This window comes from Cydia pomonella, chromosome 20 (genome assembly GCF_033807575.1).
Source record: "Cydia pomonella isolate Wapato2018A chromosome 20, ilCydPomo1, whole genome shotgun sequence".
Taxonomy (NCBI): Eukaryota; Metazoa; Arthropoda; class Insecta; order Lepidoptera; family Tortricidae; genus Cydia; species Cydia pomonella.
This window is the reverse complement of record NC_084722.1, coordinates 13,694,879-13,766,967: the sequence shown is the minus strand read 5'-3', so window position 1 is coordinate 13,766,967 and position 72,089 is coordinate 13,694,879. Positions and strand designations below refer to the sequence as shown.

The 72,089-nt window shown below is 38.0% G+C and overlaps 2 protein-coding genes and 1 long non-coding RNA gene across 3 annotated transcripts; all 3 read right to left on the bottom strand.

Annotated features, from left to right (window-relative positions):
- Positions 1-32,172: 32,172 nt before the first annotated feature.
- Positions 32,173-32,584, bottom strand: LOC133529141 (uncharacterized). Its single transcript, XR_009801102.1, has 2 exons — positions 32,478-32,584; positions 32,173-32,305 (listed from the first exon to the last, which is right to left on the bottom strand). It is a non-coding gene; the product is annotated as an uncharacterized LOC133529141 (long non-coding RNA).
- An 8,290-nt stretch (positions 32,585-40,874) lies between these two features.
- Positions 40,875-58,820, bottom strand: LOC133529053 (uncharacterized). Its single transcript, XM_061866664.1, has 5 exons — positions 58,708-58,820; positions 58,012-58,165; positions 54,454-54,594; positions 46,490-46,690; positions 40,875-41,157 (listed from the first exon to the last, which is right to left on the bottom strand). Exons 2-5 carry the CDS (start codon positions 58,100-58,102, stop codon positions 41,045-41,047), a joined length of 546 nt encoding a protein of 181 aa, XP_061722648.1. The 5' UTR covers positions 58,103-58,165; positions 58,708-58,820; the 3' UTR covers positions 40,875-41,044.
- Positions 58,821-59,499: 679 nt separating this feature from the next.
- On the bottom strand, positions 59,500-60,129 carry LOC133528803 (uncharacterized). The gene has a single exon (XM_061866271.1). It carries the CDS (start codon positions 59,832-59,834, stop codon positions 59,520-59,522), a length of 315 nt encoding a protein of 104 aa, XP_061722255.1. The 5' UTR covers positions 59,835-60,129; the 3' UTR covers positions 59,500-59,519.
- Positions 60,130-72,089: the final 11,960 nt, after the last annotated feature.

Sequence of the window (72,089 nt, the reverse complement as noted above, 5' to 3'; positions counted from 1 at the left end):
GCATAATGGGTAGTGACCCTGCCTTTGAAATCGATAGTCCCGGGTTCGAATCCCGGTAAGGGCATTTATTTGTGTAATGAACACAGATATTTGTTCCTGGGTATGTTGTTTTCTATGTATATAAGAATGTATTTATCTATATATCTTAGTATATTGTCGCCTACTGCCCATAGCACAAGCTTTGCTTAGTTAGGGGCTAGGTCAATCGTGTAAGATTGTCCCCAAACATTTATTTATTTATTTTATTTTAGTACCATCACCATTCTTCTTCTTCTTCTTCTTTGTTAGGGGCTATGGAAGGCTCTACAGCCTAAATATCACTGCGACCATTCCTGATCTATTGTGATCGCCACCTACTACAACTTTCGATGCAAACCTGCAACTTCAAACAGCTGCAGGATCCCCTTGATCTCGAGAGACCTTAACTCCTCCGGACGTAATATGTGTCTGCCCAGGATTGAGTCACGAATGCGCATTAGGCAAGGGCACTCAGCGAGGATGTGCAAAGGCATCTCCTCTGCCTCCATGCAGAGTCTGCACCGCCATCACCATTAGCAACAAGTCCCGCCCAACTCCATTTTAGTTTGGTGATGACGTAGAGATTGTTAGGGAGGCCAGTCCAGTATAAAACGTCTTACAGCTGTTATGATGATACCTATACCGATTCAGCTTGTAAAAAGCGTTATGCGAAATGACACCGGCGTTTAAATATCTCCGGGATGTCGAGATTTTCCATTCAAGCAGTCTCGCTGCTGGCTCTTGAATATTCCCCTGTTTCGCGAGCTTGAGCGAGTTTGTTCAAACCAATCTAACAGACCCTTCCAGGTCCGTTACGGCTAAGCATACTTTTTACGCCACGGATCATATTTATGATACCTAGTCAGTATATGTACTGAGATGATGTGGTGATGGTGGGTGTGGTGTGGTGATGAGAAGCCGTAGTGGACTGGAACTGTGGAAATGTGAATATTGCTACCATTTTTTGCTAGTGCGCATTGGCCTCTGCAGGTTCCCCATTCGATATTTCTAATATCGCAATACACTTAAAGTTAATGAGTATAAATTAGAATTTTTGTATATGCTGTTCCTTTAAACAAATATACAATGACACTGGTTTTTTTTACAGTTTATTGGTCCTTTTAAGTGTCAGCGGCTAGTATACGTTCAATTCCAGAAATGTTTTTGTGTTTTTAGGGTTCCGTACCAGGTACAAAAGGAGCCCTTATGGTGCCACCCTGTTCGTCCGTCCGTCTGTGACATTGCTAAATATCTCGAGAAGTACTTAGATATTTGGAATAGTAATGAACAACGCTAACCCAGACATATTGGAAGTGTATTGTTTTTTTTTATTTAGATTAATTATGGAAAATGCCCAATATAAATAGGGGGCAAAATTTCAAAGTATAGTTACTAGGTCAAGTGGGGTATCATTTGAAAGGACTCAAATGAAACATTACAAAACAATTTTTCAATTTTTTTTCATAGTAAAAAAAATTGACGTATAAAGGAAAATGTGAAAAAAATACCATTCCCCCCCCCCCCCCGTTATCTCCAAAGTTTACGAATGAAAAATTACGAAATTTTTACATTGTAATAACATTATCATAAAGATTACAGGAAAAAGAAAATCAGACCTCTGTCTATATAACTTTTTTTAATTGCAAAAAACATTTTATAATTTCATTTGCAATTTAATCCCATTTGCGGGTGTTTATGTATAGTTGAAATTGATATGAGATTACACTAAAGATACTTCCTAACAAATAAAACAAAAATTATTGAAAGCGGTTCACATGATAAAGAATTACCCCTGAAAAACCAACATACATACAGATCGTGCAAATTAGTTAGCCAATTATGCTAATAATTCTGGTCTAAAGTTTGCACGGAACCCTCGGTGTGCGAGATAAACGAACTCGCACTTGACTGGTTTTTTTTTTCAAAGTGATGAACGTACAAACTTAAAGTAAGCGATTTTTAAGTGACCAAACATACTTGGCGCGACATCCCGATTCAGCTTCACGTGTTTCACCGGCGGCGGCGTCGATCGTCGCTATATCGTCGACTGAGGATATGTTGTATGGAGGAAAGGGCGGCTCGTGGCTACGACCAAATTTCAAACATCCCAGATCACCAACGAACTTACTCGACGGTTTTGTTTAAAATACGCGTACTTAGGCCGACAAACGAGAGAAAAAGGTCGTCGAGCTGGAAGTTCACGAACTTACACGCACGCTTATCATTATCACCCACTTAAGTAAGTGCCATACCATTTTTGACCGATTTTTGAATTTCGAGCGCTCGATTTCGTCACTCGAGAATCTGTGGAAAACGGCCAAATGCTATTTTTCAAATACGAGCGATAGAAATTGGGAATCGAGTGGTATTGACCACTCGTTTTCAATTTCATTAGGTGAATTTAAATGCCTAGTACTGGAGATATTATTGAACAAAATACACGAAAACGAGTGGTCGAAAATCAAAAATCGGCCCTCTGGTCTCCTCGCTGGTTCTAAGGTGACAATGGTTGATAGAAAACGCTAATCGAAACATATATATTGTTTGCAAATAATCACGTGACTTTTCGTATCGCATCTGTCACCTCAATACATTTTTTTCTTTTATTTAGCGTTTGTCGGTGTACGATTGTCATTTGGCCCCGGCCTTTAACTCGCCTGTGCTAGATGAGCGATGGGAACGCCACCCCTGGAAGGGGCTTGTCGAGAGCTTGTCTTGTTATGAGTCGCCTCTCATTAAGGCTGAGCCCCTGGTACCTCCAAGCTTAAAGCGCTATATTTTTTCTAGAAAACAAGGATTTTTGCTGGAAGCACGACACTTATTTCGAGTTTTATGGTGTGGATTTTTGGGAACGCTAAGATGAGAGCATGCTAGTTGTACACGCTAATAGTACACGCAGGTAAATTCGAGTTTTAGTTATTAAATCTCATTCAAATATCATACATGAAGCGCTGGTGGCCTAGTAGTAAGAGCGTGCGACTTGCAATCCGGAGGTCGCGGGTTCATAACGGGCTAGTAGCAATGAGTTTTTCGGAACTTATGTACGAAATATCATTTGATATTTACCAGTCGGTTTTCGGTGAAGGAAAATATCGTGAGGAAACCGGACTAATCCCAACAAGGCCTAGTTTACTCTCTGGGTTGGAAGGTCAGGTGGCAGTCGCTTTCTTAGAAACTAGCGCCTACGCCAAATCTTGGGATTCGTTGTCAAGCGGACCCCAGGTTCCCATGAGCCGTAGCAAAATGCCGGGAAAACGCGAGGAAGAAGGATTCCAATATCATACTAATATGAAAATAGGTGCTTAGCCATACATATACATACCCACAGCAAAGCCTACTCTATAAGGTCTATTCTAGAAATGGCTAAATAAACATATCTACTATGGATTATCTCACGGGAATCAAAGTTTCTTCGTTTCTGCGTAATCAGTACATCTACGTGTATAGACTTACTTTACTACGGTGGGCGCTTACCAACTTTCCAGAGTAACTTAATACATAGTTGTAGGAATGCAAAGCACAGGAGCGGCATTCAGCGACCAATAATTCAATTCATTATACCTGTAAAATGAAGACCAAATAATTTTATTTAATTATTTTGATTCGTATCAAGGAATTGGTATTAATTATGAGACAAAAACATTATCCAGTCACGACGTACCAGAAACTGGGTATAAAGATATCGGAAGACCGCATGTAGTAGGTACATGGAATAAACATTTCTCCATCACGTATGAGAACGCTCGTTATACTTACATTTTGCTACCCATAAAAATAATCATAATCGTAATACAATACTTCACGATGATGACATCATTATCGTCATCGAGGCACGTTTATATTATTATTTACTCACATCAACCATAGAAAAAGTAAGAGCGAATCGCCTAGCGTGGTATGGGCATGTGATGCGGAGGGATGAATGTCATGTGACGAGTAGGCTGAGGAAAACCTAGGAAACGAACGCGAGTGAACGATGCGTCATCTCATCGTTCACTCGCGTTTGTTTCATGTCATCTCTCACACAATCCATCCACCGTTTTCTACGGTGACAGAAAGATATGGAAGGAAAAGACATGCTGCGCCGACCCCAAATTAATGGGATAAGGGCAAGCGAATGATGACTCACATCAACCTCAGATATTTTATAATAGTTCTTACGACATCAACTCACGGGAACGAGAGGGGCATTTTCACAAAATATCCTACACATTATATTTTCATTCCAGTATGCAGTTTTCCTTACGATGATGACATCGCATCTTATGCATAAAGATATTAACAAGAAAACTAGTAGTCAACATAAATACTATTAATACATTCATAATTACAAAAACTGATTGCTTAACCTTTGATTGCTCCAACGAATAATTAGATTATCGCCAGCTCTAAAATAATCAGAATTTATTATAATAAACCACTCGTAGGATTAAAATTGGTGTTTACTTCATCTATTCATATTCAATTTCACTAAGTTTAATCGGTGAGAGAACAGAGCTTGAGCATAACGAAGTCCTTAATCCGAAGCCAGTAGAAAACTGAACAATTTATCACCAAAGTAGTTCTGCTGCAATTGGGATGCGTTATTCCGTTGATACATACGGCAGTGTTGCTTAGGAAACAATTAAGAATCGCGTTTTTGAGACCGTTATTTAGAATTGCGCTTTTTGATACTTTCGATTTCAAGTACAAAACGGCCGAAAATTGCTCCATATGTTCAGCTACGTAACGAAAAGCTTTATCTAGCAACCAAACATGCACAAACATACCATATTTACGGGTAAATTTTCGACTTTTAAAAAGTTAGTACAGGTTACGATTGCGACAATTTTATTGTTTGGCATGGCTTATCTACAAAGTGTAACAAAAATAGTGGAGATCCGTTTGGTTCGTGTTCTGATTGGGAAAATGTATTTTTTTTTTGACGCAAAAATTTTTTTGGCATTTGTTTGGAGAAATGAAAAGTTTTTTAGTGTCATAAAATGTTCTTCTACTTTTTCCTAATCAGAGCACGATATCGGAAATGCCCTTAAACGGATCCCCAATATTTTTGTTACATATGTCATGATTTATTTATGTTTACATTTAAGTTAGCAGTTAAATAAGAATTATACTGTGACATCATTATTATGTTACCCCGATTAATACAAGGGTAGTTGGGAAAATAACATTATACTGTTGGCAACACGGTAGATTAGCAAGTAGTGGGGACACGGAAAATGTTTCACGGGCTCGTTCACTTGGGTTGAAGCCGTCAAAGAGGACGCATCGTAAAGGACTGGTTAGGTCAGATGAGCTGGAAGTACCTCGATTATTGTAGTAGTAATAGTTCACACACATCCTGATTTAAAACTTTACATCCTTGTAAACTACAAGTGTTCCACGACCTCACTTCCTAACTAACATTATCTCGTAGCCCGGTGTGAGCTATTCAGTCCACCTACCATTGCTTTTGCTGTACTTACGATATATCCCGTATTTATGTACGTTTACATCCTTCTAATCAGTAAGTGTTTCACGACTAGACTTCCTAACTAGCATCGACTTGTACGAGCCGACTCCTACTATTGCGGCTGTGCCGTTATATGCCGTATTTATACGACCAACTTGCGAAGAATTTATTGAAACTACTTTGACTTTTGCCAGACTGTGGGATTGGGACAAAGTTAGAATTCTAGATTTATTTTAACTAACTAATTGGTATACAACAATGCACATTCTCTGTTCCTGTGGATCACTAATATCAGAAAGAAATACCTACTTAGGGCGGCACGTACTGTAACCTTATGAGGTAGAGAACATTACGGCCCAAAGAATATGGAATTTCCTAGTTTCAACGGGCATTAGTGATGAACTTTAAAGGGTCGCTACAATAGATCAATACTGGGTCGATGTGACACTCAAAACGCCAACTAACACTACAATAATTTGGTATACTAGGTATAGTGAGCTCCGAAATTGCATGGAGAAATTATGAATGAATTCATTGATAACGTCGCCGTGCACTGCTATGGCTGAGGGTCATTTTTTCCCGACATTAGGAGTGTACGCTTTTAGGATGAGAATTGTTTGTTTGCTTCCTTGTTCACAAATGAATATGTTAAATATTTCCAAAACAAATCAACTGATTTCGTTAAGATGGTCTTAAATAAGTTTATAAGACACCAGATGGTGCTGTTATATTTTGTCATTGGTTTTTAATTTATATTTATAATTATTGAATACCTACAAGCAAGCATACCCATCAAAACGTAATAACAGTGTTAATTATTCTTTGTAACCTCATTTTACACGTGAACTCGACTGTCGCATAATGATCGCAGTATTATTACTCATAAATACACATAATTTCTGCCTGGTCCAACAAAATAGTGTACGATATTTATGCCCCTGCATCTGTGGACCCCGTCGAATGCTAAAAACACTGTAATTCATGCAGAATGCATTTCAATTTAATCGAGCAATTTGGTAACTTGATATTTTGCATCGTGAATTCCCCATTAGTTCTCGATATTTTGCTATTCAGGGGAATTTTCGGGTTTAAAATATTTCCAAACTATACAAATTCTGTTATTCAACTCAATTTCAATGTTTATGTGCAACCGAGTACGGTCAACCAATTTGATTCCTAGGCCACTATAGAACCATGTCATAATGACTTCTACGACAGTGCTTATTGAGTGATGCATGTCATGTATAGAGTAGTTAAAGCGACAAAGTTCTATAGTGGCCTAGGATTCAAATTGGTTGACTGTACATACAGTAGACATATGCAAATTAATGGTAGGTACATATATAACTACCAGGACCCGGCTAGGACTTATCAAAAAGTTTTAAAATATTCCTAATCTAGATTTCATTAGCAATAATTATTCATTATTTCTTTCTTCCAAGAGATACATAATTAATTAGTATTATTAGGTAACTTTTTTTACGTCAAAACACAATAAAAAATTAAAAGGTATGACACTAAATTAGCTAAAGTTATGATTAGAATTAGCTAGAATTATGATTCAGAGAGGAAAATGGTCACTACGTTTTTACGGAGGAACGGCAATCCCCATTTCTCTTAATGAGGTACGTGTCATTGAATATTACCTCAGTTATGAAAGAAAGACTTTTTTTTCTATTAATAAAATCACCTCTTGCTTGAGACCGCCACCTTGGCTACTTCTATACACCACGTCAACCTTCTTGTGATTGTGACCCACAATTACATCAGAACTTTACGTCGCATTCGGCCGTAAGCCTAGGCCAATATCGGCCTGGCCGTGGCCGAAAAGGCCATAAAGCTGTGCTTTACGTCCCGTGTGCTATATTGCCGGAGCTGAAACGGCTTGCCACAACAAGACAGTCGCGGACGTTATGCTAATCAGTTAGGTACCGACCACAGATCCACAATTGCTGATCAGATATCAAAAGTGTTACCAAGTTTGGAATGATATCATTGGAGGTATTCAATTCCAGAAATAATATGTGATTGCGTAAATAATTTGGTTTTGTAACAGTATATTTTTATGTTACTTTATTAGGTACAATAAATAGACAAGATATTGTACCTCAATGGTAGAATATTATGAGAAACATTCTATTGTATAATTAGGTATGGCTTAAAAAATAGCACGAGATCCAAAACAAGTGTACACATTATTTACAAGTAAGCGAAAATTTTACAAATTAATTAAACACCATATCGTAGCTACAGTGAAAAATATCAGAGAACAAATAACTATCTAAACATTACAATATAAGAGAGTAATAAACATTATAAAATAAGTTTTGGGCAAAAATTTCATTTTTGGTACAAGCTTTTATCGCTGACTGTACTTTTCTTTCTACAGGCAACTAATACTCATCGAGCAAATTCTAAAAACCCCAACCACAATTAGGTTGCGTTGTTTTATCACAGAGTTCCTATGTCCACCTCTTGTCTCCATCATCAGATCAGCTCGATGGTACCATAATATTGCATTGTCACCCGACTTACATATGTATGCAAATTTTCAGCTCAATCAGAAACCGGGAAGTGGATCAAATTTAACTTGCAAGATTTGATTACAAACAGACAACGGTCAGGTGAAAGTAAATAAAAGCTTGTAATAAAAGCGGCCAAGTGCGAGTCGGACTCGCCCATCAAAGGTTCCGTACCATGTATGACGTATTAAAAAAAACTTCTTACTAGATCTCGTTCAAACAAATTATCGGTGGAAGTTTGCATGGTAATGTACATCATATATTTTTTTTTAGTTTTATTATTCTCTTATTTTAGAAGTTACAGGGGGGGGGGGGGGTCACATTTTACCACTTTGGAAGAGTCTCGCGCAAACTATTTAGTTTAGAAAAAAAATATATTAGAAACCTCTATATCATTTTTGAAGACCTATCCATAGATACCACACACGTATATGGGTTTGATGAAAAAAAAATTGAGTTTCAGTTCTAAGTACCTACCCCCAAAATTTATTGTTATTTTTTTTTTGTGTGAAAATCTTAATGCTGTTCACAGGATACATCTACTTACCAAGTGTCAACAGTATTAGTTCTTATAGTTTCAGAAAAAAGTGGTTGTTGACATACGGACGGACAGACACATAGACACGACGACAGACATGACGAATCCATAACGGTTCCGTTTTTTGCCATTTGGCTACGGAACCCTAATAAGCCTCACAAATAAGACAAACTTGGAGAGTCAAAGCAGATGTCATCGGTCAGTGAAAGAGGAGAAGAGGATGTCTGCCAAGCATTTCTTAAACCTAACAATGTGCGGTTTATCCCAAGATATTTATAATCACATCTCACATCACTCACCGTAGGTATCTCCTTAATAAAGCTTTTGGTATTTTCAAGTCCGCTGACCTCACGCATTGGTACATTCAAGCGGCCGCTATTAAGCTAAAAAGGGGTGATGTTTTTTTTTTCATTCATAATCAGCTTTTGCAGTCATGAAACATTCGTATAGGTACGTAATGGCTTTCCCATGCATTCTTTTGCACAAATATCTCTAAGCGTAAGCGTCATTTTAGATCTGTGGTATCGACAGCAATACTCTTTATTGACCTTCGATGGACCTTATGTCTTTGGAATAAGGTTTAAGAATTGTCAGTTTACAGTGTTAATAGTGCCGTTTGTCATTCCTTTAGCTTAACTAGGTCTCGCATGAGGAGAACTAGGTAGTATAAGAGTAATCTTCTTACACATATGTTACTCTTCCTCCATACCATAGCGTTCCCGACTTTATCCTAAAGAATTCGAGGTACACACTCATCTTCCATACGTCTTTACAGATCAACCTAAAAACCTCAACTTTACGAAAATGTGTGAAACTCGAATTCTTTACAATGGAGTCTAAAGTCTAAGGGCCTACCACGAAAATCGAAAATTTGTTATCTGCCTCTCTATTGTATATATTAGCTTTTAGAACAGCGGCATCTAACCTACAGGCCAATTTGAAGTACACTGATATCTAACTGATGTAATCCAAATATCGTACATCTCGCTCCTACTTGTCCGTGCATGTATTGGCGCGAGCGAGACGCACAATAACGTCGATAACTAAAGTATATGATTTTAATATCATTCTATATTTGAAGACCGGTTTGGCTTAGTGGGTAGTGACTGTTGGACTGGATGCTGTAAGGCATTTTTGGCATAAAATCGTTTAAAATCTTTATCTTTATTAACGTAGAGTTTTTTTATAATTTTTAATTTAATAGGTACACGTATATTAACTGCAGTCATAATAACTAACAATGTAGTAAATAAAATATTGCAAGTCGATTTTAAATGGAATGGAAACTTTGCAAAACAAATTTAATGACGATCTATCTGGCCAAGTGAGTCCCGGTTCAAATCCTGGTAAGGGCATGTGTTTGTGTGATGAGCATGGATATTTTTTCCTGAGTCATGGGTGTTTTCTATGTATTTAAGTATTTATAAATATTTATATATTATATATATCGTTGTCTAAGTACCCTCAACACAAGCCTTATTGAGCTTACTGTGGGACTTAGTCAATTTGTGTAATAATGTCCTATAATATTTATTCATTTATTTATTGCTAGTGTACCTTTGAATCGGCCCGTTAGGCGAAAAAGGGCTTATTGATATTAGTTTTCTCAAGACATTGTCCTTCGAATAAAATCCAATCGAATAAGCACAAAGTTTTAGCTATTAAATTAGCCTGACTCAAGCTCTCGTCTGCATCTAATGCAATGGCAATGCTAGGGAGGGGACCTCTTCGTTAGTATGCACGCCTAGTACTTGTCGCATGAAAATGCGATGGAGGATGGTTTCAACGTTGGAAATGAATTTTTGATTTCATAATTTGGTTTTAAAAGCGTCCCGGATCTCTGTGGCTAATTTGTAAATAACGAGTGGCTCAACTGGAAACAGAATGTACCAGCTTAATCTCTAAATTAAAAACTGCAGTTAAATTTGTAGTCTAAATAGAGCAAAATTTACTACTTCAAGGACTACCTTCATATTTCATAATCATATTAGCTAATCATCGTTAAGAGTCTTAAAATCCTCTCCGTGCCCTAGCTTGTCAATTATCTTTCTGTCTAACTTGTCAAACGAGCGAATGTGCCATAGAGGTAGAATAAATATAGAGATTATCTGATGGAACTTTCAGTAGGAGTAGCAGAGAAAGCGATTGTTTTGCCTTGTCACCGTCTCTTTTTTTACTTCCTACCTTAATTTTTAGTATGGTGGTGGGTAACAAATAACCCGACCAAATTACGTAGGTTGTTTTTGGTATGTTGTCAGGAATGTTAAAACGAGTTTTTAATTTGGCGCATTTCGTATGTTCTGTTCCTCACGGGCGCACGCGTACTTATAGCGCATCTATTACTTACTTAAGGTACCTAAATTAAATACCTTGACATTAGAAAATTATGATAATCTTGCTACAGCTAATTTCATATGTATGTAAATGTAAAATATTTAATAATCATGACAATCGCGACATGTTATTAGCATCAAATTTTTCCACTACAATCAAAAAGCCATTATCTCCCATTGCCAGAGAACCCGCGGTAAACGGTCCTAATAAATAAATAAATATTATAAGAAAATTCTTACACAAATTGACGAAGTCCGAGTCCCTAAGGGTTATTTATTTATTTGTTTATTTAATCTTTATTGCACAAAAGAAAAATAATCTTATAGTACAAAAAGCGGACTTAATGCCACGAGGCATTCTCTACCAGTCAACCTTAAGGCTAAGCAGAGAGATTGTGAGCGGTGCTACAACAGCAAAACAAATCAAACAAAAATACATATAATAACATATACATACAAATATAATACACATATATACTATATATATGTATCTATATAAATAGGGTTGTGTTGTGGGTACTCAGGCAACGATATAATATGCAAATACTTAAACCGCCGTTAAACGTAAGTTTGGCGAACCTAACATAAGTTTAAAATATACCATACTATTTTTGAAAATAAAAAATAAAAAAACATAGAAAACACCCATGACTCAGGAACAAATATCTGTGCTCATCACACAAATAAATACCCTTACTGGGATTCGAACCCAGGACCATCGGCTTCATAGGCAGGGTCACTATCCACTAGGCCAGACCGGTCGCCAATATTCCTAATTTAGTTTTAGTTAAAGTAACTGATCAGAGGGCCTACCGCGAAACACGAAAATCTAAATTACGTTATCGGCCTCTCTAACACTCTTGCATATTGTAATGATTAATCCTAAGGGCTTGACCAGAGGGTTTTCTTGCAGCGCATTAGTATTAATTGCCATACAGCGAGCGAATACTGCCAGAAAGCTCAACGAGGGTGCGGAGTGTTAAGGTCGGCAACGCGCATGTAACTCATCTGGAGTTGCAGGCTACGGAGACTGCTTACCATCAGGCGGGCCGTAAGCTTGTTTGCCACCGACGTAGTATTAAAAAAAAAGATTCTTTCAAGCCAATTGTAACTTCGAACGTACCTACACATGACATCTATTAAGCCATTCAGTTATCGTGTATTTGACCCGTACATGTCCGATATGTATTAGCTCGAGCTAGACGCAGATATCATTCTGTTGCAGTGCAACTGACAGAATAAACAGGCCTGCCTGTTTATTCTGCTGTTTATTCTGTTAGTTACACTGCATCAGTTCTGTTTGGCACTACAGTTTAGTCTGCGAGTTCTTTGACAGTTTTATCTCCGTGAAAGAGGGCCGACCGCGAAAACCGAAATTCGCAAATTACGGGGATCTTTCTCTTTTACTTTGATGAAGGCGTAATTAAAGTGACAGAGAAAGTTGCCCGCAATTTGCGAACTTCGATTTTCGTGCCTATAGCCCTGCCCGCGTAGTCAACATGCCAATAGTTAACGCTCCGTAGCGTAGCGTAGTCATCTCTTCTATATTAGTGCGACAGTGACAGTTGCGTTTCGTTCGCTGCGGAGCGTGAATTATTGGCATGTTGGCCACGCAGGCTGAACTGATAGGTATATACGAGTATAGAGTATATTCAAGTATAATGCGGACGGAAGGGTAACCTCATAAATCCGATTTTATTTTATTAAAATTTAATATCTCAAGGGCCTATTTTATACATTTAAGCTAGTTATATTAATCCTCTGTATAAATCCATTATTTATATATTGTCATTTTAAATAATCATTTTTGCTGTTAACCAATGTTATTTAAACTATTTAAGTATGTTTGGGTTAAATAATTACAATATACAACAATTCCTTAAACTTAAGTTTGTTTCTACTAGTTCCATTTTACCAGGTTTCACTTATTTACATGTTAGGACTCATTAATTATTGTGACACACTTCCAGGCCCCGTCACCTTGCTATTTTTTAGTTTTTTTCGTCCTATTATAATAACTAACACATAGATCAATAAATACTAGATTAGACGCTTAATACCTACATCAAATAATATAAGTCAAATTATGTAATTTGTGGAGAAAAATAAACCAATAAATAATTATAAATAAAATAAAATAAAGCTTTTTATTTCTTGCAAGTAGTTACAATGTCAACATAATTTGAAAATTGGAAGGAATATACATAATTATGATAAGTAGTTAAAAATATCATTATTTTTACATAAATTAAATTTAAAATTGAATTCTTAGATAACACTAAGCATATTCGTACGAAGCAAGAACCCCTTCTCGAGTAAAGGCCTCCTCCAGAGAGAGCCAGTTAGATCTGTCATGTGCTGTTAGAGTTCACTTTAGGCCAGCACTTTTAAATTTCAAATTCAAATTCAAATATACTTTATTCATGTAGGCCTAGCAACAAGCACTTATGAATAGTAAGACAGTATTACATATAATTATCTTAATCTAATTATCAGAGCAATTTATTGATGTTGTAAATATTATTCCATATATAATACTAATGAATATAATTCATAGATCAAATTTAATACTAAAACTTTCACAAAATATAGTCATACAAAAAAAAAAAAAAAAAAAATTATAAAAAATACTAGTCTAGATTGTTTCTAGAATAAATTCTAAATGTCAAACAAATATAATAAAAACAACAAAGGAAATACATGCATTGGAATATCCATTTCATCATCATTATTCAAATATAATAAATAATTAATCATTTCGAATCACAATTAATCCCACGTTGTTTTATCATTAATGTAGTCTTGTGTGGTATAATAAGCTTTAGAAATAAGTTTACGCTTTACATGATTCTTAAATTTATTAATTGGTAACTCAGTAATATGGTTTGGAAGTTTATTATAAAATCTCACACAATTACCCATGAATGATTTTTTAATTTTATGGAGCCGAGTGAAGGGCACGGCGAACTTATGTTTATTTCTAGTATTAATATTATGAATGTCACAATTTTTCTTAAAATCGGCAATATTTTTATGCACATACAGAATATTCTCATAAATGTATTGACAGTGCACTGTCATGATGTCAATTTCCTTAAATTTATCTCTCAGTGAGTCTCTATGGTTCATTTTATATATTGCTCGAATAGCCCTCTTCTGCAGAACAAAAATGGTATTTATATCTGAAGCACCACCCCACAGTAAAATATTTTTGCAATGTCATCGGACTATCGCATGTGCGGTCCTCCATCTTTGCGTTTGCCTATTAGACTGGGATAGAAATTCAAAATTGTGGTTGTGAGAAGCAAATGATGTAACAAGTTGATAAGCGAGTTATTTCAGGGTTTTGGCAATCGCTGAATCCGAAAATTGCTCCGGGCCACATAGTTATCTGGTTAGTCCATTTTTTTTTTTTTTTTTATTCCGAAAAGGTAAGCATTTGACCACAATCTCACCTGATGGAAAGTGCCGATGTAGTCTAGGATGGAACATGCTTACCTAAAAGATGTCTATTCACTCTCGATTTAAAAAGGTCCAAGTTATAGTGGACTGGGAATAGATTTGCAGGAAGTGAATTCCACTCCTTAGCCGTACGCATGATAAAGCTGGATGCGTAGCGTTTAGTGCGAATCAGTGGTAAAGTAACGACGTAAGGGTGAAACGCAAGTCCGCGTCTAGTCCCACGGTGGCAGAACGGAGATGGGGGGATAAGATTATGTAATCCCATCGCACACTCCCCGAAATGTATCCTGTAGAATACCGATAAACAGGCTACCTTTCTACGGTGTTCTAGGCTCTGCAGTCTAGCCTCTACCAATCTCGCATCCCCAATAAGCTTCCTAGCGCGTTTGTCTATGGAATCTAGGGTGGCTAGCTGATACTTGGCGGATCCATCCCAAAGGTGACTGCAATACTCCATACACGACCGGACTTGAGCTATGTAAAGCTGAAGAAGCTGCTCCGGTGTGAAGTACTGCTTGACCTTAGAAAGGACGCCTAATCGTCTAGCTGCAGATTTAGCCAGATATTCAATATACGCCCCGAAGCTCAGGTTAGATGAGATACTTGTGCCAAGTAGCTGGAGATGGTTGGATATCGGTACGGATACATCCCGGAAAGTCGGAGTCAGGTCGAAAGGACTCCGTTTCGCAGAGAACAGACACGCCTGTGTTTTGGTAGCGTTGAATTTGACCAGGTTTGCGTCGCCCCAATCGGATACTACCTTAAGTGTCAAATTCAGACGGTCTACCATAGCCTGTCGATTAGATTGGACTTCCTCTTTTTTGGCCCGAGCATTGGAGAGATATCTGTCCACGACAGTGCTGTCATCGGCATACCCAAAAGTATCTGGGACTAGCATGTCGTTGATATGCAGCAGAAATAAGGTCGCGGACAGAACAGAGCCCTGAGGAACACCGGCATTAATAGCCCATTGGTCAGATGTGTAGCCATCTAACACCACCCGGATGGAACGTTCACTCAGGAAATTCTCAATCCAGTTGCACAGGCCGGCTGGTATCCCATATGCTGGAAGCTTGCTCACCAAACTTGCATGCCAGACCCGGTCGAATGCTTTAGAGACATCGAGAGATACCGCAAGGGCTTCACCGTGCCTCTCAATTGCCTCGCTCCAAAGATGGGTAGCATGCACCAGAAGATCTCCAGTCGAACGACCCCCGCGGAAGCCATACTGAGAGTCGCTGAGTAAATCGTTATCCTCTAGTCGTGTTAGGAGCCGCTTATTCAGTACACGCTCCATAATCTTGCTCCATCTTTTGTCTGCCATTCTTGCGACGTGGCCTGCCCACTTCCATTTCAACTTTTTTGCATAATCTAGTGCATCTATAACATTTGTTATTTTCCTAATAAGTGTATGTCTGATTTTTTGTTTCTTCTTTATATTTGTAAGACTGCGTTCCATGCTTCTCTGACATGTTTTTATTTTGTTCTTTATATTAATCGAGAATTTCCAAGTTTGTGCGCCATATGTGTGTGATGGAAGCAGACATGAGTCCATAATCTTCCTTTTAAAATGAATCAGTAAATTTTTGCTCTTGAGTATGACTTTCTTCTTTCTTTTATGAGTCTTTATGACTCCAAAATTTATTCCGCGCAATCTTTATCCTTCTCTCAACTTCAAGTTCATTGTTGCTTCTGTCGAAAGAGATTTGTTTGCCCTAGGTATATGAATTCATTAACGTATTCTATTTCGATACCTTCTAAAATAACTGGAATTTTACTCCTGATATACTGCAGAATAATAATAAACAAGGTTAATTTAATTAGGTTAATTAGGAGGTGCATAAAATTAAAATTAAAAATACTAAATAAAGACAGTACGTTTAAAAATCACTTCTACATAAATAAGATATATACTTACATACTACTTACAAATACAACTTGCATACATTCGACGACCAGTTTAGCCCAGAGGGTAGTGAACTAGTGACCCTGCCTACGAAGCCGATGGTCCCGGGTTCAAATCCTTGTAAGGGCATTTATTCGTGTGATGAGCATGGATATTTGTTCCTGAGTCATGGGTGTTTTCTATGTATTTAAGTATTTATAAATATTTATATATTATATATATCGTTGTCTAAGTACCCTCATCACAAGCCTTATTGAGCTTACTGTGGGACTTAGTCAATTTGTGTAATAATGTCCTATAATATTTATTTATTTATTTATTTTATTTATACATAGACATATAAATATATAGGTTCAATAATTATATAATACTAAGTATAATTGTTGCCAAAAGAGATAACCAGTAACGCAAACACAGACACTAAGGAAGGGACAAAATTAAATAATATTTTTTAAGATGGGATTAAAAAAAACTATTATCTGTGTATCAGGTCATCATGTGTTTAGGCATGTAAACTAATATGGACAAGTTCTATGTCGTATCTAGTGCCACTAGTTTCGTAAAATTAAGCATTTGTTCGTTTTCAATTCACCTACTTACCTAGTTTAGTAGTGCTTCGCCAGCTCTACATGGTTTACCTTGCATTCCAACTAAAACAATTTGTGACGTTCCACCGATAAAGGTACCTTATGACGGTTGGCTTTTACGTCACGTAGCACCTTATTAGTATTGGAGCGTCGTTAGTAACAGCGTAGGCCGCAATAAGGTACCTTTACTCCTGGAACGTCACATTTATTCTCCTTCAGATTCTTCAGTAGTCGCTACTGACGTTCGTGACATCATGTCCTGTTGAAAAACAGAATCCTCCATAAGCTACAGTTCGTCGCCAACCGCATGACCTCATGAAATTATATTTATCTCTCTCTCGCTCATTAATTTGTTATATATTAAATCATTTTTAATTCCAAGGTTTGACTTGCGTCATGCAGATACCACGAAATGCGCCTCCTCTCACGCATAAACACCCTAGCGAGTATTATCGGCCTAACAACTACGGTAAGATCGAATGCGTCTTGTTTGCTTGAATGCGCGCGCGCACCTCGCGAACTATTCGCGAGAAAGTTATAGTTTGCTTGAATACACGCGCGAACCTCGCGAACTGTTCGCGAGCATGTTATTTTTATTTTTCGTACATAGGTACATATAGCGCAACTCTTGCAATGCTCATTGTCATTGTCGTTTTCAACATATTCTCGCTTGCTGAGACACATAAAAGCCTTGTTAAATGCCTACGATCGATTACCTAAACGCGATTCTTAAAACAAACAAATTCCATCCTTTCTACCCATACATGTCATCTATAATTAAGAACCTTTAATTTATTGTCGTATATTCTTTCATAAAAGAAACCTGCTATATCGTTTCAACCGCTTTTTTACTTTATTACAGTAGATACAGTGAATAACGACGGCATGTACGCCGAGGGCACGATAGCGCTGATTCTCCGGCTGTGTCTCTGCGCAGGAGTGGCGCCCCTCCGCGCGAGCCGCGCGCGCACCGGCTGGCACTTCCAAGCATCCGCGCCGTTCGCCGCGCTGCAGGCCGCCGTCATGACAGTTGTCAGTTGGTATCATTTGATCGTATCACATGTAGGTACGTAGAAAGCACGTTGGCGCTATTTCTCCGCCTGTCTTGGTGCACAGGAGTCGCGCTGCATGTTTGTGAGGGACAATCGCAATGCTCCAGCAGCTACCACGACAACCGGCAGTTAGTAAAAGCTTTGTTAGTTTTCAGTGAGCGACACCATTTGCTAGGGATACACGTGCTAATGTGTTTGTTGACAGATGTATCTTGTCTGCGGACAGTGCGGATCTCCGACACACACATCCGTTCCTACCACTGAAGAGGGAAAAATAGCTTTGCGATCCTAACGAAATAACGGTACTTTTTTATGAAATTCCATTTCGGGAGAAAACGGTTTCCACTAACTAAATCTAACACTAACAAATTTGATTTTGATGTCGATTGCTTCAGCATAATATATTCTAGATTTATAGGTTTCGTTTTAATTATTTTATTGCAATTTTAGAAAAAAGGGAAAACTTAATTTTTCATTGCGCCAATAACATACAAAAAAAGCGGCCAAGTGCGAGTCGGACTCGCCCATGAAGGGTTCCGTACCATTTATGACGTATTAAAAAAAACTACTTACTAGATCTCGTTCAAACCAATTTTCGGTGGAAGTTTGCATGGTAATGTATATCATATATTTTTTTTTTCATTCTGTTATTTTAGAACTTACAGGGGGGGACACACATTTTTCCACTTTGGAAGTGTCTCTCGCGCAAACTATTCAGTTTAGACAAAAATGATATTTGAAACCTCAATATCATTTTTGAAGACCTATCCATAGATACCCAACACGTATGGGTTTGATGAAAAAAGATTTTTTGAGTTTCATTTCTAAGTATGGGGAACCCCCAAAATTTATTGTTTTTTTTTCTATTTTTATGTAAAAATCTTAATGCGGTTCATAGAATACATCTACTTACCAAGTTTGAACAGTATAGCTCTTATAGTTTCGGAAAAAAGTGGCCGTGACATAAACGGACAGACAGACGGACATGACGAATCTATAAGGGTTCCGTTTTTTGCCATTTGGCTATGGAACCCTAAAAATCATGGAGAATGGAAAATATTTACAAGTGAAAATTGTTTTCTCTTTTTGTATGGACGAGCACGTATGGTATTCCCTCTTAATTCTCAGACATCTGCCAGACCATCTGGTAAATCTATTTAACAAACACATTTGTAGGTACGTATATCCGAGGCAAATCGCAAAATTGATGATGATGACACACTGAATGATGCATTGTTCAAACTACGAATTAGGTATATGCCAGTCTGTATTAAAGCGAACTTAATTTTACATGGCATGACTGATTGTGCATTTTATTTCAGATGTTATCGTGATATCAAGTGTAGTTCTAGAATTACAGCAGCCCATTGAAAAACGCAGTCACGCCCGCAAATCTGTGCAGGCTTGTGTATGGCTCGCTGTGCTCATGTTGAGGCTGGGCACCGCCAGCCTGGTCGTCTACCGAGGTCCGGCTCAAATGAGAAGCTTGCACCGAGTGCTGGACTTATTGCATCAGGTACTTCTACGTGTGTAATAGATCTCTTTAACCATTTCACGAGCTATCACCCGGAAAGGCCTTGGTATTAATTACAGTGATTTTATCATGTTCATCAGCAGTTCCACATTAGCAAATGATGCTTACCGAGTCCACGAGTCACTATAAAATACAGAAGTCACTTGTAGTTCTGCCTGTATAGTATTTGAAGGGTTCCCTCTGTTTGTAACATACATACAAGATCCCGATGAATTGAGAACCTCATCTTTCGAAATTATGAAGACAGAGAGACAGAAAAGCTGCATTACAGTCCACTAAGCACCAGCCGGGATTCAAACGCACGACTTTTTATTAGAAAGTCTGTTGCCACTAGGTTACCACCCTTGTTTACCTGTAGAAATGAAATGAATTTAAGCTTACTTTACTATCAATCCTTGGCTATGTCTAATATTTTTCAGGTCAAATTCGATCTCAACATAAATTCGTCTGCTAAAAGGGAAAGAATCAAAAGTGTCGCGTTCACCGTCATGTTGCTGTGGATGATATCAGTAATGGTGACGAGCTTTGTTTCGCATTTAATACAAATACCCAAGGAAACCCCAATGTGTTTGTATAACATTTAGTTTTTAACATTTTAGAATATAATATAATAGAATATTTTATTACCTTTCTGTAGGTATTAGGCGACCTTTCTTGGTTTCATACAAAACTGTATTTAAATTTGACAACTGAATTATCAAAATGTGGCTCAGTTTAGTTCCGGATGTCGTATAATTTGTCAGATAAAATTCAAACCTGATCAGCGAAAATACATACGTCCAGGTAAATGAAGTAAACATTAAAGCTTCACGGATTTACTATGTTATGCAACTTACGTTGCTTTCGAAATCGCGCACTTTGTCCTGCACCAGCCTGCGCCACTCAGGATGCTGTGCTGCCAAACCTTCCCACTGAGAGGGCTCGATGTTGCATCTTTTCATGTGTCGTTTCTGAATATCTTTCTATCGGAGGAGTTGTCCGCCAAGTTTCCGCTTATCCTCCTCTGGTTCAGAATAATGTAATCTATATGTAATAATCTAATAATTTATCTAACCATAATAATGTAATAATGAATCTAAAATGCCCTTCGCCACTCTCACCTCTGCCATACGCGATACGTGACCGCACCAACGAAGCTGTCGACGCATTAGGTAAGCCTCTATTCCACCGACCTTGGCTCGTCCCAGAACTTCGGTATTTCGTAAACTCCATTCACTACCACTACGTAGCTAGTGACCTCACGTACCCTCAATGTGCATGGGGGTTCACCTCGAAGATAGGCTACGTCAGCCATCTTTGGGCGTATGAGCGCCGAACTAACTAGAAGTCGAAGTGGTCACCATGGTCGAAATTGGCCGGAAGGATCATCATCATCATGTAATGCAAAATTTTAATTAATATAAGCTACGACGTCCTATACTTAACAAGTTAACACAGATACAAGACAAAATAAAACTTTTATTTCAGGGACGATCATGTTAATTCACGGAGCACATTACATCGCCGACATACAGGCAGTGCTCGCGGTGGTGAAGTGGACATGCACTGTTCTAGCAATACACGAGGGCGCTACTGCTCTCAACCAACACCTGAAGGAACTGAGTCATGGTGATCATTTTATTATAATAATCGCTTTCGGTGACCTAACAAAAATGTAGTTCGCTTTAATACGAAAGAGGTTTGCCTCATTGCTCTGCAGAGTGCGGGCCAGCTCCAACCCCATCCTGGCTACTGTAGTGGGCCGATACGACTCACCTATTGGGAGCGTGCACGACTGTCACGCAACCTAGTGTCCGAAATTCTAGGGGAAAACGTCAATTCACTACATCTTATAAAACTACTCCAAAACTAAAAACTACTGAACGGATTTTCATACGACTTTCATCTATCAATAGAGTGATTCTTAGGAAGGCTTAAGTATATAACTTGTTAAGGTTTTGTGTAAATTGTTTGAAATATAACGATTTTGTCGGAAAAAATCACGCTGGCTAGGAGCTTTAATCGAAAACGCTGCCTAATCCGTTTGAGCTATAACAACACAATGTATGATGGGGTTGTTTCTCATTCATAGGTCTACAAAAAAGTCCGCGATGTGAAATGTCTATCTTTTAAGGATAACTTACTATATCCATTCTTAACTTCTAGAAAAAGATCACGTAATATGTGGCATTTGCAAAGCTATTTACATGGATACATTATTAACAATTATAAAAATAAATACGTTAGTTATATTAAGCATTTCGTACAGCTTACAATGGTCCCTTACACCATACAATTTAAATGAATATTTCAGGAGTAATCGTAAATCAAAGTTTCATTTCGAGCCATATAATTGTACGAAATGTTAAAGACGCTATCCGCAGTTAGTTCAAATTTTTACCACCTTATGCGCTGGGATCGTTTTACTTACCCCCACCACGCACTTCGCACGGTCCCAATAGTGCGACATTTTGAGTGTGTCATGACCGCTACCAAGAGATTTGTTTGCTGTTGTTTGCTTTTTGTTATACTAACTCTTAGTTTAAAATCTTAGATGTTGTTATATTTGTTATCCATAGAATAAATAAATTGAAATTTAAACTGCTGCCCACTTTTACGCCTTCAGGATGGGGTGAGCTCCCAGTACTTTTTTTCTACACGGTGTTTTTATTGAATTTAAGGGTAATGGCATGGTTAATATGGATAAATTAGTATTTTTATTTTATTTGTTATTAAAAAAATAATTGAATGCTGCATATACATAGCGTTATTGTAACACAGGCATTATATTTAACTTGATCAAACAATTGAAAACTATTACATATCAATGTCATAACTTAAGTCCTGGTTGCTGTCATTAGACTATGTACAAACTGAAAGCATCTTACCCTGATTTACTCACACACACACACACACACACACACATCTACACAAAAAATATATATGTAAAATAAATTGCATTGTATTCTTATTAGAATGGCATTTGTTTTATAATATTAAAACAAGCCTTAATTATCTACTTTAAGTCTAAAATGAAAATGGTTAATGTCTTAATAGTTACTATTATGTTTGGGAGAGGACACTGACTTCTGTAACACAGGTTTTTACCTAGCTCAGAAGTCAGGGACTTCAACACTAAAATGTACTTACCTTAATGCCAATAAAAATTTTTATTTTTATTTTATTTTATTTATTTCGAACACCGATTGTCCGAAATAGTACTTGCGATTAGCGAAATGTATGAACTCGTACTAAATAGCTATCAATATGTAAACAGGCCCTAAGCACACGCTCGTAAGGGTCTTATCAGATAAAAATAAAGGATTGATTATCTTCAAAATGGAGCTAATAACAATATAGGTGTCTTGGAGAAATTAACTTAATTTATACTCAGAATTGCACCCTTGAAATTAACGGAGTTAAATAAACACGGTGTATACAAAACCAGTACTCGAAGCGGGAATTCCCGGTTCCCCCAGTACTCTATAAGTACCGAGAGCATTTTCTAATTGGGACTAGAAGGTTCATGTCCTTCAACGAGAACACTATAACTCTGATCCTTCAGCCACACTCGTCTGTTGTAGGATATTTCTCTCATCGCATTCATATGCCATCAGCTCATGGAAAGGATTATTGTGGCCTAGTGGGTAGTGACCCTGCCTGTGAAGCCGATGGTCCTGGGTTCGAATCCCGGTAAGGGCATTTATTTGCGTGATGAGCACAGATATTTGTTCCTGAGTCATGTATGTTTTCTATGTATTTAAGTATTTGTATATTATACATATCTTTGTCTGAGTACCCACAACACAAGCCTTCTTGGCTAACCGTGGGACAATTTGTGTAAGAATGTCCCTATAATATTTATTTATTTAATATATGTACATACATCGTACTGACTTACTACCGATCAAAGCGACAAGATTTACGTCGTTATGACCATTCTCCACAACGAAGGCCAGAAATAGGTTAGAACACATAAACTTTCTTATTTTATTTACTTTCAGGGTCAAATTTCTCATCTTCATTGCAAGCAAAGATTCGGCGTCTCGCTCTGTCATACGAGCGCATGAGCGACATGATGAGAGAGATGAACGACGCCAACGGCCTGTTTTTGATGATAGTCCTTATGACTACGTTCCTGGGACTCGTTGTCACTCAATACTCTATGATGATGAATAAAGGCATGGGACTTTTTTTAGGATATTATCGTTTGCATGCAAAATTAAGAATTGCTGGGGATTGGTTGCCACATCACTTCATTGATCCATAGTAGTAGTTTATGTGACTGCTACATAATGAAAGGCATTAAAATACGAGTGTGGGTTTATGAAACGAATGAAATGAGTTTTATAAAGGGATCACACGAGTATTTTAATGCCAAATTAATACTGCTTTGTCTACATCCATATCATAAGCATCAAAAAAACAAACTCATTTTATATTTACAAACGACTTAAAAGATAAACAAAACGTCAAATGGCGTTAAATGAAAACTTTTTTCACCCATGTCACGCATCGGTAGGTAGTTTTTGTTTTATTCAGAGACGTATGGACCCGGGTACGTCCTTAAACTACGTCCACAAGAGAGGTATGAGCATTGTGAATGTCATCTCACTTTGTGTGGTAGGACACAGCACAGCGGATGTCATTCCAGATCTAGAGCAGAGCCCAACTGGGGAAGTACCTCCACCTTACAGAAAATCGCAGCCAAATAACACTAGACCCTACTCATAGTGTTGTGTTCCTGCCGGTGAGTAAGGTTGCCAGAGCTCAACGAGGGGTGGGAGGGGGTTAGGGTCGGCAACGCGTATGTAACTCCTCTGGAGTTGCAGGCGTACATAGGCTACGGATACTGCTTACCATCAGACGGGCCGTATGCTTGTTTGGCACCGACGTAGTATAAAAAAAAAGACAAACTAATAGAGTCGGAACCCGACTGCCATGTTGTTCGATATCAAGTAACATGTGAGATTCGTCAAAATTGTTTGCAATTGACATTTCATTTCAAATAAAATGTCATCTTGAATGATAGGTATTAGAATAGAGGTACGGAAAGATGTTAAATCAAATTTCTTTGTTTCTCGGAGATGTTCTAAATTTGAATGTAATTAAAATTTTGGCTATCGATAACGTAAAATAAAAATTGCGATTTAACCACAGATGAAAATTTGTAATATAAGCTATTAGCTAATCGATTCTGAACATATTGTAGAGAAGTTGATATGGAAGTAGATAATAGATTATAACAGCTTCAAATTGTTTCTTATTCTCAGGAATGATGACAGAGGACAATTTAGATTGTTTAAAATAATCGTATCCTTTTCTTACTAATCATGTAAATTATTCTGATAGCATAACACCAGAAAACATTTAAAAAGAAAGACAAGACCTTTGCCCAATAGAGTGAGAGGTCATAATAAATGAAAATAACCACCAGCCTAAGGGACGTAAATTCAGACATGAAACTATATTATTTAAAAATAACCTGAACATTTTTAATCCTACTCAGCGGTGTTTGGAATAACATTGTCATTGGACTGGATACTGTATGACTTGGCAGTATTAGCGCTAACCATAGAACCCTGCCAATGGACTCATACACAGGTAAATTACACAATCCTCTTTTGTTCAAGTTAAGATCAGCTAATAGACTCACCGCAGATACATAGAAATCCAGAGCAGAATCTCTCACCTCATTGACTTAGTTTTTTTTTTCTCTAAGACTGTCCCACTGCTGAGCAAAGGCCTCCCCTCTTTCCCACCTGGTCCTATCCAATGAACACACCCGCCACTCTGTACAAAATGTGTCAAAGTGGTCCCGCCATCTCCGTTTTGGTCTTCCTCTGCCCCGAGATCCATCCTGTGGGACCCGGTTTGTGGCTAGTTTGGTCCAGCGCTCCAGGTGCATTCGTCAGACGTGCACTGCCCAGTCCCTCTTTAGCTTGGCGGCCTTCATGCCCAAATCCACAATACCGGTTTTGGAACGCAGTTCGGTGTTTGTAACACGGTTTGGTAAGTCCTTCAAAATCAAGTTTTACTAATGTAATGATAACATTAAATTCTTTTTAAATATCGGTATCGGTATTTAGCAATAATTACATTTATTTCGTTCACAAATTTAATGATTAATTTAATTAATTATATTTATCATTTATGCAATTCTTAAAAACACAAGTAACTTAAAATACAACACGATACATTCGTTAAAATAATAATAAAAACAAAAAGATACAGATTAAAAAATAAATCTAAAATAATCCACCCTGAATCGTACCCGGCTCAAAGGTCCCCATTATTCCCGCTGCGTTTCCCCGCTGAACTGCAATGGAAACCTGCTGAACCAAATACGACCCAGAGCATTTTCGGTATTTTAAATATTGGTATTTAACACACATTTACAGTGAATTCTGACGGAGAGGGATTCTAAGTAGATACTGCTTCCCCCACTACCTATATGTTACCATTTTTTCAATCGATTATCATTTGGGGCTGTCAGTTGCCTGCCTCGTTTTCGTTAAAAAACATAGATATAGAATAAAGAACTTAAAAAAACGTTAAAAATTTATACTTTGACAATAAAAGTTTGTCAGAGTATAAATTTTTATTGCCTACATTTTTCAAATTTGCCGCCTTTTACTACTGACAAGACTGCTTGCCAGAGTTCATATGTTGGCGGCCGATCGTAGCTAGTAGATAGATTGCTTCAGATGCCCGAAGGGCAAACTGACCAGAAATAGAAGCCCCGCGTAGCGGGGCTCCGTCGACTCAGGGTACGCGACAATGATTTTTACGATTCACGATATGCCGAGGAATTTCATGATCTGCCGTAGATATGACTTATATCTACAAAATTATGAACTAACCCTATACAAAAATGCTCATAAGGAAGTATCCACTTGAAATAAAGCTTATAAAACTGACTGTATTGAAAATAGGTACTTTTATTTGTCCATAACAAAACAGTCTTTTTTTATTATTATTAAATACATCCACATCATACATATTATAACTTACACTAAAAACATTTTAAAAGGTAATAAATACTGATATATACAACAATTTTGGAGTACCTAACATTGACTACTTATATTATACATAACAGTGAGATTACCTAAACTTAGCCTAAAACTAATCTTATACTAATCTAAAATTAAACTAATGTAATTCTAACTACAATACGGAATTTCTGTTATTAAAATTTATAAAAGATACAAAATATAATTTAATTGAACAAATTATTTCTTTTATTTTCTGCCCATTATTTTATTTTTGAAGCCTTTCATATTTATAAAAAAAATATCCTCATTAGAGGGAGAATACTGCAACACTGCTAGGCCAGCTGATCGTGCACCAGGCCCCGAAAAACGAGCATCTGTCTAAGGAGCTGGACCAGTTCGCCAAGCAGCTGATGCTGAGCAACACCACGTTCTCCACCCTCGGAGTCTACACCCTGGATCGGAAACTCATCGCAGCGGTATATTTTAATCATCTTATTATAATAATCTTCTTAAGCGTCTTTGGAATGGACTTCCTTTTTACATCAAAAATGCGCCAAATAAGTTCGCTTTCAAAAAATCATTACGTGCTTTCTTTGCTAGCAGAATGAAAGATTCTTAATGTATTTATTTATTAGCTTCAGATGTTTCGTCTTTATATATATATATGTATATATATATACATATTTATTTATATATGTATGTGTGTATTATGTTTGTATGTATATGTTATTTTATGTATTTTTGCTTGATTTGTTTTGCTATTGTAATTGTAGCACCGCTCTCAATCTCTCTGCTTAGCCTTAAGGTTGACTGGTAGAGAATGCCTCGTGGCATTAAGTCCGCCTTTTGTACTATAAGATTGTTTTCTTTTGTGCAATAAAGATTAAATAAAATAAATAAATAATGGAAAATTAAAATCTAGTTAGAATTAAAGTTAAGTTATAAGAATGTAGGAAATAACGTGCAAACTCGTTTATTATTAAAGAGCATATAATCACTACGTTTATTATCTTGAAGTAATAAGTCGTTTATAGGGCTCCGTACCATAAAAGTACAAAAGGAACCCTTATGGTGTGACTCTGTCCTTCCGTCTGTCTGTCTGTCTGTCACATCGCTAAATATCTAGACAACCACTTAAGCTATCGTTTTGAAAATAATAACATTACTATAAATTTAACAGGAAAAATATAATTAGACCTCTATTTTGTTTTTTTTTTTTATTAACAGAAAACATTTCCAAATTCAGTTTGAAATTTCTTAAATCGGTTCACATGATAGAGAATTATTATCCTCGAAAATTCAACATACGTGCATTACATCGCGCAAATTAGTTAGACAATTATACTTGGTATAGGCAAACAGAATTTGAAATAGAGGTGGATTGTCAAAGAACATTTTGTAGCCACAGTAAATTTATGTATTTCGACACATGATTAAAAGTTTAGGTACTTCTGATCAAAAGTCTTTCGCCTTTACAGCTACACGAGATAATTCAAAGTTTGTACGGAACCCTCGGTGCGCTAGTAAAACGAACTCGCACTTGACCAGTTTTTTTTTGTGCAGATACTCGGCGGCGTCACAACATATTTGTTGATCGTAATACAGTTTCAAATGATTTCAAATCATTAATGTAATGTATATTCGTTGGAGTTTTCTTTTGAAATAAATTTAAATGTATTTTAATTATATTATAATCTTTATGTTATGAAATTTATCAATTCAAATTTTAATAATTCGTTTGTCGATTTGAAAACGTGTTACTCCTAAAAAAATCAATTTGAACCGTGTTTTTGTGAAATAAAAGGGTATTCGAATTATTTATGTATTTTATTTAACATAATAGATTAATGCTATTAACATGTTCAAAATAGGTACAAATACAGATTTTCAGCGTTATATATAATTCTATCATTTTTTTAAAGAAACAGAGAAGTTTTACATGCTAGATATACCTACATGATAATTATAATTATAATAATTATCATCAATAAAACTGGTCGGTCGGTCTCTACATAGTAATACAAGTTTTCAATTTTTCTTCCAGTAATACTAATATAATTATATCCCTGTATAATGTTTCCAGCTTTAGAATACATTAATATGTACCTATTAGTCTGTTTGTTAGTACTGTCAATACCTCAAACAGTGTTGAAATTTAATTATCTCCCTCTCTATCGCCCTTAGGCCGCTCTTAAACTATCATAAAAATATGAGCATAGACAAAGGAGCACAGACGTTAATAAGGTGGATAGAGTACACTGGCCAAAAAGTGTGTCCACATGAGAAGTCAAACCAGAACCCTGCATCTCGTTCTAATTAGGGTGACCATAAGTCATATTTATGTGGGACATTAGGATGAGTTGGAAATTTGGAATGTGTAGTTAGGCCAGGGTTCTTTGTCATTCGTGCATAGTAAGGGAGGACCATACTCCACACGCACACAGCTGGTCAACTTTATTGTCACGCGTGCAATAGAGTATTTCAGAGCAAGTTCGGCCTGGCCAGCCACATTAGGGCTCACGCTAGACAAGATCCATAATGTTTATTTAGGGTCGCCGTTATCGAAAACGATGAAGAGGACTATAATTATAAATAAAATAAATAAATAAATATTATAGGACATTATTACACAAATTGACTAAGTCCCACAGTAAGCTCAATAAGGCTTGTGTTGAGGGTACTTAGACAACGATATATATAATATATAGATATTTATAAATACTTAAATACATATAAAACACCCATGACTCAGGAACAAATATCCATGCTCATCACACGAATAAATGCCCTTACCAGGATTTGAACCCGGGACCATCGGCTTCGTAGGCAGGGTCACTACCCACTAGGCCAGACCGGTCGTCAACACATACATATAATTGCCCTAGAAAACTATATGCGTTTTTTTCTCTTCTGTAAAACGCTTTCAACAACGTCACTTAATTTTGTCGTTCTAAAAGCTGTTAGAGATCGGTGTATTGGAATCGCGATCATGGTCGATTGTGAAGAAGGTGGTCCGCCGGCCGTCCGTCAAAATCCCAGCTATAAGTAAGAGCGAGACAGATATCCAGGGTCGTGGACCGGTACGCCAATCATTACAGTTTTTAACTAGGGCACTTGTCCCTCTGGAGCACAGACATATTATCTTATATTCGCACTTAGGAATGTCACGTAATGAAAGACAAGAAAGGAGCTATACGGATGCAGTGCGATAGAAAGAGACTTTCTTATAAGACGTCAACGAGTTTCCAGCGAGCGAGACAGCTAATTTAACTTAATTTTTTCAAAATCTAAAAACATCGACATACCTGTAAATTAATTGGCATTTTTTGTACACCAGAGTTTTTACTGTTCTTGCCACACAATTTGACACGAGAATAATGCATTTTTCATAGAAAAACTTCTTCGAGCTAGCGATGTTTATGGACTATGCCCGGTCCGTAGACTGAAAAATTTCAGCTCAATTGGAAATCGGAAAGTGGATCCATCAAGCCCTAGCGTAGCGTAACAATTAAATTTTTTACACAAAATAGTCTTGGTATTTGAATAAAATGATAAAATATTAGCACAAAACGAAATAAAAACTTTTATTTAACTATGTATACCGGCTTCTTACACTATTATGCTTTTACTAATGCTTCTTATGCTCTTAATTTAACAAAATAGGTACCTATAGTTTTTTTTATGGTAGAGGAGGCAAACGAGCAGACGGATCACCTGATGGTAAGCGATTACCGACGCCCATGGACACCTGCAATATCAGAGGGGTTGTAAGTGCGTTGCCGGCCTTTAAGATGGGAGTACGCTCTTTTCTTGAAGGTTTGAAGGTTTAGAGAATGTCGCCACATAACATATGGTGGGCTGTCGGTATATCATAATTACCTGTTAAACAACACGACACTATTTTAACTGCAATACATTTTTAATAGTTTCCTCCCCGATTGATTTATATTTTCTACTTAATTTAATAATATAGGTGTTACGATTCCATGTGTTTGTAAATGAATAAATTATAAATGTCGGCCGTTGGCGACTACTGTCGAACTAAATAATGGTCATTGGTCAGGTTTTTTCATTTGTAGTCTGTCTCTTTCGCACTCATGGGATGTTCATTTCATATACATGATGGTTTCCCTTTTGCACACTTCAGGTAACTTTAAGCGTCAGCATCATCGTAGATCTGTGCAGCTAAATTTTTCAAATTAGCCGCCTTGTCCTACGGACGAATATTGTGTGTCCAACCTATGTAGAATCGATTACATATATATAAATATTTTGAAGCAACGTTTCAGTAATAAAATATTATGTATAAATGTGGGTCTGTAATGTTTTAAGGACTTTGGATTTACATTTTGTCAATTATTTATTATAGCTCTCATTACGTCGACCACATTAAATATGTCGAAATAAAGACATACCTATTTACATTAGATAAAGTTACTTTTACATTAAGTGCGTAATAAGAAGTAGGACCGATTAATATCGTGCCGACATCATAGTAACCCTAATAAGTTTGACAATATAGTCTTGTATTTTTATCGTAAAATTGAATAATTATCACTTACCTGTGAAAAGATATTCCACAATTAGCATACCTTTCACTCCTGCAACCCGTCACACAACATTTTTTAACCATTTTTTAGCAATATTATACGTATCAATGCTGAGCGGCGCCATTAACGTATTTTGAAAATACACGAAAATATGTCATCAAATTGGGGATACCAATTAATATTCAAAGTTACTATAATTCCTACCATTATCAAATTAATGTTTTTTTTTGTTGCGTACATGCTTGTTTTAATTAGTTAATAATTAATAATAATATAATTGTTATAATTAATTGCAAATTACTTAAAAAATATATTATCAGAACCGTAATTTGAATATAGCGCTAAAATAGTATAAGAAGGTTATTAATTTCAGTAGTATATTGATATTATTACTACAATGGTATCTTTTTAACAATGGCAACACGTCGAGTGAGACACACGGCTCCGGCAAGGCTCCGGTTTTGCTGTCTCAAGTGGACCGTTTTCTCTAGTCTGGTACGAACACCTTTCTGGCTCAGTGATAAGGTTTAATTTGGTATGGCAAAAAAAGTCATTGAGTTCTCCACTTTAATATATACCTTCATGATCTCACTCAAGTGTGACATTTCTTTTTCTTCATAATCAAAGTGCTGTCATAACGGTTAAAGAAGTTTTATCTTTGTTAATTAAGTTGTTAATCATTGTAGATAATCAAATTTGTCCTTAGCAAAAAGTTAAATAACAGAAAAACAGAGTGACTGTTTAACTTAAATATGACGGCGAACGATTCATTGACATTTACTTATTGTGTAGGGTTAGTCCTGCTCACGTCTCTTGAATCACCCTGTATACTCTGGCACACTCACTTTGTCAGTGGAAAAGGGCGGCAAATTTAAAAAATGTAGGCACGTAGGGTTGACCCATATACATACTTTATTCTTTGGTTGACACCCCCCCCCTCCCCCTCCCCAACCCCATAGAAAATTTAAATTTCGCGCCTTTTTGTACTGACAAAGTGGGTGTGTTTGAGTATACATTTCTTTTCTTCCTAGCATTTGTTCAGGCTTATTGCCACGGCTCTTGGGAGCCTGGGGTCGGCTTGGCAACCTATCCCGAGAATCAGCGTAGGCACAAATTTTTACGAAAGCGACTGCCATCTGACCGTTTAACCCAGAGGGGAAACTAGGCCTTATTAGGATTAGTCCGGTTTCCACGCGATGTGTTTATAAAATAAAACTAAATGGATATTAATTATGCACACATGGTTTTAAAAACGAAATTTAATTAATTATTTGCTCAAGACTTATAATCAAAATTAAAAACAATACATTAATTACTTGAAATCGATTGAAACTGTATAATAAGAACCATGTACGTTGTGACGCCACCGAGAATCTGCAACATAAGAAACCATCGGATATTAATTTTACCCTCTAAAAGGACGGCAATGGACTTGGTACTTAATGGTTGCAGGCGATTATAAAACATAAGATTCTGAAAGAGAAAACAGAACCTTGATTGGAACGCCCTTTTTCGGCTGATCATGATGAAAAGGAGAGAGATATACCGCTGCTGAGAGCTTCCGGTCCAGAGTGTAGACTCCAAGGGCGGAGAATGTAGTGTTGCTCAGAGTCAGCTGCTTGGCGAACTGGTCCAGCTCCCTGGACAGTCGCTATAAAGAAATAAAGAACAACATTCCCGAAATATATAACTACCTTTTGCATTGCTATGCTGACCCTACCAAATCAGGGACCGGAAAACCCGTTCATTTGCCTTACCCGTTCGGAATGGGTAACCCCTTCATACGATAAGCTAATCGTTTGGGTAACCCGTTCAACCGGTTACCCAAAAAGAATGATAACCCGTATTATTCAGATTAACCTAATCGTAACAAGTGGTTACCGCTTACAGGAGCTGATTCGGTTTGTGTTTTGCGTGTACTAACCGGTAACCTTTCGGTTTAGGGTAAGCCTTACCCCTCTCCCGCGCCTTTCCCCCGCCGCTGCGGCACCGCGGGAGAGATGGGCATTACGTAATTGATTCGATAGGTATATTGTAACTACCGACGTAAAAGTACTTTTCGTTAATGTTGATTTACTATATAGATGCTTATTTGTATCCGGTTTATAACAGGTTTTAGTAAGATGGCGGCCACACACTTTGTCATAAAAATCATCATTTTTAGGTTTTAGGGAGTTCCGATTTCGAAAATGATGACGATTTTGGAATTCAAGATGGCGGCCATGCAGTAAGTCATAAAAGTCGCCATGTAAATCGGTTTTTAGGTTTATGGGAGTGCAGATTTAGAAAAAGATGACCATGTTGGAGTCCAAGATGGTGACCATGTACTATGTCATAAAAATCGTCATGGATGTCGTTATATAGGTTTTAGGGAGTGCAGATTTCGAAAATCATGACTATTCATGACTATTTTGGAATCCAAGATGGCGGCCATGCAATTTGTCATAAAAGTCGTAATGGATGGAGTCCAAGATGGTGACCATGTCATAAAAATCGTCATGGATGTCGTTTTATAGGTTTTAGGGAGTGCGGATTTCTAAAATCATGACTATTTTGGAATCCAAGATGGCGGCCATACAATTTTTCATAAAAGTCGTCATGGATGTCGTTTTATACGTTTTAGGGAGTGCGGATTTCGAAAATGATGATCATTTTGGAGTCCAAGATGGCGGCCATGCAATTTGTCATAAAAGTCTTCATGGATGTCGTTTTATAGGTTTTAGGGAGTGCGGATTTCGAAAATGATGACCATTTTGGAGTCCAAGATGGCGGCCATGCAATTTGTCATAAAAGTCTTCATGGATGTCGTTTTATAGGTTTTAGGGAGTGCGGATTTCGAAAATCATGACTATTTTGGAATCCAAGATGGCGCCCATGCAATTTGTCATAAAAGTCGTCATGGATGTCGTTTTATACGTTTTAGGGAGTGCAGATTTCGAAAATGATGACTATTTTGGAATCCAAGATGGCGGCCATGCAATTTGTCATAAAAGTCTTCATGGATGTCGTTTTATGGGTTTTAGGGAGTGCGGATTTCGAAAGCCATGACTATTTTGGAATCCAAGATGGCGTCCATGCGATTTGTCATAAAAGTCGTCATGGAAGTCGTTTTATTCGTTTTAGGGAGTGCAGATTTCGAAAAAGATGACCATTTTGGAGTCCAAGATGGTGACCATGTACAATGTCATAAAAATCGTCATGGATGTCGTTATATAGGTTTTAGGGAGTGCAGATTTCGAAAAAGATGACCATTTTGGAGTCCAAGATGGTGACCATGTACAATGTCATAAAAATCGTCATGGATGTCGTTATATAGGTTTTAGGGAGTGCAGATTTCGAAAATCATCACTATTTTGGAATCCAAGATGGCGGCCATGCTTTTTGTCATAAAAGTCGTCATGGATGGAGTCCAAGATGGTGACCATGTACTATGTCATAAAAATCGTCATGGATGTCGTTTTATAGGTTTTAGGGAGTGCGGATTTCGAAAATGATGACCATTTTGAAATCAAAGATGGCGGCCACACATATTGTCATAAAAGTCATCTTGGAAGTCGTTTTTTAGGTTTTAGGGAGTGCGGATTTCGAAAATCATGACTATTTTGGAATCCAAGATGGCGGCCATGCTTTTTGTCATAAAAGTCGTCATGGATGGAGTCCAAGATGGTGACCATGTACTATGTCATAAAAATCGTCATGGATGTCGTTTTATAGGTTTTAGGGAGTGCGGATTTCGAAAATGATGACCATTTTGAAATCAAAGATGGCGGCCACACATATTGTCATAAAAGTCATCTTGGTAGTCGTTTTTTAGGTTTTAGGGAGTGCGGATTTCGAAAATCATGACTATTTTGGAATCCAAGATGGCGGCCATGCTTTTTGTCATAAAAGTCGTCATGGATATCGTTTTATAGGTTTTAGGGAGTGCGGATTTGGAAAATGATGACTATTTTGGAATCCAAGATGACGGCCACGTACTATTTAATAAAAGTCATCATGGATGTCGTTTTATAGGTTTTAGGGAGTGCGGATTTCGAAAAAGATGATCATTTTGGATTTCATAATGCCGACCATGAAATATGTCAGAAAATTAGTCATGGATGTCGTTGTATAGGTTTTACGGAGTGCGGATTTCGAAAATCATGACTATTTTGGAATCCAAGATGGCGACCATGTGTATCGTAAAGAACTCGTCAAGACCTTTAAAATGAGCCCAAACTCGATAGCATTACTAGTAGTTATCGATGAGTTCCACTGACACCTTCCGATTCCACCATCAGACCCTCGCCACCATGTGTATCGTAAAGAACTCGTCAACATATTTAAAATGAGCCCAAACTCGATAGCATTACTAGTAGTTATCGATGAGTTCCATCGATACCTTCCCATTCCACCATCAGACCCTCTCCCCCATGTGTATCGTAAAGAACTCGTCAAGACCTTTAAAATGAGCCTAAACTCGATAGCATTATGGGAAGTCATCGATGAGTTCCGCTGACACCTTCCGATTCCACCATCAGACCTTCGTCACCATGTGTATCGTAAAGAACTCTTCAAGAAATTTAAAATGAGCCCTAACTCGATAACATTACTAGTAGTTATCGATGAGTTCCATCAACACCTTCGGATTCCACCATCAGACCCTCGCCAACATGTGTATCGTAAAAAACTCGTGAAGACCTTTAAAATGACCCCAAACTCGATAGCATTACTAGTAGTTATCGATGAGTTCCATCAACACCTTCTGATTCCACCATCAGACCCTCGCCACCATGTCTATCGTAAAGAGCTCGTCAAGACATTTAAAATGAGCCCAAATTCGATAGCATTACTAGTAGGTATCGATGAGTTCCATCGATACCTTCCCATACCACCATCAGACCCTCGCCACCATGTGTATCGTAAAGAACTCGTCAAGACCTTTAAAATGAGCCCAAACTCGATAGCATTACTAGTAGTTATCGATGAGTTGCACTGACACCTTCCGATTCCACCATCAGACCCAAGGGTCAAGCCACCATGAGTATCGTAAAGAACTTGTCAACATATTTAAAATGAGCCCAAACTCGATAGCATTACTAGTAGTTATCGATGAGTTCCATCGATACCTTCCCATTCCACCATCAGACCCTCTCCCCCATGTGTATCGTAAAGAACTCGTCAAGACCTTTAAAATGAGCCCTAACTCGATAGCATTACTAGTAGTTATCGATGAGTTCCATCGACACCTTCCGATTCCACCATCAGACCCTCTCCACCATGTGTATCGTAAAGAACTCGTCAAGACCTTTAAAATGAGCCCTAACTCGATAAAATTATTAGAAGCCATTGATGAGTTCCACTGACACAGGAGATGTGCACAGACAGCTAACGATAAAGAAAGTGACAATAATAGGAGTAATAGGTACTAAACAAAAATCTGTGGCCCTAGTGAAAAAGGGTACAAGTCTCTGGCAGTTTAGGTGTATAAGGGCATAAGTGTTACGTGGAACTTACACCCCTTTACATCTGCGCTGCCAGAGACTTGTACCCTTTTTCACTAGGGCCACAGAAATATACCAAAATCAATGCAACGCCTTACCATATTAGGTAATTTGCCTTAAACCTTAGCATGTGTTTTGAAATCTACGTTGTGCGCTACTTGACTTAACGTACACTTTTGTTTGAATTAGCAATATTAGGTCGGCAAATTACAAAGCCTTTGACAAATACCGACTGCCGCCGCGCCGCGCCGCGCACTCGCACGTGCACGTAGGGTGACGTAGGGAATGGAACCGCCGTGTTTCGCGTCGGGCGCTACGTTAATAGACCATATGCAGTTTACGTAAAAGCTAAAACAGCTTGTTCGTATTTAATCAGCGCTTGAAGCGATAACCCTTTCCCGGGTTTTTAATATCGGTAAGCGCTAACCTGAATTAATTCAAATAAAAGGATTAGCTTCTTAACCGGTAAGCCAATCAAAAGCTTACCGAAATGAAGCGGTTTTTGGAACACAGCTTTACAATAACCCGGGTTTTTGAACGGGTTAGGGTAAGCGGGTCCGGTCCCTGTACCAAATTGATTTACCGCGATAATATGCTATCTTCAGAAGTCGGCTGCCAGCAAGGTGATCCTCTCGGGCCGCAATATTCAGTTTGGTCATTAATCCAATTATTCAAAATTTAAAATCAAAATTTAACGTTTGGAATTTAGACGACGGAACCCTGGGAGGCGACCTCGAATCCGTGCTATCAGACCTTTCGACCATTAAATCAAAATTTGAATCAATTGGCTTAGACCTAAACTATAGCAAATGTGAACTTTTTATTCATAACGCCTCTTTAAATCTTCTGGATGTAAAGCAAAAATTTGATTTCCTTACACCAAACATTAAAATAATAGACAAAAGCTCTCTTTGCCTCCTTGGGTCTCCTATTTTTGAAGAATCCTATTCAAATTTCATTTCCGACACAACTTCTAAATTCCAAAATTATGAAAGTCGTCTTCTCGAAATTAGTCCGCATTTCGCTTTATCTATTATTAAATTCTGCCTCTTTGTACCAAAGTTAATGTATGTACTTCGCTCTTTCTCAAAATTTCAAAATTTGTTAATACCTTTAGACGACATTATCAAAAATAATTTGGAATCGATTTTGAACTTGCAGCTCAGTGAAGAGTCCTGGACCCAGGCATCCCTTCCCATTCGTCACGGTGGGATAGGAATCCGCAAAACTAGTATTTCTACCCCGGCGTTTTTATCTTCCGTTCATAGCTCAGCAATTCTCGTAGGCAAAATCCTAAGGGCCTGCCCTCCAAACTATGAGATTGCTGGCTTAACGGAGTCTAAAAACGCCTGGTCCATTGCCTGCCCAGGTAAGGATTTTCCCGAAAATCTAAATTCACAAAAGACCTGGGACGACATTCAATGTAAAATAATTTACGACGCTCTTTTAAGCCGCAGCACAGGTTCAGCACGCGCCAGACTGCTAGCAGCAGGTTCCAGGGAGTCCGCCAGGCTGCACGCCTTCCCGTCGGTACATACCGGAACCTTCCTGGAACCGCACACTCTGCGCGTTGCTGCCTGTCTGCGTCTTGGCGTCCGGGTTTGCGCTCCACATAGGTGCCCCTACGGCACTGACGTCGACGTCCTCGGACACCACGGGCTCTCCTGCCAAAGGAGCGCCGGCCGCTTCTCTAGACACGCCGCGCTCAACGACATTCTCCGCCGGTCTCTTGCCAGCGTCAATGTGCCAGCTCTACTCGAGCCCCCCTGGCATTATAAGAGATGATGGCAAGAGACCGGGTGGAATGACACTAATTCCGTGGAAGTTGGGACGGGTGCTGGTGTGGGACGCCACCTGTGTAGACACCCTAGCCCCGTCTCATCTCCACGGCACTTCTGCTAAGGCTGGCGCGGCGGCAGAGGCGGCCGAAAAATTAAAAAAAAACTAAATATAGGGGTCTCGGAACCGAATATAATTTCGTACCATTTGGCGTCGAGACCCTTGGTCCGTGGGGTCCGAGCGCCTTTAACCTTTTTAAGGAACTTTCGAAAAGGATTAGAGAGGTCACCGGTGACCGCAGAGCTGGCAGCTTCCTCGCTCAAAGAATTAGTCTTGCGATACAGCGAGGAAATGCTGCTAGCATCTACGGCACCATGCCGCAGGAGGATAGTTTTATTTTATTTTAAGTCTATTTTTATTTATTCTTAGATCTAGGTTTTAAGTTTTGTAGTTTAGTATAATATGTAATCATTTAAATAAATGAGTGCCATCTATATTTGGAAAAGTTATACGGAATATCAGATACTTTTGGTGCGTTGTTTCATCCGCTACTTTTGATGCTGACTGTACTTAGAGCTTAAGACGAAAGTTTGAGGACCCGATCGAAATCGCCTTTTCATACAATTGTAGTCCTTATTTTCCTCTCTCGATATTAATATTATTGCAAATATTTTGACAAAATTTCTTGTATATCAACCATAAATATGCACTTAAGTTTGTTTTTGTTTCGATTTTTTTATTATTTTAAAAGTTTGGACCATTTCAAAATTTGTATGAAATCTGTTTATCGCTTATAACTTTCACAATAATCAAATACCGCACACCGAGGGTTCCGTACTTTTTAGTATTTGTTGTTATAGCGGCAACAGAAATACATCATCTGTGAAAATTTCAACTGTCTAGCTATCACGGTTCATGAGATACAGCCTGGTGACAGACGGACGGACGGACGGACAGCGGAGTCTTAGTAATAGGGTCCTGTTATGGTACGGAACCCTAAAAAGGAAAACGTAGGGACATCCTACGTTTTCCTATCTAGTTTCCTATATAGCTATCGTTAATATGCATCTATCTATCTATTAAGGTGGTTCGCTTTCCATACAAAATACAATAGCATTTCATGAAGTCATTACGCACTATTACTACGTAAATATGTGCGTATCTATCTACTTTGGAATATTCGTTTGCGCTAAATTGATAGAAAAACTTTATTTCATACAGAAATCACGCAAAAATTGTTATTTTGGTGTTACATGGATAAAAAATATAACGTTTTTTGCGTGATTTCTATATCAAACAATGTTTTTCTATCAATTTAGCGCAAACTAATATTCTAAAGTAGATAGATGCGCATATATTTATGTAGTAATAGTGTGCAATAACTTAATAAAATGCGACTGTTTTTTGTATGGAAAGCGAACCACCTTAATAGACGAAAAGAAATTATATAAAATATAATGCACCAATCAAAAACGGGGTATAGTCGTGTCAGGTTCGTATCATAAATTACAAAACTAGTTAGAATTTTAACTTTATAATCAGTTTAAGGATCAGAATTTCGACATGTGGTGGTGCTGCTCTTAACGAAATTTAAATTTTCAATGTTCACCATGGGCTTATAGAGCGTTTTCACACTGTCCGATCCGATATCGGATGTCGGATACCTACTACCACAAAAAGTAAACATTTAAAAAGCGTAAGCGTAACTTTTTTTAAATCTTTTATGTTCAAAAGATAACCTTAACCCAAAAATTAATGAAGAACTTGATGCCAGGCACTCTCTAGCATCTGCTTTTCTCCAAGGACATTCCGATATCCGATGTGAGATTGGACAATGTGAAAATGTTCTTAGAGGCAAATGTATGTTCTTTTTCATCTGACCAATTTTTTTTATGTCGCTCCTTATACGTCTGTTCGATTTTGACAGAGGTTTCCAGAGACATTCCCACTCAAGATTAAGAGGAAAAGGGACGGCCGTTACTCCATACAAACGTAGTGCCTATTTTCCTCTCTGAATAATGATATACTTATCGTTATTTGGGATAATAAAATATATGGCATACTTTTATATTAACTAATCAACGATATGCATAATGTTATTCTCGATATAATGTTCATAGGGTACATTTACATTTTGCCTTATACGCACTGTATGCTATAATTATCACATACTGTAAAACATATAAGTTATACCTAGTGATCTGTACCCCTAGTGTAAATAAATTCGATTTTGAAACGTGACGTACGCGTTTGCGTTTAGTCTCATTTTGTATTGGATTTAGAAAGAGCGCGCCAAGCGGGACGTTTTGGAAACTCAAAATCCTATACAAAATGAGACTTAACGCAAACGCGTTCGTCACGTTATGATGTCGATAAAATTTACACTAGGGGTACTGATATCATTATATCTAGTCCCTCAGAAAAGTCTGTTAGGTTAGGTTAAAACGGCGACCCCACAGAATCTAACGTTTAACGAATAGAAGGTTAGGTTAGGTTAAAACTGTGACCTCGCAGAATCGAATAGATGTCTAACAAAAACTACCCACTTCCCTGTTTCCGATACAACTGAAAATTTGCATACACGTGTAAGTCAGATGACAATATATTATGGTACCATCGAGCTGATCTGATGATGGAGACAGGAGGTAGCCATAGGAACTCTGTGCTCAAACAACGCAACCTAATTGTGTTTAGGTTTTTAAAATTGTCTCGATGGTTATTAGTTGAAAGAAAAGTACAGTCAGCGATAAAAGCTTGTACCAAAAATTTAATTTTTGCCAAAAACTTATTACTTTTCATTTAGCGTTTTCTAATGTACGATTGACATCTTAGCTAGGCTCCCTAGTCTTAACTAACGGAAAATGATTACCTGTGTATGCGTCCAGTGGCAGGGCTCTATGGTTAGTGCCAACACCGCCAAGTGAACTAGTATCCAGTTGATTGAAAATATCGTTCCGTACACCTCTGAATGGACAAAAATTTAAATAAAAAATATTTAAACGGATTATATAGTGTATAATTTAATATGTAGTTATTCACTGACCTATCACACATAGACAGTTTGTCCTCATAAGGCTAATCTGCCAAAAGTGAAGCCGAAACACGATCGATGTGTGCGTGCGACGCTCGTGTCTTACGCTCAGCGACACACACATATATACAAAAACGGGTTGCCAGAGTTCATTTATTCCCCTTAAAGTAGATGGATTTTAACTACATCCTTATACTTGGCTATCAATCATTTGGGAGTGTGTATGTAGATATTAAATTTATAGCAAAAGCTTTCAAGGTTTCTTTTAAGGACTTTGCATTTCTGTACTTTGTGAAATAATGTTTAAATAAAAAACGTTTATTTTTTTATTTTACAAATGTGCACAGATACATTACTGATTAAAATAGCTGGTAGAATTGACTTTGGAATAATGATTTTAAATGATAAATATTTAATGACGATCATTTGGATTCGATTTGGTTTGATTTTATTTGATATCTTACATTTAATATTTTCTTCGGGTTGGTGTGGTGAAAAGTTTTGTGTTTCACGTGGGGCAAAATTTGTTTAACTCTCGTAACTTGAAACCCTCGCAACGCTCAAGATTCCATTTTTAGAAATTTTGGGATCTTTATCTACTTAGCTCGATAATATTGCTAATTAGCACGAGCGGTTAAACAACAACTTTCCCTCTTGTAAAACAAATAACTATTTATCGTCAGTACTAGTAATTGTACCTGCCGGCCTAGCCAAGGTTGCAATCGCTATTGCTTCGACAACGAAACGCTTTGTGTCTCTCTATCAGTCTTCCATATAAGTGCGACAGTGACAGTTGCGTTTCGTTTTTACAGACCTTAACTGTAACACCTGTGTTCCACAAATAAAAATTACTTTACTTGCTCATCAAAATGGCGAGAGCATATTCGACTATGTTTAGTCGGTTTCCATATTGCATCGTTCCTATTTAATCTAATTTTTTCCGTCCATCTCGCAGACAGAAGCGGATCAGTCCGAAATCTAAAACGAATATCACACAAAATAAAAATATGAATTTAAACTGTAATTTTATAAAAGACAAAACGTAATTTGAAATAAAAGAATGGAAAACTAAAAAAGAATATTTTCTATAGTCATACAAGGAACTTAAAGTAAGCATATTAATTTTATCAATGTAATCGTCATGCCTCATTTGGAGGAAAAAAGATTCATATCACCTGGCAACATTTATAAGTAATGGCGGCTGACGAAAATTTGGATTTTTGTATTTACAATTACGTAAAAATATCACATTAAACTGGATACTTACGCGTGAAATGTTATATCAGGCGGTTTGTTTTTATTCACTGATGTGTTGTGACACCAATTCACCGCACAAACAACCATCTTACTTGTATTTTTTAATTTATAACCGGGAGGTGTACACAAACCAACTCGACCTTGAGTACTGCGAGGGCCGTTCGGATACGATGACACGAGGGCGACATAATGTCGTACTCGAAATGGCTTCACTAGGGATGTACAGACTAGGCATCTAGGCTAGTTATAAATCTATGTAGTTATTTGTGTTGCGTTTGTTTATTGTACCTGTGTGTGTTTTATTTCTTTTCAACACACTTGCTCAAAACGGCGTTTTTATTCCATCGATTTTTGGCTCATAATCCCCGATATTAATCACGCGTGCTTTTTCAGTATATTATAACGCTCGTGCTTTTTCATTATATTATCCGACTGATTTAAGAAGGTAACTGATTGCTAATAATGCGGTGGCGGGGCGAGGGGCGGCAGGCAGTATGACAGATGCAAGACTTTTACTAACCGACTTAACAATTAAAATTTAATTAATATGAAAGTTTCTATTTTCCTCGCAAGTGTGTTGAAAAAACCGGCTTTCTTATTGCGCGCTCGCTTGCAGCTTGCGCGCATAATATCACCTCGTGTGTAATGACCAACTTAGCACACTTGTATCACAATGTACTATTATTTATCGCATGAACATGTAAAAAATAAAGGCTTTACCTTTTTATGATAGTTATAAAAAAACCATGAAACTTTGCATGTAGCATTCCATCAGGTGTTTCAAATAAACGGGTTACGCAATTTACACATTACGCATACTTTGCGGACATAAAGTGGTAAGACGCGTATTTTTTACATGTTCATGTGAATAGCTGACGGTCTTTCCACCGCGATACAACCGGCTTCTTTATTTAAAACAGCATCAAAACTTTCATCTGACACAATTTCAATCGGGAGTCGACGACTGAAAAAAAAATGTTTTTACATGTTCATGTCATCTACCTACTGACGGTTTTTCCGCGATACAACCGGCTAACTATTTTTTGTTATTCATGATGGCGTCTAAACCATCATCTGACAAAGTACCAGCCGGGAGGCGATGACTGACGATATATGCTCCTGGCCCGCGGTCTATAACTCGCCCACTAACCCCTAACCTGTACCCCTAGTGTAAAATTATTCGATGGCGTAACGTGACGTACGCATTTGCGTTAAGTCTCATTTTGTAAGGGATTTCGAGTTTCCAAAACGTCCCGCTTGGCTCGCTGTTTCTAAATCCCATACAAAATGAGACTTAATTGCCTTAGTCTGGTGAGTGCTACTATTATTAATGAGGATGTCCGTTTGGCATACATACTAGGAGACTTTAACGCTCATCCGGACGAATTATTTTATAACGAAATGACAAATTTTTGTTCCGAACAAAAGTGGAAATGTGCTGACATAGATATGTTAGGACTGACATCAAATACCTACAGTTTTATCAGCGAGGCTAACGGGTCTAGGCGTTGGCTAGACCACATTTTGACAACGGAATCTGCCACGAAAACAATTGTAAATGTTAGCTTTAAATATGATGTACTATGGTCGGACCATTATCCTCTGTGTGTTAAATGTAACGTTGGTAATATTGGATCCGAATTATTACACGAAATAAAGCCTGTGACTAACAAGATTATTTGGGGGGAAAGAAAACCCGAACAAGTAGATTTGTATAACAAAATCTGTCATGAGCGGCTTGGCCAAATTGATTTTTCAAATGACTTTAAATCTTGCTGTGACCGTTATTGTGATGACAACGGCCACAAAAAACTTATAGATGCACTATATGTTAATATAATAGAGGTTTTGAGTGATGCCGCCGCTAGTTGTTATTCTTTAAAACGCGCCCTTAAAAAGAAACCAGTAGTAATTGGATGGAACAAATATGTCCGTGCGGCGCATTTGGAGGCTAGGGATAAATTTAAGTCTTGGGTTTGGTATGGAAAACCTAAAGCCGGACGTGTTTATGATGACATGCAAAGTAGTCGGAATGTTTTTAAACAGCGTTTGAAGTGGTGTCAAAACCATAGCGAACAAATAAAAATGGACATCTTGGCAAGTCATCATGGAAATCAGGATTTTCGTAGCTTTTGGAAATCAACTAAGAGGCTGAATGGCAAACCTGGCCTTCCGGCAAGTATTAATGGCATTAGCGATCATAACAGTATAGCCAGCATATTTAAATCTCATTTCACTGTATCGTCACCTTTGGTGGCAATGCCGTCAAATGGTGATGAATGGCCGCGTGGGCAGGAAATTATAGCTCGATTTAATGCGAAAGACGTTCATGCAGTAATTAAATCAATGGCTCGGGGAAAATCACCTGGACACGACGGCCTAAGCATAGAACACCTTAAGTATGCTGGCTCTCACCTACCTAGAGTACTGGCCTTATTATTTAACCTTTGCATAAGTCATTCTCACTTGCCGGATGCTCTCATGAAAACTGTAGTTGTGCCAATAGTTAAAAACAAAAATGGCGATATTAGTGATAGAAACAACTATAGGCCGATTTCATTGGCAACTGTGATCGCTAAAGTACTTGACAGTCTGCTCAGCACTCAGCTTGACAAATACCTAAATCTACATCACAACCAATTCGGTTTCAGACCGGGCCTATCAACCGAAACAGCTATCTTGTGCCTAAAGCAGACTGTCAGGTATTATACGGATCGAAACACGGCTGTGTATGCGTGTTTTCTTGACCTCTCTAAAGCGTTCGACCTGGTTAATTATGATATATTATGGCAGAAACTAAAAAATATCGATATGCCTACTGAACTTTACCACCTTTTTAAGTTCTGGTATGTTAACCAGGTCAACGTGGTGAGATGGTCAAACGCATATTCGGATCCATACAGGTTGGAGTGCGGGGTGAGGCAAGGGGGTGTCTCCTCACCCAAGCTCTTCAACCTGTATATAAATGCATTAATAGAGGAGCTCAGCAGCACTCATGTCGGCTGCCACATTGATGACGTATGTCTCAACAACTTAAGCTACGCTGACGACATGGTGCTGTTGAGTGCCTCTCCGTGTGGCCTTGGGCAGCTGCTTGGCATCTGTGAGCAATTTGCTAGCAGCCATGGCCTAATATATAATGTAAAAAAGAGCGAATGCATGGTCTTTCAAGTCAGAGGTAAGCATCTGCCACCTGTGCCGCCTATTCGCTTATATGGTACTCCTTTGGATAGGGTAGAATCTTTTAAGTATCTTGGCCATGTGGTAACCTCTGACTTGAAAGATGACGCCGATATAGAGCGAGAACGGAGGGCGTTGTCTGTTAGGGCAAATATGGTGGCCCGCAGGTTTGCTCGTTGCTCTGCCGAAGTTAAGGTAACTCTATTTAGAGCCTTTTGCACAATTTTTTACACGAGCAGCCTGTGGATCTCGTATACCCAGAAACGGTACAACGCTCTCCGTGTACAGTACAACAATGCCTTCAGGATGATGATGGGGCTGCCTCGCTACTGCAGCGCATCGGGGATGTTTGCTGAAGCTAGGGTAGACTGTTTCTACACCACAATGCGGAAGCGGTGCACATCCCTGTCGCGTAGGGTGCGGGACAGCTCTAACATCATCCTGAGGGTATTTGCGTCAAGGTTTGACTGTCAGTACATGAATCATTGCCATATGATACATGTACTGACAGGCAAGCCAATATACTGTATGTAGAAATAGTATGTTATGTCATGTGTTTACTAACCTTAGTTGTAGGAAGACTAATTAATGTAAATGTGTAATTTAATATAGTATAATGTAATTACTAACAAACTATATGGGCCTATTTGACCTGAAATAAATGTATTGAATTGAATTGAATTAACGCAAACGCGTACGTCACGTTACGAAATCGAATAAATTTACACTAGGGGCTCTGAAGTCTGTTGCGTAGACGCAAACTTAACGGAAACTTAAACGTAATCGGAGTCTAGACTCCGACTCTAAAAAGACGATAAAAGTCCTTACCGTGTAGAAACAGCATGTAGTAAGGAGTGATCACGAGCCTCAGGAACGTGGACAAGAGCATGACAATCAGAAACAGGCCATTGGCCTCGTTCATCTGTCTCATCATGTTGCTCATGCGCTCATAGGAGAGAGCTAAACGCTGAATCAATGTCTCTGCTTTCTTCACACTCACCTCGCCAGTCAGTATTGATAATTCCGATCCTGAAAAATAGATTTAATAACCTTTAGTGTGTATCCAAATCTCGCTAATGCACGCACATGTTTGCTGTAGGTAGTTTGCGTGCTCTGTGCGAGCCGCGCATGAGTAGCGCTAAGGGGCCCAATGATTACCAGATCGCCGGACGATATCGGCCTGTCAGTTTTTCGCAAAGGCTGACAATCGCGTATAACTGACAGACCGATATCGTCCGGCGAACTGGTAATCAGTGGGCCCCTTAAGTTAGTCGGCACGTAATTGGAACCAAACTAGGATAACTATATTTATCTGGACTCGCCTTTTAACACGCCATGTGTTACTATAACCTTCATCCGGTATCATTAGTCATGATACACTGCTACCGCTGGAAGGTACCTGGTTTCACCGGCCAAAGTAAGTCCAGCTGCTTTCAGACACTTACGAAAGGTACAGAGCCTGCGTTTACCAGTGATAAAGCTAAAGCCGCGAATACCGGTTCGTACGCCACGCCCGCTAGCTTCCTCCCTCCCCGCTAGCACACATGGAAGCGATCCGCGGCGCACGTGAAGGTAAAAGCTTCATCTAGCGTTACAAAAGTTAACTAAGTACTATTATACGCGGTCGGCCAGAAACTTAAATTCGGACACAATATATTATCTTGATCATAGATTTATAATAATGAGCCTAGATAGATGCCTAGTCTGTACATCCCTAGTGAAGCCATTTCGAGTACGACATAATGTCGCACTCGTGTCATCGTATCCGAACGGTCCTCGCAGTACTCAAGGTCTAGTTGGTTGTGTACACCTCCCGATTATAAATTAAAAAATACAAGAAAGATGGTTGTTTGTGCGGTGAATGGGTGTCACAACACATCAGTGAATAAAAACAAACCGCAAGATATAACATTTCACGCGTAAGTATCGTGTTTAATGTGATATTTTTACGTAGGTAATTGTAAATACAAAAATCCAAATTTTCGTCAGCCGCCATTACTTATAAATGTTGCCAGGTGATATGAATCTTTTTTTCTCCAAATGTGGCATGACGGTTACATTAATAAAATGAATATGCTTACCAGGCTGACGCAACTAGGAACAAAATAAGTTTTGTATGGAACTTGTTTCGCAAATCTTTGCCAACGAAGAAAAATAAAACGTCAGTGCTATTTATTCTGTCAAGTTTACATCAAGTCAACTGTCAGCCTAATTGTTTTGTTTGTTATGAAGGCTTCAATGTTTTGTTCGGGTATTTTGTGCAATTTCTTTATTATTTAGTGAAAATATCGAAAATAGTGAACCGTGATCAGAGTAAAGAACGAGTTTGTTAGAATGCCACCGAGAAAACGGTTTACTAAGTGTGAAATATGTGGCAAGCGAGCCACTCGAGAAAATCACGAAAAAAGGGATTTTATGGCGAAATTTCCATTGGATAAAGACCGGTACGTATTGCTTTAGATACTTTTGACCTTATTTTGGTGCAGCAGGCTTTAAACACATCGAAAATTTGATATTTTATATTATTTTTAGTTGTGAACTAGGGATGTACTAAAACTATCGATAATTGTATGTTTATTTGTATATCAGTGTAAGTAATTAAATAAAATATGTGAAATTTCCTGAGAACTTGCATGCAATATGATACAAAATTAATTCGTCGAAGATTTTCAGTGGAAAATTATCTATCATCTATGCATTAATGGTCATTATTTAACATATTTGATTTGATTTATAGATGCATATTAGCGCTTTGTAATCAGTTGATCATCTCATTAGCAAACACTTGGAATATAAACTGTACATAACCAATGCTGTATGTTTTCAGATGCAGGCAGTGGGTTAAATTTGTTGGGAACGAAGACCTGATACATCTTCCCATAGAAAAGTTACATTTATTGATACATGTATCTGCAGATCATTATGAAAATAGTGCTTTTAATAAAAAAAAAATTAAGAAAAAAATAGTGAAGGATTTTATAATTACAATCTGAGTGTAACGAAGTATTCTAAAATAGAATCCTAGCGTAGTGAGGGATTCAAGTGTTAACGCCTATGGGTGGTATTCCACCTATGCAATTTCTTTGTCTAATGTGTATTGCGTCTCACATTTTGATTAATGACAGAGTGAGACGCAATGACATTGGACCAAGAAATTGGATAGGTGGAATACCACCCTAAGGTAAAAATATTTTTGCTACTACGTGATAAATTTACATACTGCTTTTCACATCACCTATGAGGAAATTATTATGGTAAAAATAAATAAATAAATTTAATTAATGGTAATTAAATTAACTAATTTAACCTAAGAAGTATGCAAAAAGAGGAAAAAAGTGATCCCTCCTAGTAGGGAAAAAAAGTGCTACTTTGATCCTTCCTAGTGGTGAAGACCAACAAGGTGTTCTAAAAAAAAATCGAGTCCACATTAAGCTCGACCACGTATCAGTCCACTCATAGAACTATCCACTATATAACATACAACTTAAATGTGGACTCGATCCTAACTTGATTTCGAGTACAAAATTTGTAGACAAGAGTCTATATTTCAACCCTCCCCATTTTATCGATATCGATAAGAAACGCAAGCGTGTAGCGTACTACACTATTTAAATTGCTTATGTTGGTACTATGGTTCTTTGACAGTTCTTTGTCGTACATTTTGGTAATGATTTGCGAAACAAAGGGATTCCACTCGCTAGTATGGAAGTCCCGTCTCTTAAAACGTAGTGATTATATGCTCTTTGATGCTTACTTTAAGTTCCTTGTATGACTATAGAAAATATTATTTTTTAGTTTTTCATTCTTTTATTTCAAATTATGTTTTGTCTTTTATAAAATTACAGTTTAATTTCATATTTTTATTTTGTGATATTCGTTTTAGATTTCCGACTGATCCGCTGCTGTCTGCGAGATGAACGGAAAAAATTAGATTAAATAGGAACGATGCAATATGGAAACCGACTAAACATAGTCGAATATGCTCTCGCCATTTTGATGAGGTAGGTACACACATGTGGTATGTAACTCCATCATCCTTATAGTTTTTGGATGCACTCCTATTTCGACACGAAACAACGGCATTTTAAGAAAATTGACTCGTATATTTTTCGATGACAGCTAAATTCCGACTGTTGACGGCATACACGGTATGGCCACGATCTGGCCATGTCGCGGCGACACGCGCCACGCCATGTATAAATTTAAATAACCCTGATAAATCATGCATTCTATAACCTAATTTATGAATGTGACACTTGAAAAAGGCGCGAAATGAATTTTTTTTACATATACTCGTATGGTATATGCGATGAAATATCGACCCTTCGTGCCATTATTTTTCAAATTTGGTGCCAGATTATAGAGAGTGTATTAAATGTGCATTATATTATTATTAATGCATAGTGGCATTAAATCTGCCTTTTGTAAGTGTATATTTTTTACAGTGCAATAAAGTTTTAATAAAGAAATAAAAGTAAAATTAATAAATAAGCAGATGGCGTTGTTACTTGTTAAACTTCTAAATATATAAAAGAAGAAATTGACTGACTGACATATCAACGCACAGCCTAAACCGCTGGTTCTAGAGATTCCAAATTTGGCGAGTAGGTTCTTTACAAGGTCTAGGGGTGCACTATGAAAGGATTTTTCAATTTTCACCCCCTAAGTGGGTGAAATGGGGGTTCAAACTTTGTATGGGGAAGTAAGATTAGTTAGACTATTTTATTCGAAACTTTACAAGAGTATTCCTAACGATAAATAAGTAAGCATGTGTTGCAGGTGTTTTGAGAATTCAACCCCTAAAAGGAGGAAATACGGTGACAAAGTCTAAAAATCAACATGGGTATTATTTCTATGGTTTAGCGGATCGCTGATTACGAAAATAACAACGATTGTAAAATCTAACGAGGTATACGTGAAACACAAATCCCTTGTTGGGGTGCGATGGGATTGAAATGACTAAATATCAATATAGGTGTCGTTTTATGGTTATTTGTTGTTGTATGTTGAAAGTATTTTTGCCAAATTGCAATTCAATCGGTCCAGTAGTTTCGGAGCAAATCGATTGTAACAGATGGATTGACAGACAGCCATACGTGATCCTATAAGTAGTATTTTTTTTTAGTTTTTGAGGTATGGAACGTGACCCTCGTTATCCTAATAGATACCACGACAGGACTGTTTCTCCCAATTTCAGTTCTAATAATCGCGGACAAACATACCTATGTGTTCATACAAACATACGGGTCAAACTGAGAACTTTTTTTTGCTTAGTATGCGGGCGAAGCCGCGGGCAAAAGCTAGTAAAAAATAAATTATTATTGAGTTGACATTAACAAGCTAAGCGCTAATGGTCTAGCGGTAAGAGCGAGTGACTTTTAATCCGGAGGTCGCGGGTTCAAACCCCGACTCATACCAATGAGTTTTTCGGAACTTATGTACGAAATATCATTTGATATTTACCAGTCACTTTTTGGTGAAGGAAAACATCCTGAGGAAACCGGACTAATCCCAATAAGGCCTAGTTTACCTTCTGGTTTGGAAGATCAGATGGCAGTCACTTTCGTAACAACTGGTGCCTATGCCAATTCTTGGGATTAGTTGCCCAGCGGACCCAGCCTCCCATGAGCCATGGCAAAAATGCCGGGGCAACGCGAGGAAAATAAAACAATTATTGATTTGATGAACGAAAATAACAGTTTTAAAAATTCACTTTTTTAATAAGGAATATTATAACTGCAGTTATCTGGCGCACAGTAAACAGTTTTTTGACAAGTCATTAAATGTCTGATTAAGATTGCAAAAATCTAATAATAATTAATAACAGGGATGTGCCGACCCCATCGCCCGCTGGTTTTACCAGTGCAATCAGCCAACGCAGGGCAGCTTCTAGCGAGTTATTGAGGAGTAGTGACTCCACGTAACCGGGAGCTCCTGGGGAGTTCTGCCAGCAGAAAGAGGGTAAAAAGGCCCAGTAAAACGTATTGGGAAACGTATCGAAAATCACGTGATAGAAACCGTCCGGAACTGTCTTTATCGCCTAAAAATATTGTACAATTTCCGGAATCTTCTCAGTGTCAAACTTCGAATGAGACTCTGTGAGTCCCTCGTTTTATCTAAACTTCATTATTGCCTCACTGCTTACGGCCCATGTCTTCTTGCTCGTTCACAGCGTCTCATTCAAAGAGTGCAAAATGCGTGCGCTAGGTATTGCTTTAAAATCCCTCCCCGGGCACACGTTACACCATACTTAAATAACTCGGGTCTTCTAAAAATGACCGCTCGTCTGGATCTTATGTTCGCGTGCTTACTCTTTGATACCATACAGACAAAACTGCCCACCTATCTATTTAAAAAACTTGTATGGCTCACTAACAACCACCATCAACCTAGAACGTCACGAGCAGCCGTGCTACAAGTCCCTAAACACAAGTCCGCTGCTTTTAGAGGGAGTTTCCGCTACCGTGCAACAAAATGTTGGAACAACATTCCTCCCCCAATTCGTAATTTAAAAAATTAATTCTATTTTAAAATTAAATATCGGTTACACCTTTTAAACCATCAAAAACTTCAAGGTTGAAACTCCCTCGTAGATGAAGTAGTCTCATTTATTTATTTAAATTCAAATTTTACAAAATCTTAGGGTCAAATTGTAACATATAAATTAAATCTCAATAATGTAGCTACCTACTATATCGAATACACAAAAGCACACGCCATTACACACACAACACAACATGAGCATAATTGGGTTATATTAATAAGAATTAAGCGTTGTACAGTCTTTTTTGTTTTTGTAAGGTCCTGGCAGAATATCAGCAATGTGGCTTGCCGCGTCATCATGCTGAGCCAGCGCCTATTCTCTGCCACGACACATGGTTTTGCATTCAAGAATTGTAAACTAGTTTTAAGAATAATTCTAAGCTGCATGTTCTTCTTATTGTCTATACCTACCTACCATGTATGTTGTGGAAACGAATAAAGTTTTTATCTATCTATCTATCTATCTATTCTCGATAAGGTCCAGCTTTTCACCATTTAATGTGATGATAGTTTCAGTTTATCTTAAATTCAGCAGCAAAAATTTGCCACATTTAGAATTTTGCTTTTTCGCATTAAGAAGTAAACTATTTGCTGTGAACCTTTCTATTCGTAGCACCTCTTCCAAAATTTGATTCACATGGCCATAATCGTTCAGTTTCCTGTCATCTTTGAAAATCAGTGAGGTGTCATCAGCAAATAAAACTATATATCACATTTATACTTTACTAGGTTCGGTTCATCATTGATATATACAAGGAAGAGAAAAGGTCCCAGAATTGAACCCTGTGGTACCTCGAGCTTTACAGTCATACCACTAGACACTGTTCCATTTACAACAACTTTCTAGGTTCTTTGGTTTATTTAAGACTTAACAAGACTTAGAGCTTTAGTTGACAGACCGTAGTGCTTTAGCGTGTGTGTATCATGCTGCAGGCAATCAAATGCTTTGAAGAGATCGCAGAAGACACCTATGGCATCTAGCGAGTGTTCCCAGGCGGCGTACATGTGCTTGATTAGTACAGAGGTGGCATCAGTCGTCGAACGACCTCTTGTGAAACCCAATTGTTAATTCTTATGTAGTTTACTGAGAACAGGATGAATTTTAAATAGGACTAGGATACATTGCGCTTTAGGTTTCATGTAGTAACTTGAGTTCCTTGAAAAGTTACGTTTAGTTCATTTATTAAAGCCCCTGAGACTAGCCAAAACTACAAATCTAATAAATATAACTCAAACAATGGAAGACTAAAGTATGGTCAGATAATATAAATATACAAATAAGATCGCGTTGCTCCGAATGACTTGACGTGACATGACAAGCCGAAATGCGTAAAATGAGCGTTTTCTGTTGAATTCATTAAATCAAAAATGAGAATAAATCTATCGGTATAAGATAATAAGTTGAAGGAAGCTTAAGACGAGATGAAAACCTTTCCTTTAAAGTGGATTATACATCTTCAGATATGTTTTCTAGTTGCACTGAGGTAAAAACGAGAAATGATCGCGAATGAACTATCAAGACTTTTTTTTGGATTTCCGCCGGTAATTATTGTAATATCGAACTTACAAAATCATACTAATAAGAATATATAAAGTTGGGTTATAATGGTTAACTCTTCATTTAGGTTGAAATCCTTTCAAGTAAAATTTACATTGTAAAAAATGCCAATAGTTTACCGATATGGCCACAACTTTTGGTTACTCATTGTTAATCCTACATAAAATTGTGGATGTGTGTATGTGGCTACGGTGACAGCTGGCTTAGACTCCATCTTTAGGAATATTACCTATATCTATGGTCAAGATACATATATCCGAAAATTAAATCTTTTTGTTTCCGCTACTTTCCGCCACTACCACGCTTCAAAGATCCTATTATTTTTCGTCGACGACCATGACCGGGCAGATGGGGTGGTTGTCACCGGCCACGGTCAAACCGGGTACCTTTAGACAGCTGACAGAATACTAGGTCTAACGACTGTTAAGTAGCGTAGCTAGTATAGGTCACCGAACACTCTCTACCTATGTATGAAAAAGTGTCCGTCAAAAAACCTTCAATAATATTTGAAAAAGAAAAAAGTTCAAATCATTAACAGCGCACTTCACTCCGTCAATAACTGCTAATTTTATAGCTACTCTAGCGCCACACTGGACAGATTTGGAACTGTTATTTAAAGCTGACAGCTGGACACATTGCAACTATTCTCCAATGAGAGAGTTTTCTCGTTACCTCTACCCTCCATAGTTACCATATCGCAGACACAACAGGTGTTGGTTGAGGGCAGCGACGCCCTCGTGTACCACTAGCACTGTGCACGCCCACTTCACCACCGCTATCATGCCCTGTAGGTCCACGATGTAACGTACTCCGAAACATAGATTAATCGTCCCTGAAAAATAACTACTATTAACTTAACTCCTTGTTTATAAAACTAAGCAAATCTCTATTAAATGTTGTCTCTTTCTAAAAAACACATCATTAGAGTTGTGATGTTCTCAAGAAGGTTCATTGTTTTGCGAGAATATTTCCCTTAGTAAATGAAGAACGTCCTCGAGAACGGCAAAACAGTCACGTCACACAGTCACGTCTACAATCCGGTCCGATCCGCAATCATTCCTTGGAATTACCTTTTTATTTTATTTTTATACTACGTCGGTGGCAAACAAGCATACGGCCCGCCTGAAAATGGACACGACAGAAACTGAAGCCGGCCAAGTTATTGTCTTGCTCAATCAATGCCTTACGCAGCGTGTAGTTGCTGAACAGCTGAATTTAAGTCCGTTTACTGTTTCCAGAGTCAACCAAAAGTTCACTCGGACTGGAAACCTTGCTCGTAAACCTGGATCTGGCCGTCCCAGGTGTACATCGAGGAGAGAAGTGGTCCCACTTCATCATTACGGCCACTCTTCGTGATCGGTAGCGTACCGGCGTTGACATCCAGCAGCAGCTGATGCAGAACCGAGAGCAACCAGTCAGCAAGTGGACAGTTCGTCGAAGACTTAAGGAAGCCAACCTTACCCCAAAAAGGCCTGCCACAGGGCCCAAACTGACAGGGAGGCACCGGGACACTCGTATGGATTTCATGGCCACTTACAAAAATTGGACGTACGAAAAATGGAGCCGCGTACTCTTCAGCGATGAGTGCAGGGTGTGTCTCCATGGCAGTGACAGAAGAAGACGGGAGTACCGAAGACCTGGAGAACGATTTGCGCCGTGCTGCATCTCCGAGACAGTCGCCTACGGGGGGGAGGGGATGCTTCATGATGTGGGCGGGGATATCCATGGAGGGGAGGACCGAGCTGGTTTTCATTCCTGGTGGGGGCCGCGGAGGTGGTTTGAACGCAGATCGGTATATCAGCACAGATATCCTGCAAGATCATGTCATCCCCTATGCAGGATTTTATGGAGAGGGGTTCCATCTTATGCAAGATAACGCCCCTTGTTATACCGCACGAGCCACGCGGGCATACCTTGCCGAGGTTGGGATCTCCACCCTTGCATGGCCACCTATGAGTCCGGACTTGAACCCCATCGAGCACTTGTGGGATCATCTAAAAAGGAAGGTTCGAGCCCGGGACACTCCCGTCTGGGAGCTCCTGACACGATTTTGGCCTTGAAAGAGGCTTTGGTCGAGGAATGGGAAGCTTATCCGCAGGATACTATCAGGAAGCTGATAAGATCCACCAAGAACCGGATTGCATGCGTCACGAAGGCCCGCGGTGGTAATACAAAATATTAAACAGAAAAAATAAATGGTTTTCTCTCTACAAAATTGCTTTTATTCCCATTTATTATTATATATCGAACGCAATTTTACCCCATCTTGCTAAAATCGCTAGTTTTTCAGTATCTGAAAGAATACTTCAGGAATTTTGTATTTCTTAAAAAGCAATTCAGCAACTTTTTAATGGTACTATTACTTTAAGAATACGCGAATTAGTTTCGTAGGCATTTAATTTTTAAATCCAACATAAATTTTAGTCGATTTTTTTGCTCCTAAGTGTATAAATATGAATACACCTTAGTGAATGGGCAATAAGGTCGTGTATATTTTGCGACTTTGTCGTATCGATATTTTTAGACGTGACTGTACCTACGTCAAAATTACAGAAGCAAAACGTTATCAAATGCGATGTTAGATTTGACATTTATAAGAAATACACTTTTATGGCTCCTCTACACGATGGCCCAGCAAGGGAGTAAGTGATATTGCTATCTCATTCCACCGCATAGGTGCGTCCCTTGGACTGGCCTACGCTGGGCGATTGTGTAGGAGCCCTTAGAGCATGACTTTGCTACGTCAAAGCACGGCGTAGCAAAGTCATGCTAGCAAACTATAGAGTGTATACTACACCACCATGAATGCCAAATTCAACCGAAGTCCAATAGAAAAAGGAAATGGTGTAAACAAATATTGATATCACTGACATATTATTAACCAACTTATAGGTATTTTAACAAAAATTGATACAAATAAAATATTTAACTATATATATATATTTTTTTTTCAATGATAAGATCATGATTGTCGTCAAACAGTGCGTGATTACGAAGGTGAATTGATTTGTTTACGTTATTGCAATTTCTATTGAACTCCACTCCCATTGCCATACTTTGTACCTGACAAATCGGCGCAGATATTATCTTGACTAATTCCATTAAGAAACAGCTTCGAAATGAGTATTTGTGATTTGTCGAATTTCTAAGCAAGGAAACTTGAAATTAAATATTATGAGTAGTGGCACCAAAAGTTGACCAACCCCCAGAAGATGAACATTTGGCTTTAAATACGAAATAATTAAATCCTGACGTATTTTACTCGCTTAGTAGTATTTTTTACTAAAACTGTAATTTCTTCCCCGAGGCTAACATTTTTGTTCTAAGACAATAAATATACGTATGCGATGATTTGGGTTTGTATACAATCTAGACTATTTTGTCGACAATTTTCGTTATATACTATTTTCTTTTATGTATTAAAATATGAGAAATTTGCTGTTACAATATAGTGTACTGTAAAGTTACAATATAGTGCGATAAACCAATAGATGAACGGTGTTCAACTTTCGGGCAAGTCCTGTTTTTTTTCAAATGCCGTTATTAATTGTACGCAAAAAGGTAGATAACATTTTTATGTCCAAATTAATCATCCCATGATAGTTGCTTTTTTAACCAAAAGATGAACATAGCTTTTTTATATCTAACTCGGTTATTTTAAGGTTTGTTTTAGTTGGTTCATCTACTTCTACTTATGCACAATACCTTTAGCTTGTATTTCTAAAACATGAACTCTCGAACATTCTGTTACTTCATTTACCGAAATCATGACCAAAAGTTGAATCAACTGTTTTGTTGGTTCATGATTTAGGAAGTTATCTATAAGATGAATGTTTTTACTTAATTTTACTTTTTATTGTTAAATTGTTTCTATGAAAAGTTATTTTTTGAATGTTATTAGAACATTTTATATTATTAATTTGTTACATTTCTATACTAGAGTATATCATTTGGTTCAACTATAGAGAACAAATTGTTCATAATTAGGGTACATTGTTCATCTTCTGGGCAAATCGGCCTATTGTAGCACTTATTTATTTTTATAAAAAAACTGAATAATGATGAGGTTCGGAGTCGTTTAATCTTAACTTGATTATATGTTGAATCACGTAAAAAAATACGTACGTATACGTACGTACGTAAGTTGATTAAAACAATTACTACTACATACAGGTTAAAAAAATGTAAAGTTGGGGTAGTCGCTTAAGCGTTCATCTTTTGGGGATTTCACCCTACTGAGTATACTAACACATTGCGTATCCTTTGGATGTTGTTTGCTTGTAATAAAAAATGAAGTCCATCAATATAATGAACGTCATCCACAAGAGCATGATGACCATCGCGAAGTTTTTGATTCTCTCCGTCTTAGCGGATGGAGCACTCACGATGAGACCAAAATGGATCTGTAAACATCACCGTCGTCGACGTACTATTTCATACTGTCCATACAAATAACAGCTATAAAGCCTGTGAGGAACGAAAAAGAGTTTTGAAATATTTTTTCTGCTCGTCGACTGTAATGGTAAACTATAAAAAAATTAACTGATCATGTGCCGCCGCGCTCCCATAGAGGGGGGGGGGGGGGGGGGCTCAGCGCGGGGCGGGAGCCTTTTGTACTACATTTTTGTCTACTGAGATCATTGCCAATTTTCATTAATTATTTAGATTGTATAGTAAAAAAATATTATTTTAGATGACTAGTAGAAAAAGTATTACCTATATACAATAGTGATATAATCTAGCTTTTCAATCTCGTACCTTACTTAGGCAACTCGGCAAATACGGTATTCGACTGAAGAGCAGCTCACGATTGTATAAAATATTATTATCTACACTCATATCATAAACCCTCTATGATGCCTTCAAAATCCGTAAATAATGGCCAACGTTACGATTAACTGTTTTGTTACAACAAATTTCTTATCTGTGATAATGTTGTAATTACTTTATAACTATATCGCTTGCATCGCGCAGCACGGTACGCTCCTAGCAATAGCAAGCACACTTCTTGAACTTGTTTTGCATGTTTTTGTTCTACCTGACACACACCACTTTTATTAGAGACTAGCTGTGCCCGCGGCTCCGCCCGCGTGGAATTCGGTCTGTATCAGTAACCGGCTCATTCATCTAATTTCTCTGCCTCTCCCCTGGAGGTGGAACTTGAAGTAAAGTTGACAGATGGATACGCTAGAGGACTGTAGTCCAGATAAAATATTTTACAATTAGGAACCACTTAATAAAACTACACTCCAAAAATCAATCGTTTTTTTTTTTTTCAAACTCGCCCTTATTCAAATTTTTGACGTGATTTAAATGACATAGAGTAGTAGATGTATATCGGACAATACAGTTCCACTTTTGTATTTTTTTTACATCCTTGACTGGCCTATACAAATCATGTCCATGGAAAATATCATCCAAATTGGTGCTCCAGACCAATCAGTCTAAGCATGAAAAGGTAAGAAATATACACATAGAAATTCATACTTCCGAACACTTTCGAATTTAGGTGTAATACCTATTAGTTAGAAGTAGGATTAGAGGAAAGGAGAATAGATATCAAGAACTTGAGGCCGAGTATTTACATTTTGTTTACAGTTATGTTTATGTAGGCACAACTAAATATATACATATAATTTTATTATATCTACAGTTACATACTTTTATAATAAGTAGGTATGTAAGAGTATATGTACCTAACATTGACATTTTACAATATTTATTTGTACACCACATTGCGAGTCTCCCCGGTGGGCATCAGCACGTGCGGCTGGTAACGCGCGAGCACGCCACGTAGAGCTGCCCGTGCGAGAAGCAGCCCGTGCGCAGGTCCACGCCGGCTGCGCGCAGCGTCTGCCTCTGCGACTTGTTGATGTTCATGGCGAAGCAGACGCTCACGGAGAACTGTAGGCGCTTGAAGTGGAACGGGAAATTGCTCAGGATGAGGGGGATGCGCGGGATGAACACGACTTCTGCGGCGCCACACCCCTTCAGGATCTGTGCCTCAATGAGGTTTCGCTGCAGCTGCACTACTTTTAGCTGGGTTCCGTTGCATAAATTCGGAGGCGACATGCTGCATAACGTCTCTGGTAGTTGTGGCTACGCCTAAAATCACGATCGTCGCTATATTTTCGTAACCTCATTGTGTTGCGAGACTTTCGTGAAAGGTTCGCTTTTTTTCGGGAAGGCATTTTCAGTTCTTAGTTCTTATGGCATTTTAACGCGTATAAAATGCGAGTCCCAAATCGTTTGACATTTACACCGCAAACATCAGATTTTTTTTTCATAGTACCCACCTTCGTAGCCATTATTAAGTGCTTAAAAGAAGCGATACGTATGAATATGGATACGATAAAATTACGATTAGGTATAAACTCATTTTTAACCGACTTCAAGATTTCAAAAGGAGGAGGTTATCAATTCGGTGTGTATTTTTGTTTTATGTTTGTTACTCCATAACTCCGTCATTTCTGAACCGATTTTGAAAATTATTTTATGCTTGAATCTATATATGCATCTGGTCCCGTTTTTATCAAAACTCAGTTACATAACACAATAAACATAAGGAATCGAGGGAACTCTTCAAATGTGAAAGGCATACATATAATGATTTTTGTATTTTCTTTAACAAATCTAGCATTTACATTTTAAAAAGTGACATTTGATGAAGTGGAACTGCTGATGATGATCAGAATGGAACTCTTCAACGATACATAGTACACGTTTGGCGATTTGTCCTCTTCGCTGTGTTTGTTAAGTAAATTAGATTTTCAAGACAAATTTTTGTCAAGTTCGAGTTCTGACGATGGGGTCCATGAGGAATCGAGGGAACTCTTCAAATGTGAAAGGCATACATATAGTGATTTTTGTATTTTCATCAATAAATCAAGTATTTACATTTGTAGAAGTGACATTTTATGAAGTGGAACTGTTCATGATGAACAAAACGGAACTCTTCAACGATGCATAGTTCACGTTTGGCAATTTGTTCTCTTTGCATGTTTGTTTGTGTTTGTGTATTTGTGTTTGTTGTTTGTGTTTGGTGGGAGGGTGGGAACATTAATTGCATGTAAAAATACGCAAGTAAGTATAACGGGTTAGCACTGATTGACTAACACGTTATTTTCTCGCGGATTAGCAAAGTAATATTTTTTGCTTTAATTAGCATGGATTTCCGCAAAGTAACGCCTGATTCTATTAATTGTTTGTCAAGCAGTTAGGTTTTCAAGGTACATTTTTATATTTCTATCCTATTTAGTTTTTTTTAATAATTATCTGGTGCTTTATTTCATGCATGGTGTGAAATAATTAATTTATCTTGAATACAGTCGAATACCCTATTGCAGGTATCTTACCAGTCAACCATAGGGCAAATCTGAAATGTGTCAAGGTGGGTGCAGTGACAAAAAAACATGTTACCTCCTTTTCTACATAATTAGGCGTAGGAAGCTGTCTTTTTAATTTAATTGTATGAAGTCAAAAATCAACAATAATCGTTGTTTCACCGGTCTCCCTCATTGATGTCGGCTTTTTTTTCTTAAAAATTATTAGTTTACTTGATTATTAAATGTTTACTCAGTGTGCAATGTATGGCAATTAATTTACTGTCGTTTAATTTCGTTGTATTATTACATCAACACAATTGAAATTGAATTGAAATCCGCACCCCCCTTTTCTAACTTTAGAGTTAATTTGGCAAAATCCTTCCTCGGTGGCTTAATTTCAGCACCATATCTGGTAGTTTAGCAGGGTACTCGATACTCGTAGCACATATTTGTTGTAAAAGTGTGCACCTCCTTCCTAAGTAGCGCCATAAGATTCAGGTGCAAACTTAACTCAATCGAGTGTAGTGGCTACCCCCCCCCCCCCCTTCTAGGGGTTGAATTTTTATAGCCTATAACTTGGCCGGGGATTTTCTCGACAGATTAGTAAAGTTTGCATCAAAATCCGTTCAGCCGTTTTCACGTGATGCGTGGTCAAATAAACAGACAAACAGATAAACAGACAAACAGACAAAAATTCTAAAAACTGTTCAAATGTGTTCTGTTATCGATTCTTAGTATCCCCAGCCTACTTTTTTTGGAATATCTTCCATGTACAGACTTTCGACCCCCTTCAGCTTTATTATATGTATAGATTGTATTTCTACTACTTACTAGCGCGGCACCATTATTTATGTATTTACTATTTTTGCTCACTAATTTAATTTGTAATTGATTGTTGTGTTTTTTCTCATGTAAGTGAATAATTGTTATTCTTTTGAGAAATAAAAATCTTTAAACGGATATCAAAATCGATTTGGTTATGAAATTCAAATTTAGAACATCTCTGAAAAAAAAGCAATTCGATTAGACCTCTATTCTAATATCAGTCGAGATGCCTTTTTGTTCGAAATGAAATGTCAATTGCATACAATTTTGACATATCTCACATGATCGAATGATACGGAAATAGGCCCACGACTCTAGTTTGTCCATGAATTGAAAAAAAAACATGCGTGAAAAAAGTTTTCATTTACCGCCATTTGAAGTACATTTTATCTTTTAATTAGTTTCAAGTATAAAATGAAATACCCGTGTTCCACCCCAAAACCTAAATGTAGGAGATATAGTGTACAAAGGCGTGTCCAAATAATACTTAGGCTGCACCGTTACTGATACCGACAATCGAGACGAGGACATAAAGATTAGGATCCAGAATACATTGCGATGTAGTGGGGCCCTTCGCAAGGTATTAGTGTCCAAGCTTCTAAGCAGACGCACCAAGATCCTTTCCCGTACCTTTTTTACCTGATCCAGAACGTGTTTCAGGGTCTCCATCTGCGCCTGACCCCTATAGATGGCCAGGTTGGCTATGACGAGCATCAGCACTGAGTCGAAGACCCACGCACACGTCTGCGTCACACTATTCCCGGCGTGGACACGCTCGCCGGGGTCTTGGTATAATTCTAGAATTATACATGTCAGTAATATGATGTCTGAAATAAAATGCGTAAAATTAATGAACGAAAAACGAGGTTTTACAGGGAACAATTATTACAATTATGAGGAAATACAGAGACACTTGAAACTGCTTTAAATAACAGATAATTTTGAAGTAAGCAGAACTTCGTCTATGAACAGTTTTTTACGACAAACTTGTGGAAATTAATTACGATAGTATGAACCGATTATTCATCCTGACGAGAAGCTTTGTTTACTACCATGTAAACAGGCCCTAACTTTTATCTACTCGTGGACAGTAGCAACAACGTGATTTCTTTTTTCACTCATAGCTGTTATGTCGACGGCCTACTCGCTGCCGTGTCGAGTGGCGCCCGACACGTTGAAGCGACGGCCAGCGAGCGTTGCGTGCTTTTGGCATTAACGCAGCAACAGCGCCAGTGCAGTGCAGTGCACCGAGGTACTAACTGATAACTGTGCAGACGACGGTCTGCAGCGCAGCGAGCGTCGGTGACACGTGGAAGCGCCAGCCAGCGCACGCACGTCTCGCGATGAGCGGCGCCACTCCTGTGTAGCGACACAGGTGGAGAATCAGCGCCAACGTGCCCTCAGCGTACATACCGTCCCTTTCTGTTAACACTGTAATAGAGGAAACAGTTCATTTAAACCTACACACTTTTCACAAAATAACACTACATCCCTAAATCGTGTTAATAAGTAATAAAATAAATAGTCAGTTTGGATCAAAAATCGGAATGGCTCTTAAAGTCTTTGGGGGTGGTAAACGGGGCAGCCGCCCGGAGCTTGGCCACCACCATATTGCGAGGCCCAAAGCAGAGCTGCAGGAGGTTTGAATGGTTATTTGTTTTAAAAATGAACCGACTAAATACGTTGTGTTTCGCAGACCGCAAGAATGAGCTTCAATGCCCTATATAGGTGGCCGAAGGTAAAGTGCAGCTCTCGATAATAGTTTAAAATTTGCAGCTTGAAGCCAAAGGGCGCTTTACTGCAGAGCCGCGATCGTATGACCCAAAATCGAATGATCGAAGGAAACTGCATACGGCCGGATAAAAAAAGAAAACTGCATACGACCGAATAAAAAAAGAAAACTGCATACGGCCGAAGAACCAAAACATCCCAGCAAGACGCGCTTTTAGGCGACGCCGAAGGTTGAGCTGCAGCAGTCGAGATCATATTGGTTCAATTCCAGGGTCTTCACTCCTGTAGCTTGGCCTTGCATGGAAACGCGCCCTGATCGTATGGTCCGGCCTTCAGCCGATTGTCCAATTCCATGCTCTGCTCTCTCAAAACTCGACCCTTGGCCTCGCGCGGAAGAGCGCCCGTTATCTGATTACCCGGGTATTCGACTTTTTGTAGAGCACGCGTTTTAAAATACTTGTCACAGTGATGAAGTTCGACCTTTGGCCTAGCATGAATGTCTGCAGGAAAGCTCCAGATCTCAAATACGTAATAAGCCGAGCTTCCGAGCCCGTCCGCGGCTTTGCTCCGTCATTGTTAGTGCTAGAAAGCTGAAATTTGGCATTGATAATAAATTAATGAAGGCAAGAAAATAGTAAAACCAAATACCAAAAAAAAACAATTTTTAGGGCAACCTTCAAATAAATTAAAAATCCTATGATGTGGGGTGTCGTTCGATAGTTCTACCAAAATGAAGAAGGATCTTCAAAAAAACCTTTTTTGATAAAGAGAATATTGACGGATATTCGCTCGAAAAAAAAGTGTGTTTGTGTGAAAAAAAAACATTCAAGTAAAGCTTAGTAAATATTTTCAAATAAACTATAGCGAACTTGATCAGGTCAGCCGTTCTTGAGTTTTTGCAAAAAGTCTTCCCTTCTTAGTAAGTGCTGCAAAGGTAGGTAATCCCTTTTGTTTAAGGCAGACTATTGTGACTACCGGGTAACTACGGAACCCTACACTGAGCATGGCCCGACATCTGCTTTTGGCCGGTTTTTTTTTGTTATAATTGATTATATCAAATAATCCTATGATCTAACAATTGTAACGCCAATCTGAATCATGAGTTTGAAGCAAAATTAATTTATGACATATAACAAAATGTCTTTAGTTCTTTGTTGACTGCGGGTTAATGTTTCCCTAGTCAACAACATTTAAAAAAAGTTACTTAAATCTTACCGTAGTTATTTTGTCGTGAATACACATAAGGTTTCATATGCGGGATTGAAGCACTCAAATGTGTTCCCATTCTCATTTATATGGTGACAGTTCAATCATAAAGTAAATATATATATCTGGGGGGCTACCGCGAAAATCGAAGTTCGTCAATTGCGGGATTTTTCTCTGTCACTCTAATTACGTCTTAGTGAGAGTAAAAGAGAAAAATCCCCGCAATTGGCGAATTTCGGTTTTCGCGGTAGGCCCGATAGTCAGTATGAAAAATAAACAGTTCTAATAATTCCGCAATTTCACGCGTGATCATATATTACTGGTCAGGCTGTACTCATTCGAACAAAACCAAACTCAACGAGATTAAGTTGTTTTATCAGTATCACAGATTTATCATAGAGACCGAGGGATTTTGCACCTTTTTTAGAGACGAAAATATAGTTTGGCCCAGGACTGTCTCATTTCAAACATAGACAGAGAGAATCATACTGTCTTTGTCTTACGCTAGTACTAGTAGTACCCAAGGGCTGATTATAATTTTCCTGGTTGATACTGACTGACAATATAGATAGATAGATAGAATACTCTTTATTGGCACACCTCGTAAAAATATACAAGAAAAATAAACAATTGATTAGATTGATTTTTTGACAAGTTGTATCTATTTGCCAGACTATAGTGAGCCAGACTAACGGCTCGAATTTCATGCGAAATAAACCACTATATTATAAACAGCGATTGATTAAGAACACTGCCTGCCAATTTTAATTAAATCCTAGAAGTTCCTAATTATGCTTAAGAATTTGCGGTGTGGAGCGACATTCAAATTTTATGCTATTTTATGTGAATATGTTATGACGGCTTATTTTAAGGCATGCGAAATGCACTGCGAGTCGTATAAGGCATCTCGCAAAATTGCATGCGGCTTCATCATATCATAACAATATCGAATCAGCTCCAGAGACTCAAAAATTGTTTAATTTAAATTTCAACCGAACTGTTTTACTTCCGGTTATGTAGTACTGATAAATATTAGGACGGAAAAGAAAAAAACATCAACAAAGTGACGGGGGCTGGAAAACATACGTTACATACGAGTAATTAATTCTAACACGTAAGTACCTACTCGACGTGAAACCTAGATAAATGACAAGTACCTACTACCTATGCTGTTTAACGCAATACAAAGAGAGCGTCCAGAACCGTTTAAATACCTGTAGACAATTTTTGCCAGTTTGGAGCCCCTTCCACCCTTATGTAAGAAAAAATAAGAATAGGTCGAAACATTCCCTGTTTAATATTAATCCGTAATAGAAAAATATATTTACTTGTTTAGTTTGTTTTAATTTATTTTTAACAAATACCATTCATCTTTATAATATTATTATATATTATACATAAGATTTTTACCAATCCACGCTTTTCCAATGAATAATCTTAATCATGCAAGATTGTGTGATCTTAGTAAGAACTAAAAATTCCTTGTAAAAAAATAAGACATGCATTTAGATATACTGACAAAGTGAGCTTGCCAGAGTATAAATACAGTAGGTACCGGAATAACCGGAAATAACTGAAATTACTAAAGTCCGTTTACCGCGGGTTTAATGTCTACTGAACATAATGAGTTTTTAATTGCAACTTTGAATTGGACTTTTATGCCTATATCATGTTACAATACAACTGTGTCATTTTAAACCAGGTATTAGTATATGTTACTTTGAAAATACAAACACCAGACAAAGGCGAGTCAGACTCGGCCACCGAGGGTTCCGTACAAATTTGACTTATTTTTAATTTAATTCTTTAAATATTTACAAATGTATAGTTATGAGGTTTTTCCCTGTATTTGCTTGTAGGGGCTGTAGACCCGTAGGGCTATGATGGTCGACTCTTTATCATTTGTCACCATTCCTGTCACGTTCTAACACGTATGTAAGCGCGAAAGTGGCGGGCATAGTGACAAATGATAAAAATGGAACCATGCTGCCATTGCCACGGCTGATCACCTGAGTATATGGTTTTAATTTCAACTCGATATCTCCACGCGCGCACGATGGGTTTGACAATTTGAGTTAAACTTTCTCTTTGAGAGCTCCGCTGCTCTTATTTATTTGTTTTATTCTGTGCCGTAGCAGTGGCGTAGCGAGGGGGGGGCTAGGGGGGCCATGGCCCCGGGCGGCACATTAGAGGGGGCGGCAAACACGGCATTTAAAAATATAAAATTATGAAATCCAAATTTTTCAAATCGCGTCACGAAACGCGCCAACGCACCGCGGGAGCCAACGGCGCGAGGCGAGGCGGCGGTGCAGGGCGTCTACCGCGAAAACCCAAATTCGTGAATTGCGTGGATCTTTCTATTTTACTCTCACTAAGACGTAATTAGAGTGACAGAGAAAAGTGACCGCAATTGACGAACTTCGATTTTCGTAGTTATAGGCCCAGGGGCGGTCCATCGCTGCCGAAATGCGGTGTTCGGAGCCACCGCCGATCTTACACGATTGTCCGCTGGTTATATGTTAAATAACGTCACATCAAATTGAACACAGCGCCCTTTGCCGGGTGCCATCGGCGCCTTCATACTAAAAATCTGGACATAGCCCGACGTACGTGGCGCGCCGCGCGCGTTCGGATGCCGGGCGCCCTCAGTGCCCTCATGCCAAAATAGTCGAGCGTAGCCCGATGAACGTGGCGCGCTGCACGCCATCGAATCACGATCACAGAATAAGTATTAGTATTTGTCACAATCATGTTAAAAGCATCGGGCGTAGCCTGACGTAGGTATTGGGCGCTTTGCGTGCGCTGCTGTACTAAAGGCGCCTTCGCACAAAAATAATGTAAAATGAATTTAAATAATGAATCACAAAATGATAACCCTAAAATGAATTAAAAAAAAATAATTCAAAAACTAAAACCAGACTACTGAAATTCGCGCTCTAAAATGTATGAAGCAAGAAAAAAATCTAAGTAATCAGAAATAATACTTTACTTTTACCTTAAAGTTTATGACCGCAGCATACGACCACGGCTGTCCTTTAAATATGTTTTTGAATATTGAATATACCTACACCGTGGGAACGAGGAACCTGACAGATTTTAAAGGAGTATTCTTGACCGCATTTAGCGTATTTAGTGGAATCAGTATAAAAAGCAAATTGTATAAAAGTTGGTCCCAGATACGTATTTCAGGATTTTTATAATAAATCACCCCCTTTAAATTAAAAACAACATACCCACACTTTTTTTTGCCAAATTTAACAAAAATTTTTGCTCCTTATGACCAGGAGTGCGACGTTAAAATCTGTCGGGTTACCTACTTGTTCCCACATTGTGTACAAAATTTATTAAGTAAATTATGTTTGTTTTGTTTCTTTATATAAAACATGATAAATATAAAGTATTTTCTGTTTTCTTTCGTATTTAAAATAAGATTTTTTTTCTTTTTTCATAATTTTTAGAGCCCTATTTTCAATAGTCGAGTTTCAGTTTTTGAACTTATTTGTTGTATTTTACCATTTTTAGTCAACTTTTTTTTATCTAATAATTAATATTGATCATAAACGGGGCGACAAATTTCTGATGGGCCCCGGGCGGCAAAAACACACGCTACGCCGCTGTGCCGTAGGAATATGACATGTAAGAGGGCAGGCACTGAAAAGTATTCTTTGACTAGGTACCTATTTTGGATTAATTTTGTAAGTAGAAAGCGGGTAGAATGGAATTTTATTGAATAATCATTTCGACGTTATTCGTTTAAGTGCCCATTACATCCACACTTTATCAGGGCTGATATCGGGCCCGAGCAAGCCTATTTTTCTATTTCACCAAATATCAGCACATCGTTAACAATATTTGAAATGTAAAGAAATGCTTCATATGCAAATATATCAAACATTGCATATTTTTGACAATTAGAGACAAAGTATTATTTATAAAAAAATAATGTTTACGATATGCTGGTATTGCGTGAAACGGAAAACGGTATTCAGGCCCGACAATTTACCGCCCTAAATTTACTTGGCGCCGTTGCGAGGAGCAAGAGTTGGGTGTATTGGGGATGGGATGGGAGGAGGCTATCCAAGCTGCCCAGAACCGGCGTCAGTGGAAGAAAATGGTTCGAGCCCTACACCCCAGCAGGGGGTAGCAGGATGGAAAGAAGAAGAATAATATATAGTGCTACCGTATAGAAATAACACTTCCTAAAAAAAAGTTTGATGGCGATTCAGGGACGAATTATGCTGTCCCTTTCTAATGTATGGCACTATCCCTTTCGGCAATTTAGGGTTGTCATAATTCAAGTCATTATCTTATCTGCGGTCGTGCACGTATAGGGATGTCAAGTTGTGCCAACCCTAATAACCCTAATAATTGCTCGAGCCGGGAAAAGCCGAAAGGAGGAGTGTCGATGTCGCCCCACTGCCTTAAATGCATTGCCAGACACATGTTAGAAATCAAACTCACTTATACACAAGTAAAAATGTGTTCACACGGTCAGAAGGTACGAGCACGATACAGTGATGTGAATCGAATAGCGAAGTTGGATCACAGATTAGCTTCACAATTTTAAAGCAGATATTGCACATTCATCGCCACGAAGATACGCGTTTATTCGTGCCAGGGGCGACTCTAGAACGGTAAGTAAGTAAATGTACTTTATTGAACCAAAAAAAACAAGTCAAAAGCAGATTACATTGTAGATATATTATAGTGTAGGTAGCAACAGGCGGTGTTATCTCTAAGCGATCTTTTCCAGACACCCTTAACCAATGTTGACAATGGTTTTAGAATTTTAGACAATGGCGTGACGAACCTGCATGACGTCAGTATGCCCAGGTCGCTGAAATCAACCCTGAGATAAAACTTGCCTCTTTCGATTACAGCCGATAAAGCCTAGTCTTAAGAGTTGAGCGCCATCCAGTAGAAAGCGAGGTCTTTCCTAGCAAACATCCCTACATAAGTATAAATCATGAATATCATGATCCACGTGGAATCGTGAATAGTGAATACGAGTACCTGTCTTCAGAGTGTTAGGTATAACTATAGTCAGTCAAGCCATTTCCGCCAGTAGAAAAAAGCGGCAAAATTTAAATATGTAGACGCGAAGGGTTATCTTCCCATAGAAAATTTTAATTTTGCGCCTTTTTTTTCGTGATTTACTTTGTACTTACTTATTGTTCAATGGCGTTAAGATAATGTTATTAATGTTTTTTATAGAATGCCGTAAAATGGTCCTACTTTGGTCCCCAGTAGGTACCTAATTATGCTCGAATTCTAATTTATGTACGTCTCATATATTCAAATATTATATTACTATATATGTTATTATTTATATACTCAGATGAAGGAAATTGAATATATATTTTTAATTGCTACGTTGGTCTTAAACTAATCTCTCTTTTTTTGCGTTGCCTATGGGGTAACCTTGCGCCCTTAAATAAACTATAGATCGGTGCAAAGATACCCCAAACAATCGGTATCTTTCGTTCCTTATTCATTACATAATGTTGATTTACCGTTAAAAATAAGTTACATAACATGTTCTTCTTTTATTAAATTTTCATATGAATATTTAAAATGATTAGTTTAAAAAATATACATAATTTTCTTGTGGAGTGAGTCTCTCAAAGTGGAGCAAAAACTGGAGTAAAATAGGACCGTTTTACGGTAGCGTATCTCTTATTGTTTTAGATAATTTGTAGTTAGATGCAATGGCAAAGTTTTAATGTATGTTCATCCCCAGCGAGCACAATCACCTGTAGCTTATGCTCTGCTCGCTTCACACGGAAATAAGTAACTAAAATAGTGCACAGTTGCTTAGATTTTTTTTTTTTTTGCATTTGAACGGGTACGAGTAACAAGCGAGTGTTTTTATTACAAGGTTTCATTTAAGATGCAATGTATGCACCTATGTATGTATGTAACTATATTTGTAGTTAATTTGACCCACTTGCCGGTTTCGAATGAAGCTGAAAAATTGCATGCATTTGTATGCCGGGTGACAAGCTAATATAATGAATTGATGATGGAGATATGAGGTGGCCGTAGGAACTTTGTGATAAAACAGCGCAATATTAGTGTTTGGAGTTTTTAGAATTGTCTCTATGAGTATTAGGTAGTTGCCTGTGGAAAGAAAAGTACAGCGATAAAAGCTTGTACTAAAAATTAAATTTTTGCCATAAACTTTTTTATAGTCTCAACCAGAAGTGAGTTACTTGGGATATGGGACCGTGCGAAGTGCATGGTGGGGGTAATTCGTTATTCGTATTCGCGGGCTTGTTTTACGCAACTCGACGTCGAAATGGTGGGGGTAAGTAAAGCGATCCCAGCGCATAAGGTGGTTAAATTTGAACTAACCGCGGATAGCGTCTTTAACATTTCGTACAATTATATGGCTCGAAATGAAACTTTGATTTACGATTACTCTTAAATATTCATTTAAATTGTATGGTGTGAGGCACCATTGTAAGCTGTATGAAATGCTTAATATAACTAACGTATTCATTTTGATAATTGTTAATAATGTATCCATGTAAATGCCACATATTACGTGATCTTTTTCTAGAAGTTACGAATATGTACAGTAAGTTATCCTTAAAAGATAGACATTTAACATCGCGGACTTTTTTGTAGACCTATGAATGAGAAACAACCCCACCATACATTGTGTTGCTATAGCTCAAACGGATTAGGCAGCGTTTTCGATGAAAGCTCCTGGCCAGCGTGATTTTTTCCGACAACATCGTTATATTTCAAACAATTTACACAAAACCTTAACAAGTTATATACTTAAGCCTTCCTCAAGAATCACTCTATTGATAGATGAAAGCCGTATGAAAATCCGTTCAGTAGTTTTTAGTTTTAGAGTAGTTTTATAAGATGTAGTGAATTGACATTTTCCCCTAGACTTGCGGACACTAGGTTGAGTGACAGTCGTGCACGCTCCCAAAATTTAGGGTTATTCCCACTAGTATACCACCAAGTTGTAAAGGTGGGAAAAAAATCGCAGTAGTTATTCCCACACACCACTGGTACCAACTTGGTGGTAACTAGTGGGAATAACCCGAAATTTATTTTCGGCATTTTAGGTGAAAGAAAACATCGTGAGGAAACTGGATTAATCTCCATCAGGTACAGTTTCCCGTCTGGGTGTAAAAGTCAGATGGCAGTGATTTTTGTAAAAACTTAGTATCTGTGCTGTGCCAACTTTTGCGAGTAGGTGGCGGAGCGGACCCCAGGCTCC

What these genes read in the sequence shown, in the direction of transcription:
- LOC133529053 (XM_061866664.1), bottom strand. Translation starts at nt 58,102, where the DNA reads ATGGTCATCATGCTCTTGTGGATGACGTTCATTATATTGATGGACTTC. An exon ending in ATCCAAAGGATACGCAATGT is followed by an intron (nt 54,595 to 58,011) that starts GTTAGTATACTC and finishes GTTATTTTTCAG; the next exon opens with GGACGATTAATCTATGTTTC. An exon ending in CCTGTTGTGTCTGCGATATG is followed by an intron (nt 46,691 to 54,453) that starts GTAACTATGGAG and finishes TCTATTTTTCAG; the next exon opens with GATCGGAATTATCAATACTG.
- LOC133528803 (XM_061866271.1), bottom strand. Translation starts at nt 59,834, where the DNA reads ATGTCGCCTCCGAATTTATGCAACGGAACCCAGCTAAAAGTAGTGCAG.